The sequence below is a fragment of the Podarcis gaigeae genome, assembly GCF_964106915.1.
Source record: "Podarcis gaigeae genome assembly, chromosome: 3".
In the NCBI taxonomy this organism is placed as follows: Eukaryota; Metazoa; Chordata; class Lepidosauria; order Squamata; family Lacertidae; genus Podarcis; species Podarcis gaigeae.
This window is the reverse complement of record NC_139680.1, coordinates 11,393,740-11,465,646: the sequence shown is the minus strand read 5'-3', so window position 1 is coordinate 11,465,646 and position 71,907 is coordinate 11,393,740. Positions and strand designations below refer to the sequence as shown.

Below are 71,907 nucleotides of genomic sequence, written 5' to 3'. Positions count from 1 at the left end.
TAAAAACAGGACCCTCACCAAAATGCTGGAGAGATTGCACCTCTACAGGCACATACCTCCACATGTGGTGGGATTGCCCCCAAATTCAACCCTTTTAGACATCAGTCCTACACTGGGGGGACCTATCAGGAGTGAAAGCCACTTCCGACATAAGGAGGAGGTGGTGTTGCGGGCTTCACGCCCCCAACACATGTGCGGGGGCTGGCTCTCAGCCCCGCGTGATTAAGGGAATCCTTGGGCCGTGTCATCCCCATAGCCAGCCAATTGGCTGGCTCGGGTGTGTGGCTTGCCTCATCTAAGGCAAGTGCGGCCCCAGGATCTCCTTCTTTGGTTCGTGCAGCTGATGTGGATTCCCACCCACCCTCTAAGGTTCCCCTTCTGACCTTGCTATGGACTTTGGTTGGTCGCCGTTAAGGGGCCTGGTAGGAATTTTTTCCACTTGGCAAATTGGCGCTGGCCATTTGGTTTTTCACCTACCTTGTAGCAAATCGTCACAACTCTTTTGGTTTTGGCGGTTAGGCATTGGTCGGGGTATTGTTATGTAGATGTGTTGGGGGGGAGGAGCACCATCACCTCCCCCAAATTTTGAAGGGTAGTCCGGCAAAGGATTCCGGGGGGGCGTTGCCTCGTCCGAAGCCTATGGAGGCCAGGGCCTAAAGCGCCCCCCCGAGTGGTGACCCCGGGGGAGTCCCTAGTTGATGCGCATCAGCAGGGCTCCCCCTGCTTGTGTTAACCCTTTCCGGTTTTCAAGCAAACAGGCTGAAGCCGGATAGTTTGATAGGACCAATGCCTAAGCCTCTTAAAAAAGGTAAAGGTACCCCTGCCCGTACGGGCCAGTCTTGCCAGACTCTGGGGTTGTGCGCCCATCTCACTTAAGAGGCCAGGGGCCAGCGCTGTCCGGAGACACTTCCGGGTCACGTGGCCAGTGTGACAAAGCTGCATCTGGCGAGCCAGAGCCGCACACGGAAACGCTGTTTACCTTCCCGCTGGTAAGCGGTCCCTATTTATCTACTTGCACCTGGAGGTGCTTTCGAACTGCTAGGTTGGCAGGCGCTGGGACCGAGCAACGGGAGCGCACCCCGCCGCAGGGATTCGAACCGCCGACCTTTCGATCGGCAAGTCCTAGGTGCTGAGGCTTTAACCCACAGCGCCACCACAGCGCCACCTGCGTCCTCTTACCTGTAACCAATAAAGTTGTGGCCAATTTTAGCCCATTAACCTAAAATATGGTGTCCTGTGTCTTTATTCCTACTGGGGGGGGAGGGAACTCGCCACGCAACATAGACCACTGGTACGAAACTGTATGGGAAATAGCCCTACTAGAAAAAGCAAACCAACAAACTGAACACAGAGACAAACAAAAGAGAATGTCTTCACTCCAGTGTGGCTCCTACAAAGCCCAACAAGGCAACAACAAAGACCCAAAGACAGCATACAAATTGATATGGCTAACTTGACCCAACAACGTCTCTTCCACACACACGCAAACAAAACTCACGGCAGTCAACTGAAGGCAACCAACCACGCCCTGCCCCATGTCTCTTACCACCAATGAAAACTAATAAATGAATAGAAAAAGAAAAATACAAAAAGGCCTACCCACTAGTTGCTGGCACAAAGACCTTGCACACACACTATGTAAAAGAATGAAAGTTTACTAATCTCCTCCTCTGCTCTCTCTTCTCCCCCATTATGCTGTCTATAACATTAGTGTCTCACGTCAAATATAACTGATCTGTAGAAAGAACTCCATGAACCGAAAGCAGAGAGGCTGTGTGTACTTTTTTAACTCAAGAAAATCTTTAATAAATAAAACAACCACAAAAGAAGGTAAAAACTGGCAGTCCCTTGTGAGCCATCTGTACCAATTGGCTGAGATGCTGTGATGTAATGCAATTCCGATGAATATTCATATGTACGCCCCACCATCACTTCCCTAACCTCCAGGAGCATCACTGATCATAACCTAAAAGCTATTCTCCCTTTCTTTCCACCACTCAATCAAGCGTTCTCTGCTGACATGTATTCTCAATTGTAACAATGGAAAGCAGAAGAAGTTTATCTACTTACGATTTTTCATATGCTGCCTTTCAGTCATGTTCTCCCCAGGGCAGTTTACAACAAAGAACAAAACGATGTAACGTGTAGATATAAAAGAATAAAACTAAGCTAAAAGCAACAACAACCAAAAAAAAAAAGCTGCATTAAACAGTTCAGGAAGAATAAAATTGCATCTAAAAATCTTAGGAAAATATAAAAGGCATTTGCCTGGTGCTGAAAGAAGAATAAGGAGGCCGTTGTCAGCTCTCTGACGCAGCTGGGGTGCCACCACAGAGAAGTCTCTCTCTGCCACTCCACACCTCTCATCAACAACATGAAAGTTAATTTAGCGAAGGATTAAAGGTAAAGGGACCCCTGACCATTAGGTCCAGTCATGACCGACTCTGGGATTGCGGCGCTCATCTCGCTTTAATGGTCGAGGGAGCTGGCATACAGCTTCTGGGTCATGTGGCCAGCATGACTAAGCCGCTTCTGGTGAACCAGAGCAGCGCACGGAAACGCCGTTTACCTTCCCGCCACAGCAGTACCTATTTATCTACTTGCACTTTGACGTGCTTTTGAACTGCTAGGTTGGCAGGACCAGGGACTGAGCAATGGGAGCTCACCCCATCGCGGGGATTTGAACCGCTGACCTTCTGATCGGCAAGTCCTAGGCTCTGTGGTTTAACCCAGAGCACCACAATGCCATAATTGACCATTATGAGGAAAGATCAGCTGCCAGAAAAACCCAGGTTGAAAAGGCAGGCAAGGCTCTTTCGAAAGCAGTTGCCAAAGCTCATTTTTGACAGGGTGTTTCATCTCATTGCTCAATGTTTTCTCTTCTTCGGTATGGTGTTTATTGTGGTCAGTGGACCAGAAATAAGCCATGCAGTATTCCACCACCTTATACACAAGGACAAATACAAAAGAGTTTGCATAGGTGCACCAGCTCAGTCATATAAAAAAAAAAGAACAATTTAGGTCACCTTACAACTTCAGGAGGTTCATTGCCTTCCCATCCTCACTGCCACCAACAGAAATTTGGCCGCTATCAATGACACCCGCTGACATTGATCTCTCAGCATAAGATTGACATAGAATTTCCTTCCGTAGCATTCATTGTTAAGGTGAGATTGCATTGTGCATCCCTGGGTACAGCAGATGTTTCTTTGGCTGCAGACGTGTTTCTAGTAACATGATCATGCCATGACATGCTTAAGGGCCAGTGTAGTGTAGTGGTTCAGAGCGATGGACTCGTAATCTGGTGAACTGGGTTCGATTCCCTGCTCCTCCACATGCAGCTGCTGGGTGACCTCGGGCTAGTCACACTTCTCTGAAGTCTCTCAGCCCCACTCACCTCACAGAGTGTTTGTTGTGGGGGAGGAAGGGAAAGGAGAATGTTAGCCGCTTTGAGACTCCTTCGGGTAGTGATAAAGCGAGATATCAAATCCAAAAAAAAGGGTAAACTGTTTGTGAAGCAAAATAAGAGAAGATATACTCACATTTTTAAAAGGAGAATGCAGAAGGAGATGTGAGATGGCTCCTTAGTTTGGTAGACTCTAGATTGCTACTGCATTCCAGCCTTTTTGAAAGGCCTGGAGGACCAAATATTGTCAAGCTGCTTATATACACAAGGAATGTTTTTCTTGGCTTTATGGAAATAATGTGTTATATTTGTCGGACTTGCGTTCAACCAAGCTACTCCTCCAGTCAAGTCCTCCGACAGTGATTAACGACCTGAGCCTTTGATGAGGCTCCAGGTACGTTGCTCATTACGCAGAGTATCCAAGCAGCAGCGAAGGACGAGAAATATGAGCTACATTGCTAAGAGTTTTATTTCTAACTACGCAGACAGAAAAGAAATATACATCCTCTCTCTGTGAAAGCAGAGAGGCAACTGGAACAAAGGAACAGGAAACCAGTAATATCAACATCCGTCTCCCATGAGACTTCCAACAGTCTGGAATCTCTGCAATGTAAACAGAGTCTTGTGACTCCAAGCACTGCACAGTGGCAAAAACAGAAACCTAACAATATTATGTAGCTGGCATATTACTCCTGGATTAGCTTGCAGAAGTTATATGGTGTTTTATGTTTCATACTGGTGATGTTGCTGCTCTGGTATCGATGCTACCCTGTGACGGGGCCTTTTCGGCGGTGGCTTCCTGTTTGTGGATTGCTTTCTAGGAGAAGTGCATCCATCTCTCTCATTATTAACATTCAGAAGGAATTACAGTGGTACCTCGGGTTAAGTACTTAATTCGTTCTGGAGGTCTGTTCTTAACCTAAAACTGTTCTTAACCTGAAGCACCACTTTAGCTAATGGGGCCTCCTGCTGCTGCCGCACCACCAGAGCACGATTTCTGTTCTTATCCTGAAGCAAAGTTCTTAAACTGAAGCACTATTTCTGGGTTAGCGGAGTCTGTAACCTGAAGCGTATGTAACCTGAAACATATGTAAACCGAGGTACCACTGTATTAAGTATTCCTGACATTTGATGGCTCCTGAAATTACTAGCTGGGAGGATATGTGACTGTCTTTCAATGTTTTCTGGTGTTCTTAATGTTTTTAAATGTTGCATTCATTTTTTAAAAAATTTCAAATCGTATCGTTTTGCTGCTTTGTTCTTCGTCACCTTGGGCTCCTTTAAGGAGGAAGGGCAGGAAATGGGATAGATAAATAAATAAATAAGGTTGTGTTTTGAATTCCTGTTATGTAAGCGGCCTTTAAAGGGTTGTACTCAGAGAAGCATCCTATCAATATTAATAGACTAACAAACAAACACAGGGATTATACGGGAGGCCTTATACGGTTTGTCTGCTTTTCAATTGAAGTTTGAAGAAAAGGGGCAAACAAGGATGAGAGAGGTCACGTGTCCATCGCAAAAAGGAAAAAAGCAGATTTAAAAGGCAAACTCATGCAATCATTCATAAATAAATAAATTGCTGGAAATTAACAAGATTCAAACATGCTGCTCTGTGTTAGGCAAAATTGTGAGTTTGGGAACAGGAAGAACCACATGTCAGCAAGAAGACTGAACTTTTGGCAGCTGGAGCAAAATTTTCTACATCTATGAGTAAGTTATGGTCTGTTCTTATGGATAAACCCCTATGGCAGCAGCGTTAACCCCAGCCTTATCCAGCCCTCAAAGAAAATGTTTCTGGCCTTCCACACTAATTTTGTCAGCAGTCACAAAAAAGAATTAAAGCAAGACTTACAGCAGAAAAGAATGAGTTTTGATCTGGGGCTATCCTGGCTCAGCCAGCACTCAGCTGGTTCCATGCTGTAGCAAGTGCCTATGCCAGCACAGCCAGGAGAACTTAAATTGGCATGATTTATACAGAGCCTAGGACTTGCTGATCAGAAGGTCGGCAGTTTGAATCCCTGCAACAGGGTGAGCTCCCGTTGCTCGGTCCTTGCTCCTGCCAACCTAGCAGTTCGAAAGCATGTCAACGTGCAAGTAGATAAATAGGTACCACTCCAGCGGGAAGGTAAACGGTGTTTCCGTGCGCTGCTCTGGTTCGCCAGAAGCGGCTTAGTCATGCTGGCCACATGACCTGTTAGGTCATGACTGGACCTAATGGTCAGGGGTCCCTTTACCCTTAAGTCCTCCAAAAGGGACTATTGTAATTCGCTCTACACGGGGCTGCCCTTGAAGCTGTCCCAGAAACTCCAGCGGGGTCCCTGCCATGGGAGCATATTCACCCAGTGCTTTTCCAGTTGCACTGGCTCCTGGTGGAGTATCAGGTCAGGTTTAAGGTGCTGGTTTTGACCTTTAAAGCTCTTTGTGGCTTAGGGCCCTCGTACTTACAGGACCGCCTCTCCTGGTTTGCTTCACAGAGGACCTTAAGGTCCATGAATAATCATAGTTTAGAGGTCCCGGGCCCTAAGGAAGTTAGAGTTGCCTCAACCAGAGACAGGGCCTTTTCAACACTGGCTCCAGCCTGGTGGAATGCTCTGTCTCATGAGACCAGGGCCCTGCAGGATCTGATTTCTTTCCGCAGGGCCTGTAAGACAGAGTTGTTCCGCCTAGCCTTTGGCTTGGGGTCAATTTGATTCCCTCCCCCTCTTTCTTTTCTTCTTTCTCCTCCTGTGATGAGGCTGCATTTTAATGTTTTAATGTTGTATTTAACATTGTTTTTAAGTTGTATTTCAATCAACTTGTTTTTATTATTGGTTGTTAGCTGCCCTGAGCCTGGCCTTGGCTGGGGAGGGTGGGGTATAAATAAAATTTATTATTATTATTATTATTATTATTATTAATCCAGCTTGAGGCCCTGATGGGGATGCAAATCACGCCTTTCTTCCAGGCATCAGATGTGTCATTGGTTGGGTATGGAGGGGTGGGTTGTTGTAAGGGGGTGGGAGTCTGGCTACACCCCACACTGCCAATTCAGGCCAGAAAAGGTTAAAGAAAGGTAAAGGTACCCCTGCCCATACAGGCCAGTCTTGCCAGACTCTAGGGTTGTGCGCTCATCTCACTCTATAGGCCGGGAGCCAGCGCTGTCCGCAGACACTTCCGGGTCACATGGCCAGCGTGACAAGCTGCATCTGGCAAGCCAGCGCAGCACACAGAACGCTGTTTACCTTCCTGCTGGAGTGGTACCTATTTATCTACTTGCACCCGGAGGTGCTTTCAAACTGCTAGGTTGGCAGGCGCTGGGACCAAACGACGGGAGCGCACCCCGCCGCGGGGATTCGAACCGCCGACCATGCGATCGGCAAGTCCTAGGCGCTGAGGTTTTATCCACAGCGCCACCCGCGTCCCAGCAGAAAAGGTTAGCCACCGCCAACTTAACTGAATTCATCACGTTTTTATGCTGGAAAGTATTTGGGCAAGAGCATAATTAAGGCTTATTTGGACTCGATTAACTTTCCTGAACTGTCCAGAGAAGACATAGCAAGGATTAATGCTCCAACCCCAGATATAAGAAGTTAGGTGATGTTATTATTAAACAGCTTAAAAATGGCAAATCTCCCAGAGCTGATGGCATGCTGGCTGTATTTTTATAAATCTTTTAGAGAGCAATTAACTCCTTGGCTGGTTATCTTGTTTAATGGAGAAGACAAATTCCACCATCCTGGGAAGAAACATCTGTTTTATAAAATAAAAAATTGAGGGGGCCAAAAGAGTAAGGAAATTCCTCTTGCATCTCTCTTGAAGGAAGCAAGTTATCATAAGTACCCGCCTAGAAAATCTTCTGCAGTCCATCACAGCAGGAGTTTTGGAAAGTGGCGCCATTATTAATGCTTTCCTCTTTTATCTCACACCTGTAACTGACTCCTGGAAAAGACGAGAAAGTGTTTCATTTGGGGGTTTAAAACACAAAATTGGTAAGTTTAAGAATGCTATTTAACAACTATGAAAAGTTGCTACCTAAAATCAAGATGGAGAAATACCCTCCTTCTATTTCCTCATAATTGTGGCTTATTTTTGGGGGGGGGGGCCTTTCTACAGAGATCAGAGACACCCTACAGAATTAAATATCCAGCTGAGACCTGATGGAATTGGCTGGAATGACTGAACATCTGAAAATGTACAAATGTCTCTTGCTGAGATCATCAAGGCAGTGGACAAGTCATTGGGGAAAGATGTAGGTAAGAGCATTAGAAAGGTTCGGTTGGATCAGGTCAAAGGCCCAGCTAATTCAGCAAGATATAAGAGGATGTAGAACAGGGTAGAAGTTTGCCAAAAGATTGTTTATTACTCTGTACCTTGTTCAAAGAAGATGCCTACAGAATTGCAAGTGGCTGGACTGGCATCTTCATACAATGAGAGGATACGTGGAGCCAGACCCTCCAATTGTCCCTATTTCCCAGGGACAGAAGCTCTCCTGGTTTCTCATTTGATCCTGGAATGCCCCACTTTCCCTTAAGATGTCTCTATTTTCATCGGAGAAATGTTGGCGGGTATGGAGTTATGCCTGTTGTTTTTGTCCATGGAGTTTTCTTGGCAGGGATACTGGAGTGGCTTGCCGGTTCCTGCTCCAGGTGGATCATGTTTAGTCAAAACTCTCCCCTATGATCTGTCCATCTTGGGTGGCCCTGCATGGCATAGCTCATAGCTTCTCTGAGTTATTCAAGCCCCTTGTGATCCGAAGAATTGATGCTTTTGAATTATGGTGCTGGAGGAGACTCTTGAGAGTCCCATGGACTGCAAGAAGATCAAACCTATCCATTCTGAAGGAAATCAGCCCTGAGTGCTCACTGGAAGGACAGATCCTTCCAGATCCTGAAGCTGAGGCTCCAATACTTTGGCCACCTCATGAGAAGACTCCCTGGAAAAGACCCTGATGTTGGGAAAGATGAAGGGCACAAGGAGAAGGGGACAACAGAAGACGAGATAGTTGAACAGTGTTCTCGAAGCTACCAGCATGAGTTTGACCAAACTGCAGGAGGCAGTGGAAGACAGGAGTGCCTGGCGTGCTCTGGTCCATGGGGTCATGAAGAGTCAGACATGACTAAATGACCAAACAACAACAACATGGAGTTATGCATACCCCCAAACTAAGGAGACAAGTAACTACAAAACCTTTAGAAGACATCTGAAGACAGCCCTTTATAGGGAAGGTTTTTTCATTTAAAAATATTTAATGTTTTATTATATTTTTATATATGTTGGATGCCACCCAGGGTGGAGCTACACCCAAGGGGGGGGGGGACACTATAAATAAGTCAGAAATTAATTCATTACAACAACAACAACTATGGGAAATTGCATAGATTTTATTTTATTTCTTTACTCTCCAGCACCATCTGATGTTGCATGTTTATAACACACAGTAGTACGGAATAGGGTGTCCCTATTTCCATCGGAGAAATGTTGGAAGGTATGTGGAGGTGAGATGGGATGTGTTGGTGAAAGGGGAACACTGGAGCATGTTTGGTGCTCCTGTCCTTTAGAGTTTGGAGAACCAATAAGAATCAGTAAATATCAGATGAGCTTTTCATCAGCCCTGGCTAATAGGTAAAGGTAAAGGGATCCCTGGGCAGTTAAGTCCAGTCAAAGGCAACTATGGGGTTGCGGCGCTCATCTCGCTTTCAGGCCGAGGGAGCCAGTGTTTGTCCACAGACAGCTTTCCGGGTCATGTGGTATACCATGAGTATACCACTTCAGGTGCAACGGGACACCGTGACGGAAACCAGAGTGCCCAGAAACACGGTTTACCTTCCGGCCATAGAGGTACCTATTTATCTACTTGCACTTTGACGTGCTTTCGAACTGCTAGGTTGGCAGGAGCAGGGACCGAGCAACAGGAGCTCACCCTGTTGTGGGGATTCGAACCGCCGACCTTCTGATCAGCAAGCCCAAGAGGCTCAGTGGTATAGATTACAGCGCCACCTGAGTCCTGGCTAATACTTCAATCTGGGCCCAATTGCTACATGAGCTGGAGGCTGCCATAGGCATCCATCTCCCTCCCCTCCGTCATAATGCACCAAATTGCTAAGATGGGGAACATTCAGACCTGCCACCCTCCCACTGCAGAACAGTGCTGTGCAAGAAAAGCTTCACCACTTGATTCTGCAAAAAGTAGAGCCTGGTCTTCAGTGTTCTCCACACAGAGCTCTGAAGCATGCTGAGAAAGGGGCCGAAGTAAATTATTTCTTTCAAAAGATAGCGCCATCATTCATTTCTCAGACGCAGGGATTATTTTACAGTAAGAATCGGGCCAATTGAGTCGATTGGCCAAAAGCTGCAAGAACACAAATAGTAGGACCACTGACCAGGCAATCTCTACAATTCTATGATTCTTTGGGAAACCTAGTGAGCGTTTTTTGTCTTTCTTACATGAGTCGGAAAAACCAAAGTCTGTGAAAGATCCTCCATGTTGACACTGCTCCCTCTGCTGGGCTGTTTCTAAAGGTTAGGTTCTGCAGATGTCTCACGTGTATACTCAGGCTTGCCAAAATTTATACCAGAGGAAAGCAACCTAAGACAAGGGGGGAAAGAGGAGAATTTATTTACATCATAAAACAGTGACATGGCCAATGCGTGAGAGTTTATTGATCTTGCTTGCGTTATCCAGAGCCCGGACCATAAAGTAAAACTGGGGAATAAAGCAACTTGGTTGGTTGTATACATTGTGAGAAATGTTGGTCTTTTACGACCTACACTAGGCGCAATCCATTTGATGCTGCTGGAATTATGCCTCGGCAGACAAGGTTATTCTGGGAGAGCAGGCAGGTGCTGGTCAATCAAGGGGAAACCAAATTTTCTTTTCATTTTATTTATCTTTAATTAACAATATGATAGACCTGGAGGTGAAAATTGCATTTGTTTTACTAGGAAAGGCCATTAAATGTTCCTCTTGTTTCGATTGTTAAGCACAGCATTGCCAGAGCTCATAAACAGTTGAACTTCAGCGGAAGCGCAAAGTAAATCCCTTCCCATTCACCCCATCAGGCAGAAAGTAAATTGGGATCAACTGGGAAATCGCAGGGTAGTTTGCAGTAGATTGGCGAAGTTCTCTGGTTCCTAACTGTTTAACAACAGCAGAGTCAAAATAACTTTGGTTTTCTCTTTGGTTGGTCTGCTGAAATGAAGGAAACTAACTTGGAGTGGGCTTTCGTGTGAAAGGACTGTGAGCTCAGTTCACTTCTAGTGAGGCAAGGGAGAAGGGCTACCCCTATGCTATCCACATAATCAGTTATCAGAAACCAATATATTCAATATATATCCAAATATTCTTACACATAATCAAGGATTACAGTACTTTATAATCCATTTTGAATCAAAAGGGAAGCTGTGCTTTAGCAAACTGCTTGAAACAGCAAAGAGCCGACCTTTCCCCTAAACATCTGTGCACCCCGGACAAGGGGGAAAGACATGAATCAGAGATTCTGGTACAAAATCCCCTCAGATACAGGCTAAATTAATCCACAGAACAGGAAGAGCAAAACCGCAAAATCTCCAAACTCCCTGTCCTGTCATAATTGGGGGAAAGGTTAGACAGAGCGTCACTGTGAGCATCGGAAAGCAGAACTAAGAATCCGGTGCTGACCAAGGTTTGACCGGGGGTCAAGTAGCGTGACAACCGCTTGCTGATTGGCTGATTCTCGCTGACAATATTGTGAATCTTTCATGATTGTCTCATGATCAATGATTTGCTGTGATCTGCTCAGGTATAAAGACCTCTGGATTTCTGTCAATCGGGGTCCCAGTTCTTTGGAAAATATTCCAACTGGGTCCTTATTGCCTGGCAATAAACCTCACCTTCTTATTCTCCAAACGCTGTCTGGCTGATCCTTATTTTAAACACTTCGCAAGTACTCACTTGCTTCACTAGTACTGAAAACAAATCCCTAGGCTCAATCTTTAATTCTAACTGTATGTAAGTATCCCTGGGATAGCTCCTCAGTGTCCTACCACCAAGATCCAGGGTTTAAGTTGTTCTCTTCTGTGTCCTACCTGGGGGGCTCTTGGACTTGCGACTCCCACAACTTTTCAACAAGTTTGGGTGACACCCCCATGGTGTTGAAAGAAATTGTTGCTGTTGTTTAGTCGTTTAGTCATGTCCGACTCTTCTTGACCCCATGGACCAGAGCACACCAGGCACTCCTGTCTTCCACTGCCTCCCGCAGTTTGGTCAGACTCATGTTTGTAGCTTCGAGAACACTGTCCAACCATCTCGTCCTCTGTCGTCCCCTTCTCCTTGTGCCCTCCATCTTTCCCAACATCAGGGTCTTTTCCAGGGAGTCTTCTCTTCTCATGAGGTGGCCCAAGTATTGGAGCCTCAGCTTCAGGATCTGTCCTTCCAGTGAACACTCAGGACTGGTTTCCTTCAGAATGGATAGGTTTGATCTTCTTGCAGTCCATGGGACTCTCAAGAGTCTCCTCCAGCACCATAATTCAAAAGCATCAATTCTTCAGCAATCAGCCTTCTTTATGGTCCAGCTCTCACTTCCGTACATCACTACTGGGAAAACCATAGCTTTAACTATAAGGACCTTTGTCGGCAAGGTGATGGCTCTGCTTTTTTGAAAGAATTAGGATTAAGCATATTTCACCAGTTTTTCTATCTATTTAACCTTTGGGTTTATTGTCTTGTGTACCCTGCTTTGAGAAGATTCTTCTTCTTGCTCTAGTGGTATAGAAATGTATGTATAAATAAATAATCTGTGTTTGGTTTCCAGGTGCCAGTTTAAAAAGTTTCTGTGTACACAAGTTTCCCCTGCCACGTGACCCAGTTTTATGTTCTCTGCATCTTTGCCTTTTTATGTGCTTATCTTTTATTTTATGTTGATTTTATGTGTACTGCTTTGAGAATATATATATTTTTAGACCCCGATTAAACAGCAGAGAAACATCTGTATCAATAAAGAAATAAATACCGCTTTAAAACATTATAATGGGATACTGTAATGTGTGTTGTATCCATTTTCCATATAATTTAAAACTATAATTGCGTATAATCTTTTATATGTAGAAATTAATAAAACATAGTTATCGCGGTCTTCATAATTTCCAAAGAAATGATTCGGTTTCCCTGCCCTTTCAGCTGCCTCGGTGGTGGAAACTGCTTGCTCCGCAAAACCACTGAGGTCCTCCAGATACGTTTCAATTAATTCATTTGCCATTTTTGTCAAATCATGTGTTGGAAACAGATGGGGTTGCCGTCTCTTATGCGACCAGCTCCAGCTGTTTAACTCTGTCTTCAAGGGCAGCTAATTTATCCTTGAAGGCTTTCCTCTGACTTGTAAAGCTGCTATAGTTCTGCCAGACTGGAGATCCCCTTTACACACTGATCACCAAGGCACTCTTTGTTAAATACCAGGCAATTAGCACAAAATGAACCATACCCAACTGCTGTCATGGACTGTTTGGGAGCAGAGGAGTGGTGAGAGGAACCACCTGGGGAACCAAAAAGGGAAGAAGGCTCAGAGCCTGGGGAATGGTGGTGGGACGACGATGAGTGGTCAGAAGGAGAAGATGGAGAAGGCTGGGAAAAGGAAGTGTCAGAAGCTGAAAGGGTAACAGGGCTTAGTGAGCAGGGAGAGTCTGTGACAGACAGCAGTCCAGAATCAGAGGCAGAAGCTGAAGCAGGAGAATGGGAGGAGGGAAGGCAGCCAAGAGACGGAGATGTTCCAAGCAAGCTGGTGAAAAGTCACAGGTGTCTCCTCCTTCTGCTGAGATAGGTTCTCCTCCCCGCTTTGTCTCCCGGAACCAGAAGAGGGATGAAAAGGGTGGAGGAGAGGTTGGATGCAGGCAGGCTCAGTCTCTGATTTCTTGGGGAAAGCCCTGAAGAAGAGGGGACTTAGACAGCTATGAGGCAACTGATTCATGGGGCAAGACCTACTGCAGATGAGCGTCTGTGTCAGGGACTGGGCAGAGGAGGAATGGTGGAGACCGCTTCCCCATCCTGACCCTTCCAGGGGGGAGGAAGAGGAAGACAGTAGAGATTTGTACAACAGGGGTTTGAGGGAGGTAGGAGCTCAGAGGCAGATGAGGGGGAAAGCTGGGAACTCACGGGAGGGCCAGGACAACACCCAGCTGACACTTTGTCATTAGAAAGCATTCCTGGCCCTGCATCTTCAATAATAATAATAATAATAATAATAATATTTTATTTGTACCTCACCCTCCCCAACTGAAAGCAGGCTCAGAGCAGCTAACATCATACAAATAACACAGTATACATAAAAACAGGCATCAATTAATTAAAATACATCTTAAAATTAATTCAGACAAATTAAAATCTGGACAAATGGCAGTTATTGGTTGAGACTGAGAGCGGTTAATACTTGCCAGGACCAACTGTTTTCACTGATCATATAAGGACCTGTGAACAGGCTGGGAGGCCTCCTTCACGCTTGTTCTTATACAAAGGAAAATAGGTCAGACTGCCCCCTGACCAAAGGCCTGGTGGAACAGCTCCGTCTTGCAGGCCCTGTAGAAAGATGTCAAATCCCGTAGGGCCCTAGTCTCTTGTGGCAGAGCGTTCCACCAGGCTGGGGCCACGGCCGAAAAGGCCCTGGCTCTGGTCGAAGCCAGTCTAATTTCCCTGGGGCCCAGGGTCTTCAGAGTATTGTTGTTTGCTGTTATGTACTGAGTTGAATAGGATCCAAAATGCAGCAGTCCAATTGGTCCTAAAACAATAGGATTCAGAATGCAGCAGTCTGATTGGTCCTAAAACAATGCAGCAGTATGATTGGTCTGCAGGAGCCACCCAATCCGGCTCCAGATGGAAGTGAATCCACAACCTGATTGGCCTACAGGAGAATTCCGGAATTAGCCAATCACAAGCAGCCCATTGTGTAAATAATGTATATAAAGCAGATATTTTGAGGGGACTTTCATTCCTCCTCACCACTATGAGCTGAATAAAGAGCATGAAATCCACTCTCGACTCTGAGTATATTTCATTTGCAGACCCTGACAAGCCTTAAAAGTAGGAGAGCAAAGAGCTTGAAGACAGAGGGCACGTAGCAGCACCTGTAGAGGAGACGATGAGAATGACAAATGAGGGGAGTGATGAAGGGTGGAGATTCACTTGGGACAATGCCATTATCTAAGAGGCTGGGTTCTATAGCCTCTCTGTGTGAAGATGGAAATAAAAAAGGATGGTAAGAAACTTTCCCTTGTCTTTATACTTTCCTGGGCAACCAGCTGGGAGCCACTGACAGCATCCTGACGGTCTGTGCTCATTAGTCCGGACACTCAGCCAAGTCTGTGGAGAGCGTGTTTTTGCTAATAAAGAGTTAACTCCAACTCGGAAAGGTGTGATTTACTGCCGGCTCACTCTTTGACAACTGCCAACTATCCTTCAAAGCCCCTCCTACTTGTTCTCCACTTCCTGTAGGAAATAGAAGCCCCTTCCTGTATTTCACCATGGGATTATTCAGAGTCACTTTTCCCACAGATGTGTGGCAAAGGTAGAGGGAACCTTGTTCAGCCAGTGGGACACATTACTTGCAGGCAACATAAAGGTAAAGGTAAAGGGACCCCTGATTGTTAGGATGACTCTGGGGTTGCGGCACTCATCTCCCTTTACTGGCTGAGGGAGCCGCTTCCGGGTCATGTGGCCAGCATGACTAAGCCGCTTCTGGCGAACCAGAGCATCGCACAGAAACGCCGTTTACCTTCCTGCCAGAGCAGTACCTATTTATCTACTTGCACTTTGACATGCTTTCGAACTGCTAGGTGGGCAGGAACAGGGACCGAGCAACGGGAGCTCACCCTGTTGCAGGGATTTGAACCGCCGACCTTCTGATTGGCAAGTCCTAGGCTCTGTGGTTTAACCCACAGCACCAACATACTGGGGGCCAAATGGCAGTGATGGGTAGTACCAGGGGCAATGGTAATTGATTTGTCTTGCTGCCTTCATTTGGTAGGTTATGTGCAAAAGTTCAAGGTTGCTGCACCCACCCACACACCATTTATCGCCAACCAGGCAAGAAAGAGGCATTGTTAGAAATTCAAAGACTCTTTCTGTTGCTAGGGAGACTGTGTGCAATAGTCCAGGATGGGCAGGATAAAATTTCCTCAACAGGAGCTGATGGCTGAAGATATAGAGAGGCAACTGGGACCTCCAGCAAAACTTTGCATTGTAGAGTGCTCCTCTGCAGTCATCCTTGCCCTTTCGCAGGATACTCCATTTCATTCACCTCCCACCACAAGTTTTCCATTTCCTCCTTAAGTCATTCTGCACCCACTGTGCATGCTCAATCTTCTTTAGGTTGTTGAGGGCTGGGGCTCTTCCCCACCACTGTAAAGTATTTTTGTGTTTCCACAAATCTTGAGGGTCTCTGGACCTGATACCTCCATCCCCTCTTATGTGTGGGTGGTGCTGTTTTGGCTATGTAAGCATCCATACCTGCAGGATGTGTTTGCTATTAAGTCTACAGGATTGGATTTATTGCTCTAGGAAGGGGAATGTGTCCTTAATCCGAACTCCGAGTTGGGAGATAGACAGGGGTTATCTCTGGAATTACCGAAATGTGAAATACGTTATTTTTGAGGTGACCTACACACATTCAAAGGGACGCGGGTGGCGCTGTGGGTTAAACCACAGAGCCTAGGACTTGCAGACCAGAAGGTCAGCGGTTCGAATCCCCGCGACAGGGTGAGCTCCCGTTCCTCGGTCCCTGCTCCTGCCAACCTAGCAATTCAAAAGCACACCAAAGTGCAAGTAGATAAATAGGTACCGCTCTGACGGGAAGGTAAATGGTTTTCCATGCGCTGCTCTGGTTCGCCAGAAGCAGCTTAGTCCTGCTGGCCACATGACTTGGAAGCTGTACGCTGGTTCCCTCGGCCAATAAAGCGAGATGAGCGCCGCAACCCCAGAGTCGGCCATGACTGGACTTAATGGTCAGGGGTCCCTTTACCTTTACTTTACACACATTCAAACACTACTGGGGTGGGGTGGGGGTGTCAACAAACTCAAAAGTAAAGTAACTGCATCCTAGAGACTTTTTGTTGGAGAGACCCATGCTCCCACCAAAACAATGTGCTCGGAATTAAGTAGCTGAGTTGAGCAAAGTTCACGGAACTATTTTGTTCCTAGAATTGTCAGGTGGACTAAAGGTAAATGAAGTTCATTTTGGGGTAGAACTTTGAATGAATTAATCTTCACCTTCATTTCCTCCTCTACCCCTACAGGAGGCCTAGATGCCTTGCACTCGTTTTTTTCTATATTAAAAAAAATCCATCAGATATCTGTGAAGAAAGTTAGAAAACAAAGTGTGGCAGCAACATTCTAAGGCTTATGACACAGAAAAAGGGGTGCTGCTTTTGATAAATACACTTAGTCACTGTTCCTTCAGAAAGAAGGAAAGTGAGGCAATTCCTGTCTCTTCCCTGCTGATGAAATTCACTCTCTTCCAACAGGAGCAGCTTGCAATGAGAAGTAATGGAGCAGAAACAAAGCAAATTATTCATCGTGTCTTTAGCAGCTGTGTGATTGGCACAAATTAAACAAGGTAAGCATTTTCTAGAATGGAAATACAATTATGGGGGAAACTTCACCTGTTGACATTCTGTCTGTTATTGCATGTATGTGGCCCCTGATATACTTTTGAACTCTATACAGCAGCTTGGAACTTTCTGCATGCTGGGGGAGCAGAATGCCGAGGATGAACTTTTTGTGAACTAAACAGTTCAATTGGATGAACTTGGACAGCACATGTTTTATAAAACAATGAACTTGATCTAGTTCCATTTTTGTTTTTTTTGTGGTTTTTTTTACATCCAGTTTATTTATAAAAAGGTTTGTACAATTAAATTATATATATATATTTAAAATTTTACACCCTCCTTCCTTCATTTGATTTCTAAGGAAATTGGTCCCTGTGGTTTCACACTGCTGTCTCTTTTGACTCGGGCAACTGCGGAGGCTTAAAGTTTGTCACTTCTTTGAATGTGATGCATTTCCACTCATCCAGCGGCAGATCCATGTTGTCAAAAGTGTCGTCGTATGGATGTGAGGGCAATCTGGCTGCGACATCTGTCACCCCATTGATCGCCAGGGTTGATTCGGCTGATCTGGCTGGCTAGGCGGGTGTCCCCTTCCTCCCTCACCGCTCCATGTGCGTCCCTCCCGAAGCTGCGCGCTCGGTGGAAGAGGACGACCATCCCAGATAGAAGGAGTGTACCGTTCTTCGGTCAAGGGTATACGATAGCTGCGCTCCCCTGCTAGAACCTCCAAACAAGCTCAAGAGGGATTGCTGCTTTCACTGCGCAGCGATCCCTCTTGCTGTTCTGGCTTCTGAGATTCAGAATATTTTTTTTTATTGTTTTCCTCCTCCAAAAACTAGGTGCGTCTTGTGGTCTGGTGCGTCTTATAGAGCGAAAAATGCTGTAGTTCCTTTCATAAATTAACTTTCCAAGCATTGGTATAATGTTCTGCTCTGTGGTCAAGGCTCTACTGTGGCGTATGAAAAAAATGCACAAAGAAGTTATTACTTTCCGCACTAGATGTGTTTGTGTGTGTAGGAAGGATGCCAAAAATTCTTTTTTGTCTCCTATCATTGCCATCCCAGGGTTCCAGATTTGCTTGCATGGAGGTTCTATGCTTTGTCTTCCTGTCAATCAACCGTTTCTCCCCACACTTTTTAGTGTGCCTCCCCCACACTTCCCAGCCACAAAAAGGCTGTTGTTCTTGTTGCTTTAAGTGGGTTTGTTGCACCAGAACACTTCAATCCACTTCAACTAAGCAAACTTAAATTCCCAGCAGGTGACTGCGTCCCTCCTTGTAAACAGTCTGGTGGCAACCCCTCTCCGTTCTCCTTGAGAAAGACCATCTGGTATTTTTCCATCGCTAGTCAACATCTTTCCAAATTCTGTTGTCTCCCTGGAGGGAACATGGATAATTGTGCTGATATTGCACTACAATGCTCCTAAGGCCTTCTGTACCATTTGTCCCTTGCTGCTACGAAAACCTGAACAATAAAGTGTTCGTTGCAATAAAGGAGATGATGTCAGGCCACTGGGTTTGGACTAGAGATGGAAGTAGGGGAAATTAATCGCTGGCATGCATAAATTTCCCTCTGCAGCCTTGTGCAAGGCAGGCACTTTTAAAGCAGCCCCAGGGAATATGTTGACTTTCAGTGGAAGATAAAGTCCATAAGCTGTCAGTCCCTTTTAAAGTTAAACTCCTTCTGCTTCCTTCATTTCTTAGGGCCTTCCTGAACCGTCCCTGAAAAGTGTGCCATGATATCATTTGAGTCATTGTGCAATATCCTTGCTGGTGGCTTGTTAGTGACAACGTCCCTTCTGCACATAGCAGATGGGGAACAGACTGTCTCTTCTGGGCAGTGAAGATGCTCTTTTCTTTATGAAGAAGAGGGGAGAGGGATGTGTGTGGCCCCAGGCATCCCTGCACAGCAACTGTCAGCCTACACTTGAGTAGGACCCTGGCAGAGACACATGCCCGACTGGCATGTTCCCTCCCTCCTGGTCGATCGTTTGGGAGCTTCAAAAGCTTTCTTCTTTGAATAAACGTTCACAAACTTTTTATTGATAATAATCAGCTAAATAGTTTGAGGGTCTATACAACTTTGTAACATGCAGAAAACAGCATTCTTAGAGAAACCAAAAACTGGAACTGAGGGAAGTCGGGGGGGGGGGGGTTGTGTGGGAGGAGGGAGGAAGGAAAAATGGGGAGGGGACAAGGATGATATGTTTTTGGATAATATGTCTTGTTATAATTTTGAATAATTTTTTTTTTAAAAAAAAAGCTTTCTTCAGCCCAAACATGAGTTTGCACACCTCATGCGTGACAGACCTCAGCAACTCAGCATTTTGGCTAATCTACTTTATTTACATATAAACACACACGGAGCACTGCAACATGGCTCCCTCTCTCTCTCTAGCATCAGACAGCAAAGAGGAAAAGAACAAAGGACAATAATCCCACTTCATGGAACACAGGAACACAAACATCCTGTTTCCGTCACTTCCCACTCTGTGGAGTTAAAACATACACCGTCATGTGATAGACAAAAATCCCATGACTGCAATCATGGAGCAGGAATTCTAACAGCAACCATGCAGCTGGGGGAGGAAACAGCCGACAAATAAACCCAAACCTTGTTGTTGTTGTTGTTGGCAACAGTATAGCTGACACAGGTCTCTGGCTCCATGCAGCCATAGTAGAGGGGAGCTTGGTCTTTATCAGTATTTCCAAGATTTCTTTAAAATGTATATACTTTTTCTTTCAAGGCAAATAGCACCGTCAACAAAAGCCAACACAGATGCCTGAGGCATTCTCCCAAGCCTATTCTGTACGACAGCTCAAAGGCAATGAACGGGCCAGAGAGGACTCATAGAATTGTGGAGTTGGAAGGGACCAGAAGGAAAGGTTTACCAGACTTTTTTTTTAAATGAGTCCAGGGACACCTTTCAATTTCTGTTAAATACAGTCATACCTTAAGTTGAATGAGCTTCAGGTTGAGCGCTTTCGAGTTGCGCTTCACAGCAACCCGGAAGTAACAGGGCACATTACTTCTGGGTTTCACCACTCGCGCATGCGTAGACACTCAAAATGACATCACGTGCATGCGCGGTAGTGGCAAAATGCGACCCGTGCATGCGCAGATGCGCCGTCACATCTTACGTTCCATTCAGGATGCGAACAGGGCTCCGGAATGGATCCCATTCGCATCCCGAGGTACCACTGTAGATGGATTTTGTCAGGGGACTGATGTGTCAATCTGGGCTGTCCCCGGGAAACGGGGACATGTGGTAACCTTACACAAGGACCATCCAGTCTCAACCCCCTGCAATGCAGGAATCCTTTGCACAAGGTGGGTTTCAAACCCATGAACCTGAGATTAATAACCTCATGCTCTACCAACCAAGCTCTCCTACATCGCTCGTTTCTTTCTACATGTAAACCATTGTGTTTTGTGGGCTGAAGAAACCATGGTATCTTCACAACTGGCAGAGCAATCCTAACCTTGTTTGGGCGGCAGCAGGGCATAATGCCACATGCGCAGCCCCATTGCTCGTGCTGGGGCAGAAGACAGGGCAGGCAAAACCGCATCTGAAGCTGTGCCAGCCTGGAGTTAGCATAGTGATCGGTCCTGCATCGGGCTCATTTTGTCAATGGAGGGAAACAGGCTGGCTCAGCTCCTCTCCACTCACAGAGCAGCCCCTTTGGTGGCATTCTGTGGGCTACAGCCACAGCACTTCCACCTGCTCACACTTCTGGCAGGTGAGACAGGGAACTCCACACAGGAAAAGAGAGGCACACCAGCAGAGACCAGCACAGATGTTTTGGGCTGCGTGGAGGGAGACTTCTGCCCTATCCATACACACACACACACACACACACAGCATCATGGTTTGCAACAGTGGCATGCAGACAGTGGACTAGAAAAGGTAAATGACCCCATGATGGTTAGATCCAGTCAAAGGTGACTACGGAGTTGCGGCACTCATCTGGCTTCAGGCTGAGGGAGCCGGCGTTGTCCACAGACAGCTTTCCGGATCCTGTGCCAGCATGACTAAACCGCTTCTGGCATAATAGAACACTGTGACGGAAACCAGAGTGCATGGAAACGCCATTTACCTTCCCGCCACAGTGGTACATACTTATCTACTTGCACTGGTGTGCTTTTGAACTGCTAGGTTGGCAGGAGCTGGGACAGAGCAACGGAGCTCACCTCGTTGGGCAGATTTGAACTGCCGACCTTCCAATCAGCAAGCTCAAGAGGCTCAGTGGTTTAGACCACAGCACCACCCATGTCCCTAGTGAATTAGCAGGACAAGGCGAGTCCCCTAAATGTTCAGGGTAGAATAAAGTATTAGAGCCTGGCGCCTCCTTCCCAAAGCCCAGGAAGCTTCTGCACAGCTTAGGGAGGGACGCATGATGCTCACGTGTGTGACATCAGGACATTGCTGCCCCCATCTCCCTTGCAAGCTGGCGCCTCTGGCCCTAACTGTTCCCCTTTGAAAAATTCCACTGCACACCACTAGATTATCAGTTTTGATTGCAGCCAATACACTACTACGTGAAACACATGCAGTAGGTGAAAAATAGAGGACAATTCTTTTTCACACAGAGACAAAATATTGTGGGGAAACTCTTTGCATTGTATTGTATTGTATTGTATTGCCTTGTATTGTGGGAGGCTAACATTTCCAAGCAGTGAGAAATGTTGTAAACAAAATGTCTGAGAATATAAAAGAAGCAACTCAGGAAGTAATATGGGATGTGGAGTCCCTACACATTCAGATGCCTTATCTGTGATATTGACAGCCATAGTCATAATCTTGTTTTGGGTTTGTATTAGGCAAGGATCCCCTCAAATTCCTGGGTGCCAGGTGTTCCCTATGATTTCTGAAAATAGTAAATGTGGGTTTGAAGTCAAGCCAGCTTCCTCTGGAGCTGGGCATAGAGAGTTGCCATCCGAGAATAAAGACAAGTGATTTGTTGTTGTTGTTCTTCAGTCGTTTAGTCGTGTCCGACTCTTCGTGACCTCATGGACCAGAGCACGCCAGGGACTCCTGTCTTCCACTGCCTCCTGCAGTTTGGTCAAACTCATGTTTGTAGCTTCGAGAACACTGTCCAACCATCTCGTCCTCTGTCGTCCCCTTCTCCTTGTGCCTTCAATCTTTCCCAACATCAGGGTCTTTTCCAGGCAGTCTTCTCTTCTCAAAGTCTTGGAGCCTCAACTTCAGGATCTGTCCTTCCAGTGAGCACTCAGGGCTGATTTCCTTCAGAATGGATAGGTTTGATCTTCTTGCAGTCCATGGGACTCTCTAGAGTCTCCTCCAGCACCATAATTCAAAAGCACCAATTCTTCGGCGATCAGCCTTCTCTTGGAGCAGGAACCGGCAAGCCACTCCAGTATCCCTGGCAAGAAAACTCCATGGACAACTCAGGTGTAAATACGTGTAATTAAATCATATTTCCTAAACACACTACAGCCTCTGATGCCTCTTGATTTTCAATGGGAACACAACCCTGGGTGAGTGCCTGGAACCCCCTGGAATCTTGTATACCACTCGGCCGAGATCAGGGTGGTGTGCAACCTTTGTAACAATATATTTCTGTGAGTTCTTTGGGTATGCTGCATCAATGCATCCCATTTTTGTCTTCCTTAACTATTAAAAGGGTCTGTAAGAGAGGGACGCGGGTGACGCTGTGGGTTAAACCACAGAGCCTAGAACTTGCCGATCAGATGGTCGACGGTTCGAATCCCCGCGACGGGATGAGATCCCATTGCTCGGTCCCTGCTCCTGCCAACCTAGCAGTTTGAAAGCACGTCAAAGTGCAAGTAGATAAATAGGTACCACTCTGGTGGGAAGGTGAACGGCATTTCCGTGCGCTGCTCTGGTTAGCCAGAAGCGGCATAGTCATGCTGGCCACATTGAGGAGATTTCACCCCTGCCATTCCAAGAATCTGCAGATGTTCTCTGCTGATTCTCCAGAGAGGAGGGGGGCAGTTTCTGCTCACTACTCATTCTGCTCCAGCCTCACATCAAAGAGAGAGACTGAGCGTTAGAGAGAGAGTGTGTTATCTCTGTATAGATAAGGTTGCTGCTAAGAGCAGCTGCAGACACTCAGTGCAATTCAGCTTCTCCATTTAGCTCTGTATATAGTTTGTATGATAATTGTAGATAGAATAAAAGTATTTATTCTACAGAGCTGTTCTCCAAGTGGTTTATGCTCTGCTATACTCTGCTGTGCAACGACTGTCTTCGGGAGTGAATCTGGTGCTCACAACTCTGAGTTGTGAGTCCACAGCACTTTGACCTGTTCCTGTGCAGAAGGTCGTCTCTACCCACCTTCTGTGCAGAAGGTAGTGCTATCCCAGCTCACCTGGCCCAGTCAGGCTGAAGTGGATGAGTCCAGTCAGTGGCACTGGCTCAAGGGTGATGTGACACAGATGACCCGAAAGCTGTACACCGGCTCCCTCGGCCAGTAAAGCAAGATGAGCGCTGCAACCCCAGAGTCGGCCACGACTGGACCTAATGGTCAGGGGTCCCTTTACCTTTACCTTTAAGATAGAGCACAGAGAACTGGTATCCTAATAGCTGCTAGAATGATATATGCAAAATATGGGAGGCAGGTGGGCATCCCTAATATCAAGGAATGGTATGAGAAGGTTTGGGAATTTACTATAATGGCAAAAAAAACCCTCAGAAACAATAATCAATAAAACAACTTTGGTACGAAATGGATAAACTTTGTTCAACGTAAGAGAGAGAGAGAAAGAGAGAGTATCTCAAACACAAGTTATGAATTTGTGGTTATTATAGTTGCTACTATTAATGAGAGTGCCCTGGCAGATTATAGATAATGAAATAATGATAGTTGGCTGGTCTGCTCCTGTTATATATTCATGTCAATTTCTTGTAGATATTAATAAAAGAAGTTTCCATTAAAGAAACATATCTTTTACCATCTTATTTTATTTATATACATAGTTTATCTCCCACACACCTTCTTTTTATTATTTGTCATAAATATATGTACACGCTAACATATTACCATGTCAAAAATAACAGAATCATACTCAGGGCATATTCAATAGAGAAAATAAATTGTAGAGATGCAGTTACATATAGCAAAGGATTTGAGATGAGTCTGCATAACACACCCACACACCCATTGTTCAGTGTATAAGCTGGCCTATAACAATAGTTGCCTAGACAGCACACAAGGGAAAACCTTGACATGGTAAAATAATAGTAATAATAATCACAATAATCACAACTGCAAGTCCAATAAGCAGCAAAAACCGTAACATCAAGACAAATCAGAGCAAGAGGATAAAACACTGCAGCGCCAAATAATTAAAAGATTGAGCAAAGAAATAAAACACAAAAGATGGTAATGCAGGAATTTGAACTAAAGCATCCATGACAGATGGTCATCTAACCTCTGCTTAAACACTTCCAATGAAGGAAGCCTGCTCCACTATTGAACAGCATGTATGTCAGAAAGTGAGGGTCTAAACCACTGAGCCTAGGGCTTGCCAATCGGAAGGTCAGCAGTTCGAATCCCCGCAACAGGGTGTTATCCCATTGCTCAGTCCCAGCTCCTGCCAACCTAGCAGTTCGAAAGCATGTCAAAGTGCAAGTAGATAAATAAGTACCGCTCCAGTGGGAAGGTAAACGGCGTTTCCATGCGCTGCTCTGGTTCACCAGAAGTGGCTTAGTCATGCTGGCCACATGACCCGGAAGCTGCACGCCAGCACCCTCGGCCAATAAAGCGAGATGAGCGCCGCAACCCCAGAGTCGGCCACAACTGGACCTAACGGTCAGGGGTCCCTTTACCTTTTTTATGTCAGAAGGTACTTCCTAATGTTTGGTCAGAATTTCCTTTCTTGTAACTTGAAGCCATTGGTTCAGATCCTACCCTCCAGAGCAGGAGAAAACAAGCTTCTTCCCTCTTCCATGTGACACCCTTGAGATATCTGAAGATAACTATCATATCTCCTTTCGGTTTTCTCTTCTCCAAGCTAAACATACCCAGTTCCCTTAACCATTCCTCATTAGGATTCGTTTCCAGACTCTTCATCATCTTGGCCACCCTCTTCTGCACACGTTCCAGCTTGTCAATATCCTTAAATTATGGCGCCCAGAACTGGACACAGTACACCAGGTCTGACTCACACAGAATACAGTGGTACCCCGGGTTACATACACTTCAGGTTACAGACTCCGCTAACCCAGAAATAGTGCTTCAGGTTAAGAACTTTGCTTCAGGATGAGAACAGAAATTCAAGAAGGACACTGAGAAACTGTGTCAGTGAAAGCTCATACCAAGAACTGACTTAGTTGGTCTTTAAGGTGCTACTGGAAGGAATTTTTTTTGTACTGACAAACTGGAACGTGTCCAGAGGAGGGCAACCAAAATGGTCAAAGGCCTGGAAACAATGCCTTATGAGGAACGGCTAAGGGAGCTGGGCATGTTTAGCCTGGAGAAGAGGAGGTTAAGGGGTGATATGATAGCCATGTTCAAATATATAAAAGGATGTCACATAGAGGAGGGAGAAAGGTTGTTTTCTGCTGCTCCAGAGAAGCGGACACGGAGCAATGGATCCAAACTACAAGAAAGAAAATTCCACCTAAACATTCGGAAGAACTTCCTGACAGTAAGAGCTGTTCGACAGTGGAATTTGCTGCCAAGGAGTGTGGTGGAGTCTCCTTCTTTGGAGGTCTTGAAGCAGAGGCTTGTCAAGCATATGTCAGGAGTGCTCTGATGGTGTTTCCTGCTTGGCAGGGGGTTGGCCCCATTAGCTAAAGTGGTGTTTCAGGTTAAGAACAGTTTCAGGTTAAGTACGGACCTCCGGAACAAATTAAGTACTTAACCCAAGGTACCACTGTAGTGATACTATTATTTCCTTTGCCTGGACAGTAGACCTCTGTTGATGCAGCCTAGAATAGCACTGGCCTTTTTTGCTGTTGCATCACACTGTTGACTCATTTTAAGCTTGTGGTCCACTAAGACCCCTAGATCCTTTTCTCTGGCAACCCAAGTTTCTCCCATCTCATATGTGTGCAGCTGTCTATTGCTGCCATGATGAAGGGGCCTTGAAGATGTCTATCAATAGTTGGACCTTGGCAGCAGACTGAGAAGTCACCTGGTTGTAGTCTTCTTAACCAGGGCAAGATGTCTTGTGTTTCAAATTACACCAGACTCATTCTTTCTCCATTTGCCTCCATGCACATGAATCAGCACATGCAACTCATTTCTGATGATACGTAAAGCTGCCACCCTATGGGAACTGAGCAACCTCCCTGATAGGCAGCCAAAGTTAGCTAGTCACTTTCTGGGACGACAAATAGGCGTAGGAAATGAGAGAGAAGAAGGGAGCAGAGGAGAAAGTCGGGTGTGATTTATTCTCTGTTCAACCATGACTAGTGGCTGTCACTTGGCATAACTCAAAAAAAGAAAAAAAGAAAGAATAGACACACATTTGCATAAAAGTACAATAAAAGCATCGCATTTGATTTGGAGAAAAATGAAATAAATTCTCCGCTGAAGCTCTCAGTGGCCCAAGATGAATAGATAATGATTAAAGAGCAAACAAGGGACGCGGGTGGTGCTGTGGGTTAAACCACAGAGCCTAGGACTTGCTGATCAGAAGGTCAGCGGTTCGAATCCCCGCGACGGGGTGAGCTCCCGTTGCTCGGTCCCTGCTCCTGCCAACCTAGCAGTTCAAAAGCACGTCAAAGTGCAAGTAGATAAATAGGTACCGCTCCGGCAGGAAGGTAAACGGCGTTTCCGTGCGCTGCTCTGGTTCGCCAGAAGCGGCTTAGTCACGCTGACCACATGACGTGGAAGCTGTATACTGGCTCCCTCGGCCAATAAAGCGAGATGAGCGCCGCAACCCCAGAGTCGGTCACGACTGGACCTAATGGTCAGGGGTCCCTTTACCTTAAAGAGCAAACAAGGAACCCCACAACCCAATCCACTATTTGGAAGTCAGGTTTTCGAACCCAGCAATATCTCAGGTACGGCATTCCTATTTTGAAGTCACCGCATCAGAACCTTTAAATGATCTGTAAAGGGTAAGTTGTAAACCTCATTTGTCAGTGTCTTCTGTAGCAACATTAAAGGCTGGTCCTATGACATCTCGGTGTGGGGAGTTGGAGGTGGTGGTGGAGAACTAAAAATGCTGGCTATTCCTCACAGCTCATTTCCATAATGATTCTAAAGAAGCCATGCAAATGAGCACCGGTTGTTTATTCCTGTCAGGGATGGCTCAGCTGATTACTCCCATCCAGCTCTCTGGCTCCCCTTCCCCTTTTATAGGTTTGTCAAAGTTACAGTTTACCCTATAAATCTGTAATCTGTTCCCATGCTTTCACAGCAACCTCCAAGCTTGCTCAGCAAAGTACCGTATTTTTCGCTCGGTAAGACGCACCAGACCACAAGACGCACCTAGTTTTTGGAGGAGGAAAACAAGGGGAAAAACCTGAATCTCAGAAGCCAGAACAGCAAGAGGGATTGCTACGCAGTGAAAGCAGCAATCCCGCTTGCTGTTCTGGCTTCTGGGATAGCTGCACAGCCTGCATTCGCTCCATAAGATGCACACACATTTCCCCTTACTTTTTAGGAGGGGGAAAGTGAGTCTTATAGAGCAAAAAATACGGTACATAGCACAAGCGTTTAGGTTGTGGAGCTTCCCCTGGGGATTCGGCCCCCACCCTGCAGGGTTCCCAAGGTGATCTTGAGAACGTTTCACTTCATCTGACTTTCGGTCTTTATAACTCAGGTGCAGAATGCCCCTGAAAGCCAGTTGCTGGTCTTAGCTTTGCCTCAGAGCTAGCCTAAGACAAGGGTCGCCAACCACATACCTGTGGGCACCAGTCCATTGCTGAGGCAAGACGGTCATACGTTCTATGGTGCTCATGAAATGTCTCAGTAAATTGACCGTCAGACCCTCCAAGCTTCCCTGTATTTTACAGGGACAGTCCCGGATTTAAGGAAGCCATCCTAGTGGACTATATGGAATTGGCAGAAATGACTGGCAGAATCCGAGACCTGGGAGAAGAGCTGGTGGAAGAAGATTGGAAGAAATTTAAAGACTATTTGCAGAAATATTGTAAAATTAATGAATGTTAAAATGATGTTGGATTGAAAATAAGTGGCACTAGCAACAAAGTTAACAAGAATATGCAAAAATGGATTGATAATACACGAAAATATATAGTTATAATATGTTAAGATTTAGAGTTAAGATAAATGAAAGAGGGTAAGGATTTGCTGATTTGATTATGTAAATGGGAATACAAAAAGGGGAGGTGTGAGGAGGTCAATGAAACAAGCAAATGAGTTTAAAGATACTAAAAACAGATTTGTTTTTAATTTTTCTCCTTATCTTGTAATCTTTGTTTTTTTTGGTTTTTTATGTATTTTTGTAATTTTTGTATTTTTTCTTATTCTTTCGTTTTTACATGCTTTCTTTTCATTCTGTAAACTTTTGTTTTTTTGTGTGAAATCTCAATAAATATTTTATAAAAAAAAAAAATACAGAAGCCATCCTAGTTTCTGATTCAACCCTGGAAACTTCCTTAGGGACGTCCTATTTTGATCAGAGACATATTGGAGGGGATGGTAGGATGTCCCTGTTTTCACTGGACAAATGTTGGTGGGTATGGAGTTATGCGGCCTCTGGAGGCGACCCTGTATAGGGTAGGGTTTTTTGATGTTTAATGTTTGATGTTTTAATGGCTCCTGCCAACATAGCAGTTCGAAAGCACACCAGTGCAAGTAGATAAATAGATATCTTTTACAATGCATTTAACTGAAACACTTCTTTGATGTGTTTAGATCCAGCCTTGGTATCTTTTTTTATATATATATTTATTAAAGTTTCAAAGAAGTTACAAAAAATACAAAAAAATAAAAACAATTAAAAACAAATCAGTCTTTCCATGTCTTGTCTTTCATTTACTTGTTTCCCTGACCTCCTCACACCTCCCTTTTTTGTATTCTAGTTCAATAGTTGTTTCAGCAAGTCCTTTGCTTTTATCTTAATATTTTATCTTAATATATTGTAACTTTACATTTTCACCTGTTAACAGTCCATTTTTACATACCCCTTTGTAACATTATTGCTAAAACCACATAACTTCATTCCAGCATCCTTCTAACATTCCTTAATTTTACAGTGTTTCTGTAGATAGTCTTTAAATTTCTTCCAATCTTCTTCTACCAACTCTTCTCCCTGGTCTCGGATTCTGCCAGTCATTTCCGCCAGTTCCATGTAGTCCATCAACTTCATCTACCATTCTTTCCAGGTGGGTAAATCTTGTGTCTTCCAATACTTTGCGATGAGTATTCTTGCTGCTGTTGTTGCATACATAAAGAAAGTTCTATCCTTCTTTGGCACCAATTGGCCGACCATGCCCAGGAGAAAGGCCTCTGGTTTCTTCAGGAAGGTATATTTAAATACCTTTTTCATTTCATTATAGATCATCTCCCAGAAAGCCTTAATCCTTGGGCACGTCCACCGAAGGTGAAAGAATGTACCTTCATTTTCTTTACATTTCCAGCACTTATTATCGGGCAAATGATATATTTTTGCAAGCTTGACTGGTGTCATGTACCACCTGTATATCATTTTCATAATATTCTCTCTTACGGCATTACATGCCGTAAATTTCATACCTGTGGTCCATAACTGTTCCCAGTCAGCCAACATATTGTTATGTCCGACATCTTGCGCCCATGTTATCATAGCAGATTTCACCATTTCATCCTGAGTATTCCATTTCAACAGCAAGTTATACATTCTTGATAATATCTTAGTTTTGGGTAGATCCAGCCTTGGTATCTAGAATGTCCAGGTAGATTTCTTTGGTGGGTGTGTGGGTGTGTGGGTGTGTACAACCTTGAAGTTCTTCCAAAAGGACAGGTAGCAACCTTTCCCTAAATTATAAATTCATCTGCAGCTTTCCAGAATGGTTTATTTCAGTTTCTCAAAACCCAGTGAGCCTCTTAACTTCCAACTGCTTAAGCATTCCTCACTGCCCCTGAAACACCAGCTTTCTACCCTAAATGCCACATTAAAATTACTTCTGTGACTTCAGATGTCTATTTTATTTCCCAGCTTAGAGTAGTCTGAAAGTTTCGGATGTTACCAACTCAGATGTCTTTAAAAATTGTTCATTTGTGGAAACCAATCTTCTTATAAAAGTAATAAATGGGGAGCTTCAGTGGGAGAGGGGAGAAAGGAACCAGAACAGAAGGATTGTTTAAAGCCTTATCAAAGTGTTACAGATGGGCAAATATAAGCTCAGACAAAAGGAAGAACAAAATGAATTCTTGGTGATATGAAATTAAAGTAAGAAGGAAGAGAAGGCTTCTGCTTTTTAAAAAATAAAAGTTTTGAGACAGTTGAAGGTTGGGAGAGATACATTTCCTATGCCTTCATATATTATACCACCTAAATAGTTAATTTTACAGCTCATTTCTATGAGTGCAGATTGTAAGTCCCACTGAGCTGAGTGGAACTTGCACCTAAGTAAACATGCGTAGGCTGGTGCTGTCAGTTCCCATGTGCCTGCTTGAGAAGACTGTTACGATTGCTCCAAAATCACATGAACCAGATGAGATTATCCTTCTCAAATTATCATTTTCCATAAAAGCTGGATCCCTGCAATTTAAGAATAGCATGCTGCATATCTGAGCCAGCGGCTGTCTTGCTTTGTTCCTACAAAACTCAGCATTGTTGGAGAATAAATGTAATGCACAGCATCTACAATAACCAAGTATTGTAAGCCCTGGTTTTCAGGCTGCCTAGATCAGGTCAGTGCTGAGCAAGAATATACCGTACAATATATGCTCCATCTTTGTTTTGATCCAGCACCCTCACAAATTCTTCCTGGGTCATTCTGGCTGCAATTTTGCTGCTTATTCCTAAAGCTGTACAGTGGTACCTTGGTTTGCATACATCTTGGTTTGCATACATTTTGGATTACAAACACGTCAAACCCGGAAGTGCAACCTTTGCAACCTTTTTTTGGATTACAACCCTTTTTTTTGGGGGGGGGATTACGAACAAAAAAAATTTGGAGGCCCCCATTGGTGAAAGCGCACCTTGGGTTACAACCTGTTTTGGTTTACAAACAGATCTCTGGATTATGGTTGTAAACCAAGGTACTACTGTATTGTTTGATTTGGCATAAGCTAGATATGTTATGCTCAAGGCTCCACTCAGCAGAATGAAGAGGGGCCCGAAACCTAACAGAACTGGTTTATTTTAAAATAAGAGCTCCTCCAGATGACCCAGTTATTCAGCAGTTGTCCTGATTTGCTTACACAAAACTTACACAGGAGTTAGACTGGACCTGGGGTTTTTTTTATGAAGCATTCATTCTGGTTTGTTTACAAGCTGGTTATAAACCAGTGAGCATAGATCCTATCGGTTTGCAGGATATTTACCACATTCTCACCCCACACATTTTGATACATTTCCCTGTTACTTTCCAAACTCCAAAAGAACCAATTAAAATGTGGTTTTGTTATGCTAGAGCTCTTTAAATGCACAAACCTGAAGTTCCAGTAAGCATTTGAGTCAGGGGTCAGCTAACTTTTTCAGCAGGGGGCCGGTCTACTGTCCCTCAGACCCTGTGGGGGGCCGGACTATATTTTGGAAAAAAAATATGAACAAATTCCTATGCCCCACAAATAACCCAGAGATGCATTTGAAATAAAAGGACACATTCTACTCATGTAACGCGCTGATTCCCGGACTGTCCGCAGGCCGGATTTAGAAGGCGATTGGGCCGGATCTGCCCCCCAGGCCTTAGTTTGCCTACCCATGGTCTATGTGATGTAACACATTATTTTCTTAAGGGATGTGTGTGGCCCATAAGGCAATTTTGTCCAAGATCAAAAATGACTGATCAACTACTCGTAGTCTTGGTTTCTTTTCTTCTTCTAAACCACAGTGTTTCCTCCCCTTCATGCAAAAATAAATGTGTTTTCTGGGAAACCATTTTTATTTCAGCTGAGTGAAACACTGAAATGTGAACAATGATTTATTTATTCCTTTTATCACTGCTTACCTTTGAACTGACGCCATTCCTTCTGAACTGAAACATGAGTTCATGTCTATTATGTAGCTTAAAAGAAGTGCAGTGAAAGCTTTGTATTCCATCCCAAAGGGTCAACAACTTTAAACCTATTTTTCTGAAATGCCTGAATTTTTTTCCCTCGTGGCGCTGCTTTAGAGTTTATCAGCTGGAAGAGCAAATCTTCCCCCATGTTTAGGACAAGAAACGCTATGAATTTGTTAAATATGATCCAGGCATTTTCAGCTTTGGGCAGAATAATTTGTTCAATTACTTTCATATTTTCCATTTACAATGTGTGATTTCCTTGTATTTGCCCATTCAAAAATATCATGAGTCAGAATCATTTTCTAGCAGCTTCTTGCAAGTGTTTTCTATTCAATATTGGACATTCCCAGCTGTTTTGATTGCTATTTCTGTTTTCTGAATGACGCTACTGGCACTAATATACTCAGCTATGCATTCAGAGGCCATTGCCTGTACATATTTTCGCAATTTGCTCTTGGAACTGATTCCTTGGCGGTTCAATTCCTCCCCCCTTCCCCAATTAAAATAATAGTAATAACACTAAACACAGCTTCCTCGTCATCAGTGCTGCCGGACACCCTAAACATGCTTTTTAAAGGTATTTATGCATGACTAATTGTTTGCACCAGAAGGTAGATAGAGATGCACAGAAATTTAGGAAGCTTACATTATGCTGAGTGAGACCAACAGGAGAATTCAGTACATGATTAAAAGTGTTTAACTTTCATCAGAGTGTGCGTCTCATTCGTTTTCATTATTCCTGTGGGGTGTTTTCATTGCCCTGCCGCTGCAGAGGCAAAGGCACTGGGAGGAGGAATATGTTTTCTGCCCATTTTTTTAAAAATAATATTTATTCAAAGTTTCACCATTACAAAATAAGAAAAAACAAGATAAAAAAGAAAAAAGAAAAAAATACAAATCTCAAATTACATCTTTTCATTTACTTATTTCTTGGACCTCCTCACACCTCCCTTTTTGTCTTCGAAGTTAATTCGTTATTCCAGCAAATTCTTCCCATATTTCTCAATTTTAATTTAAATGATTTGTCTTAACGAAGATCTAACAATCTTATTAATTAAATCCATATATCCTTTCCATCTTTTACTATATTCTGTTATTCAATTTACCTTAATTTCTTTAATCTTATCTTACCCAAAATGCCTTAAAATTTCAAAATTTAAAGTATGTTTGTACATAACTCCTTAACTCCTTTCTACTAAAGCCAATTTGTTCCTTTCCAACATGTTACCTAATATTCCATTAGTGTTACAATAATTCCAAAAGTAAAAAGTATTTTTTCTTATTATAAACTTTTCCTCTAATTTTAATCCAACATCCCTTCTACCTGGTCACGGGTTATGTCAGTCCCTTCTATCCATTACATCCAGGCCAACCCATTTTAACAAAAGGTCAGGAGAATGGCAACACAAGAATGGCCTTTTCTGCAGTGGCTCCCCGTTTGTGGAGCCTGGCGCCTTCATTATACAGTGGTACCTCAGGTTAAGTACTTAATTCGTTCCGGAGGTCTGTACTTAACCTGAAGCACCACTTTAGCTAATGGGGCCTCCTGCTGCTGCCGCGCCGCCGGAGCACAATTTCTGTTCTCATCCTGAAGCAAAGTGCTTAACCTGAAGCACTATTTCTGGGTTAGCGGAGTCTGTAACCTGAAGCGTATGTAACCGGAAGCGTATGTAACCCGAGGTACCACTGTACATCTTTAGGCTCCAGGCAAAAATGTTCCTCTTTAGCAAGGGCTTTAGTTGATTTGATTGACATCCTATGCCCTTATAAAATGTGGGTGGGATATTGGGTTGTTGTTTTTATTTTGCAGTTTTATTTTCAGACATTATCCAGTGAACCACCCTGAGAACTGCAGGGATAGGGTGGTATATAAACTCAATAAATAACAGAATCATCATCATCATCATCCCAATGGCTCCAACCTTACAGATTAAGGTAAAGGTAAAAGTGCTGTGGGTTAAACCACAGAGCCTAGGGCTTGCCGATCAGAAGGTCGGCGGTTCGAATCCCTGCAACAGTCCCTGCTCCTGCCATCCTAGCAGTTCGAAAGCACGTCAAAGTGCAAGTAGATAAATAGGTACTGCTCCGGCGGGAAGGTAAACGGCGTTTCCGTGCGCTGCTCTGGTTCGCCAGAAGTGGCTTAGTCATGCTGGCCACATGACCTGGAAGCTGTACGCCGGCTCCCTCAGCCAATAAAGCGAGATGAGTGCCGCAACCCAAGTCGTCCGCGACTGGACCTAATGGTCAGGGGTCCCTTTACCTTTACCTATAAAGGCCCCTGTATGGTTAAGTCCAGTCAAAGGCAACTATGGGGTTCCGGTACTCATCTCATTTTCAGTCCAAGGGAGCCGGCGATTGTCCACAGACAGCTTTCCAGGTCATGTGGCCAGCAGGGCTAAACCGCTTCTGATGCAGCGGAACACCGTGACGGAAACCGAAGCCCACGGAAACACCATTTACCTTCCATTTATCTACTTGCACTGCCATGCAACTAGGGACACTGGAGGTGCTGTGGTCTAAGCCACTGAGCCTCTTGGGCTTGCCAATCAGAAGGTCGGTGGTTTGGATCCCCATGATGTGGTGAGCTCCTGTTGCTCTGTCCCAGCTCCTGCCAACCTAGCAGTTCGAAAGCACACCAGTACAAGTAGATAAATTTGTACTGCTGTGGTGGGAAGGTAAACGGCATTTCTGTGTCATCAGGTTTCCATCACAGTGTTCTGTGCACTCTGGTTTCCATTGCGGTGTGCTGTTGTGCCAGGAGCAAAGGGTATACCAGCTCCAAGACCTTATGATAAGCTCAAAACGGAGCATCCCACATTCCTATAGCAGCTTTGAAGCTCCAGGGAAGAATTTACAAATGTGGGGTCCTAGGAAGGGTTTCTTCAAAGAAGAGAAAGGGCAGTGTTGGTGCTGACCTTTAAAGCCCTAAATGGCCTCAACCTAGTACAGTCGTATCTTGGAAGTCAAATGGAATCGGTTCCAGAAATCTGTTCGATTGGCTTTGTTCCGATTGGCTTTGCAAAGTAGAACACTCACTTCCGGGTTTGTGACGTTCGGGAGCCAAAACGTTCAACATGCAAGGTATACGGGATCTAAGGTACCACTGTAGACCTAAAGGAGCATCTCCACCTCCATCGTTCAGCCGGACACTGAGGTCCAGCACTGAGGGCCTTCTGACGGTTCCCTCATTGTGAGAAGTGAGGTTACAGGAAACCAGGCAGAGGGCCTTCTCGGTAGTGGCACCCGCCCTGTAGAACGCCCTCCCATCAGATGTCAAGGAAATGAACAGCTACCTGACTTTTAGAAGACATCTGAAGACAACCCTGTTTACGAAAGTTTTTAATGTTTGATGTTTTATTGTGTTTTTAATATTCTGTTAGGGACCTGGGTGGCGCTGTGGGTTAAACCACAGAGCCTAGGGCTTGCTGATCAGAAGGTTGGCGGTTCGAATCCCTGCAACGGGGTGAGCTCCCGTTGCTCGGTCCCTGCTCCTGCCAACCTAGCAGTTTGAAAGCACGTCAAAGTGCAAGTAGATAAATAGGTACCGCTCTGGCGGGAAGGTAAATGGCGTTTCCATACGCTGCTCTGGTTCACCAGAAGAGGCTTAGTCATGCTGGCCACATGATCCGGAAGCTGTACGCTGGCTCCCTCGGCCAATAAAGCGAGATGAGTGCCACAACCCCAGAGTCGGCCACAACTGAACCTAATGGTCAGGGGTCCCTTTACCTTTAATATTCTGTTGGGAGCTGCCCAGAGTGTGCGGGGTATAAATAAATTATTATTATTATTATTATTATTATTATTATTATTATTATTATTGAGTGAACAACAGCAAAGTCTTCTGCTGTTATCAGCTATGGTCCATGGCCATACATTGCTGTAGAGCAGACCCTAGAGGCACAAAGGGGGTGTGGATTTCCTGCACCACCCAGCCAACTAACTTCAGAGACCTCCGACTGAATCCACATTTGTTACACCCTCCACACATAGTGCACGGTTCAACCTACCAGGGTTCTGTCAGGACCAACAGGGTAGACAACATGGTACCCTCCTGATAATGTTGGACTACAGCTCCCATCATCCTTCATTACTGACCACCCTGGCTGGTGCAGATGGGAGCTGAAGTCCAAACACATCTGAAGGGCAGCAGATTGCCTTAGAACAATGACCGTTCAAGGAGGTAGCAAAATCCTCTTGGAGCCATGAAACCTTTAATTAATGTCAGTGATATATAAAGTATGTAAAAAAAAAAAGTCCTTCACATCACCTGCCTCAAGATTTATTGAGGTACCCAAATCATATTAGCAGAGAATTACAAGGTTCGTTTTATCTCAAATTTACAGACTTTATATGTGTTTGGTAATGTATTTTTCCAATGGAGCCTAGAAATTGGGGAGCAGTGAATTCATTAGTTACAGATGCTTCTCCGGGTCAGAGGACTTGCTCAAGAGAGGAGAGAGAGATGTGGGAACTCTTAATGAAAATGCATATTTGTATAAGCAATCATCAAGGATCATGTTTGCGTGTTAAGGAAGCACCTTGAAATTGATCTGCCTTAGAGATCCAAGCGCTTGTAGTCTACTTTAGCATGAATGATTTATGGCGCTCATGAAACTGGCAACTACATCAGGTTTTCTCTCCAGAAGTTAGCATTCAACACTACCTGCATATTAAGTGGAGATTTATGGGGTGGGTGTGTAGACACACACACACACACACACACATATATATATATATATATACACATATACACACACACACACACACACCCCGCATCGTTGATGGGAGTTGTGGTCTAAACAGTTTTTCCCAAACTTGGATCTCTAGTTGTTTTTGGACTACAACTCCTATCATTCCTAGCTAGAAAGACCAGTAAAAGGTAAAGGTAAAGGGACCCCTGACCATTAAGTCCCGTCGTGGCCGACTCTGGGGTTGTGATGCTCATCTCGCTTTATTGGCCGAGGGAACCAGCGTACAGCTTCCAGGTCATGTGGCCAGCAGGACTAAGCCGCTTCTGGCGAACCAGAGCGGTGCACAGAAACGCCGTTTACCTTCCCGACGGAGCGGTACCTATTTATCTACTTGCACTTTGACGTGTTTTCGAACTGCTAGGTTGGCAGGAGCAGGGACCGAGCAATGGGAGCTCACCCCGTTGCGGGGATTCGAGCCGCCGACCTTCTGATCGGCAAGCCCTAGGCTCTGTGGTTTAACCTACAGGGCCACCCGCGTCCCTTCAAGAAAGACCAGTAGTCAGGTGAAATATACTCGGAGTCAAGTGTGGATTTCATGCTCCTTATTCAGCTCATAGTAGTGAGGAATGAAAGTTCCCCCAAAATATCTGCCTTATATACATTATTTACACAATGGGTCGCACGTGATTGGCTAATTCTGGGATTCTCCTGTAGCCCAATCAGGTTGCGGATTCACTTCCACCTGGAGCTGGATTGGGTGGCTCCTGCGGACCAATCATACTGCTGCATTGTTCTAGGACCAATCAGACTGCTGCATTCTGGACCCTATTGTTCTAGGACCAGTCAGACTGCTGCTTTTTGAATCCTATTCAACTCAGTACATAACATCAGGGATGGTGGGAATTGCAGTCCAAAAACAGATTTGGGAAACAGTGTTCTAATAGAATCTAGGGGTCACTGTGTTGGCTATCCCTGATAACTACAACTAACGTTTTGTGATAAATGACCTATTTCTTCCACTCCAGATATGGAAGAAAGTGTGGTGTACAGTGTTACCTCGGGTTAAGTACTTAATTCATTCCGGAGGTCCGTTCTTAACCTGAAACTGTTCTTAACCTGAAGAACCACTTTAGCTAATGGGGCCTCCTGCTGCTGCCGTGCCACTGGAGCACGATTTCTGTCTCGCATCCTGAAGCAAAGTTCTTAACCTCAAGCACTATTTCTGGGTTAGCGGAGTCTGTAACCTGAAGCGTATGTAACCTGAAGCATATGTAACCTGAAGCATATGTAACCTGAGGTACCACTGTAGTTGTTAGAGTGTTGGACCTAGGAGAACCAGGGTTCAAATTCCCACTCAGCAATGAAGCTCACTGGGTTACCTTGGGCCAGTCACAGTCTCTCAGCCTACCTCAAAGGGATGTTGTGAGAATAAGAGGGGGGGGGACTACACATGCTGCCTTGGGATCCTTGGACGAAAGGTGGGAAACAACAACAACAACAACAACAACAACAATAATAATTTGTTGTTGTTTAGTCGTTTAGTCGTGACCGACTCTTCGTGACCCCATGGACCAGAGCACGCCAGGCATTCCTGTCTTCCACTGCCTCCCACAGTTTAGTCAAACTCATGCTGGTAGCTTCGAGAACACTGTCCAACCATCTCGTAGTAGCATGTTGGACGCCTTCCGACCTGAGGGGCTCATCTTCCAGCGTCATAACTTTTATATGCCTGTTGTATTTGTCCATGGAGCAGGGATACTGGAGTGGCTTGCCGGTTCCTCGTCCAGGTGGATCACGTTTGGTCAAATCTCTCCACTATGACCTGTTCATCTTGGGTGCCCTGCTCGGCATAGTTCAAAGCTTCTGTGAGTTATTCAAGCCCCTTCGCCACGGCAAGGCAGTGATCCCTGAAGGGGAATAATAATAATGGATTTCCTTAATTCTGATTTCTTAATTCAAGCAACAAACCTCCTGGATCTCTGGCCACCTGTAAGCTCTGCCTTCTGCCAGGCAAGATGAAACACCGGAAAATCTAAAAGAACAGAACAGGCAAATGGGAAAAGACTGCCAAGGTTAACACAGTAAATGAACCTGCCAAGGTTAACACAACAAACAGAAAGACGCTAGAATCAGTCCCTGTTTGCAAGCTCTCTTAACTGACAGCATTCTAAGTGACCTCTGAAAAACAATAAGAACCGTGTCAGTCTAAATTTCTCATTACCCACTTAGGTTTGGTTCCCCTCTATTGGTATCAGAGGTCATAGAACATGTGGCTGGGCTACAGAGGACGTTTATACAACCTCCTCAACGAAGTGCTGAAGTTTAGAGTGTGAATAACTTCCCGGTCAAGGCCAGCCCCACCATTAGGCAGAATGAGGTAACTGCCTCAGGTGGCAGATGATGGAGGGAAGCAGCAACAGTGCCCCAGCTGTCTCAGCTGAGCCCCCTGGGCATTCTCCTCTGTTAGAAACCAGAGTTGTGTGCACCACAGACCTGTCATGTACCCTCTACTGGAGGATACTATCCCATGCTCATTCAACAGCCAGTTCATTGCATCTGCACATTGAATGGGGAGCGCCATTTTGTCCTGAGCCTCTGGCTAGGGCAAGCCCTGCTTTTGATGTTCCCAAACCAAAATATGGAACCACTATATTGTCCTGACCTAGATGAGTCACAGGGGAACTGTTATGTACTGAGGTTCTCACCCTGGGCCAGCAGGGGGATACTGTAGATAGTTTTCACTCGGGTCCACATATGCAAATAAGGAATTGAAAGAGACATTCGGTGATTGGATAGTTACAGAAAGTTGTTACTGTTGCTTTGTAGTTGAGCTCTATATAAGCAGGTTGGCTGAACCCTTCAGTTCAGTTCTGTTCTGGCCTGTGAATATACAAGAGCTGTCTGAAGAATCGCTGTGTCATCTGATATGTTCACCCACAACTTAACAGGAACTTCCATCGAAGGCCTGATTCTATGTAGGAAAGACGGCTCAGATACAATACTGGTAGAAAAACATAATCCCAGCATCTGCTCTTTTCTCTTACTGAGGCTTTTGAGCTGGAGTTGCAGGAACCACATTTGGGCTCTGCTGAATCCCACCAGCTGTTGTCAAAAAGTGGTTTCCTCACAAGGAAGGCCTTACTCACAAGGAGACTTTGACTCCCAATGAGCCTTTTCCCCTGGAGTCTTCCATTTCTCCTTATGGGGCAGGTGTTCCACCTGCCATTCACGTTGCCGTTCCTCACCTCTTGTTTAGATCATAGGAATGCCCATGTGATGGTTTGACCCCTGAGAGCCAGTGTGGTGTAGTGGTTAAGAGCGGTAGTCTCGTAATCTGGGGAACCGGGTTCGCGTCTCCGCTCCTCCACATGCAGCCGCTGGGTGACCTTGGGCTAGTCACACTTCTCTGAAGTCTCTCAGCCCCACTCACCTCACAGAGTGTTGTTGTGGGGGAGGAAGGGAAAGGAGAATGTTAGCCACTTTGAGACTCCTTCGGGTAGTGATAAAGCGGGATATCAAATCCAAACTCTTCTTCTTGCTCTAGACTGGGCTGTACTTTGGGGCCAGTGCTCAGTTAATTCACTCATGCCCTCCGATGAAAACTTGGACCTCCACCCATACTCTCTAACATTTCGCCAATAAAAATAGCGACATCTTAAGGAAAAGTGGGGCATTCCAGGATCATATCAGAAACCAGGGTGGCTTCTGTAACTCTGGGATTGTCCCTGAAAAATAGGGACATTGGAGGGTCTGTTCACTGCGCCCCAAAAAGACAACCTGTCTCCCAGCAACCTGTTTATAGAGCATTCATCCTGATTTGCCTGCGCAAAGTTCACACAGAGGTCAGATTACATCCAGTCTTTATTGAACGTTTATCCTGATTTGGTTGCTGGAAGGTGAACATTTATCCTGCATCCGCCCTCATTTGTTTGCAATGTGTTCATACGGCTTTGTGAGAAACATGCATTCATCCTACCTTTTCAGTTGTTGTAAATAAAATATGCCCTTTTCTCTTAGGGGGTATCCAAGAGCCCATATAGCGTCCTTACATAGGTTCCCTATTGGTAGGAGAGAATAACAGAGGCCAACCAGAGAATATTGAGAAGCAAAGCAGCTAGTAAGCTTGATCTTTTTTGAACTTTATTGCAACAGGGTGCTCCCCTCACCCGCAGGAGAGAAGGAGGGACCTAGAAAAATGGCGTGCAAGGCCTTATAAAGACTTTTGAAATTGCCACCCTGTAGATCAAGACCACCCCCAGAAACATCATACACACATCACAGAAGGGGTGTAACCTAAGACCACCCCTCAGATGCATCACACCTACATCACAGAAAAGGCGGTCTAAAACAGAAATTTGAATATTGTTTTTCTCCTGTTGTTTATCTCTTGTCTGGCAGGTTACCTGATTGGATTGCCTGGGGAGCCCGACCATTCTTTTGTAGTGATAAATACTTAGTTCCTGGGCCAGGTCACAGGCTCACACCCTATTCATATCTTAAATGTGTCCTTAAGACAGGATTTGTGAGGAAAGAGACAATGGGGAGTTTTCCCACTTTGACCTTGCAGAGAAAACATTTGGTCAGTTTAGGAATCAAAATGGTTCCAGGTTGGCCTTCCTGTGCTGATCTATGTACGTGCTTGTTTGCAGTGGCGTAGCGTGGGGGGTGCAGGGGGGCCCGGCCGCACTGGGCGCAACATCTGGGGGTTAGGGTTAGGGGGCGCAAATTACTTGCCTTGACAACCCACGCTACGCCACTGCTTGTTTGGTACATTTATGAACATTACCATATATCTAAGACCATAAAATTCCTATCACACAGTGCATTTCAGCACTGCTTCCTAACTGTAGAAGTCTGCTTCTAGTTTAAAAGTGGATTTGTTGCGTTAGGCTGGCAGAGGGCTTTAATCCATATTAAATGCACAAACCTAAATTTCCCGGTGTGCTCTTGAATCTGTCCCCCAAAATGGTCTGGAGGCACCCAGAGTGTTTGCAGCAAAGGTTATCATGGCTGCTCTTCGAGATTGTATTCTAGGATGATCAGAAGGACAGCTTGGTATTTGGAACTCAGCCTTGGCTGAGTCCAGCTATTTGCAGAAGGGGAGGATAAACCATATCTCCTTCTTCTCCTTCTTTTGTCTTAACAGCCCCTCTTAGGAGCATAGAAATGGATTTCCCCCAGCTGCTCTGTTGATAGCAATCTTTGCTGTTAGTGTGACTGAGCCAAGAATTAAAGCCTCGTTTTCTGAAAGATTTGACATCCATTCTTTTCTAGCCCTGACTCCGTAAGTGGAGTGACAACAAAGGGGAGTTGTTATAAACAAAGCTTTGGGATCGCTTCCCCCTTGAGCATGCTTTTGCTTTAATTACAGTCTGCCAAATATATGCATGCCATTTGTCAACGATTTGAATTGAGCTGTCTTTCTTGCCCTGCTCATTATTCACAAGAGCAGTCTGAAGGAAAGAAAGGGAATAAAAATGGGACAGGTGATTGCTGCCCTCCTCTGGTGCAAGAGCATTTTGGTTTTCATGTGTGAGCAGCATCCATCTCAGGAGGACAGAATCCTGCACCACAAATTGCTTTTGAGGGGTTGGGGGTTTTTTGGGGGAGAGGGGTATCCCTGTGGTCATCCAGGTGTTTTTGGGACTCAAATCCCCATCATCCCTGGTTCCCCGTCCTTAAATTAATTGTATTTATGCAAGTAATGGCTCATGAAAGGGCCTCTTCTTCTGAGAGACTTAACAGACGAGGAGGAAACTGAAGTAAGCAACGCCCCATGAATAAGGAAACCTGCTCACAAACACAGTTCTTGAGCGTGTGTGGAGGTCTGCAAAGCAGAGTAACTGCCGCCATCTTTAAAAGGGGTGCAAGCCAGCGCTGTTGCAAGCCAGTCAGGGCAGCCAAGAGGAGGTCAAGGACGGGGCAGCTGCTACCACCAGGTCATAATGAAGGAGTCTTGGGATTCATAAGCTTAAATAGTCCTTACTGGAGGAAGAAAGTGGAGAACAGAGGCTAGAAGAAGTGTGGGGAACAGACCAATATGTTTGGCACCAACTCGGCTTCAGGAGTTGCCAGAAGGATGAGTACAAGGTGCCATCCAACCACCTTAGCGACTCCATTCTGGATTTGTGTTGGATTTACCCCTTAGCCTTTTAAGGACCAGTTTTCCTTCTCCTGGACGGGCTACCTTGCCAGGTTGACAAGCCCCACCTGCCCCTCACATCCCTCTCCGGCACATGCAGAAACCACTTTCTTGACTGTTGAACCCACTATTGGTCTCCTCAGCTCAAACTGCCGGCACCTGTCTTCATATGCAAGGGAAGTCCCTAACTCACCAAGGGTTTGGGACTCATCAGTGACCCTCACCTGGTTTAGTAGAATCTGTTTCTGGGGTGTGGCTGCTGCCGCATGCTGACAGCTTCCAGGTGAGAGCTGAGTACAGGATGGGGAACCAAACTGCCCCAGAAGGAGCACAACCTGTCACCCACCAGATGTACTGCCCCTTCCCTAACACTCAACACATCCCTATAAGAAGCAAAACTAACACAATAAGCCCCACGTGTGGATGCAGCCCTCCTGTGTAAGTAGCCGGAAGGGCTAACTAGAGACTTCCAAGACACTAGTCACAATTCAAAGTGTTGGTGCTGACCTTTAAAGCCCCAAACAGCCTTGACCCTGTATACCTGAAGGAGCATCTCCACCCCCATCGTTCAGACTAGACACTGAGGTCCAGCTTCGAGGGCCTTCTGGTGATTCCCTCACTGCGAGAAGTGAGGTTACAGGGAACCAGGCAGAGGGCCTTCTCGGTAGTGGCGCCCGCCCTGTGGAACGCCCTCCCAGCAGATGTCAAGGAAATAAACAACTATCTGACTTTTAGAAAACATCTGAAGGCAGCCCTGTTCAGGGAAGCTTTTAATGTTTGATGTATTACAGTATTTTAATATTTTGTTGAAGCTGCCCAGAGTGGCTGGGGAAGCCCAGCCAGATGGGCGGGGTATAAATAATAAATTATTATTATTATCTGTAAAGAGGCTATTGTGGTGCCATGGGCTCCACAAGCTGGCCAGGCTTAGTGGTGCTGAACTGAAGTTCTGGTGTCTACGGCAGATGCTCTTGGAGAGGACCTGGGCACTGAGAGAGACAAGCCAGAACATGCTGAGGAGTTGCTATTGCTCTAACAGCTTTGAGGGGAAGGAATGTGCAATTGGAGACCTGGGCCTGGACCAAGGGCCAAAGCTTCAATGAATTTGGATTTGCTGCACATTACCTGTCTGGGCCTCAGTTGGTTTCATGTCTGAGTGTACCCCACCCCAGAACTCATGGAATACAGGGCATTTGGGGGGGGGGGAGTACCACTCCCCCAGGACAGCCATACAAAGTGTATATGAATTCCTACTTGCACAGTTCACTTCAATTGAGCGGATGTGTGACGTGACAACTCAGCCAATTTATTTGTTTTGCTCATTGGCAGAGAATATGCTTTGTGAAGGTCACAAGTTTAGTCCTTGGGTTTCTAGTTAAAACAGGCTAGGAAGGTCCTTCTACTTAAGGTCTTGGAGAGCAGTAGATCACTGATGCAATATAGGGAAGCAACATCTGTCTACCATAGGCTCATTATTCACCAAGCATGGGGGCGGGGCATGAGATAACTTGATTAAAAGATATGTATGCATTATTTATACTGTACACTGATTTGTCATCTAAAAATTAATGCCACTTACAAGATACTAAAGAGAAAAACCCCCTGCAATAAAAACCGGTAAACTAAAAGACAGGATTACTGTAGTTAAAACAAACATAAATTAATTCCTCAAGGAAATAATAATAATAATAATAATAATAATAATAATAATAATAATAATAATGTCAGCTAGTATAATATGTGGCTGCACAGGTGATGGTACAACTGTGGCCCATGCATATGAAAAACCAGCCTTAAAGCTTCTGCAGCAGGGTCTGAATTAAGGTGTTAGCATGGTAGAAGGAAAAGAGGACCTTTTTCTGCCTCCCCACTTCCAGCTACTCTCTGAAGACTGGAGAAGAGACCCTTTTAAGAATATTTGGGAGGTGGGCAAGGGAAGGACTAGACCATGTGAAAAATGAACATAATATTTTAACTGCAGTTCATTCATTTTCAGCTTTGTATTTTTGTTATATATAAAAAGTGCGCCTGCACATTCCATTGTTGCACCCATAACCTAGGTTTGTGGTGCCATTCAGCTCTTAGCTTTTTCATATCTCAGGTTCTAACACTGGTTGTAACATTTTTTGCCATTTCGGGTTTTGCCAGCTGTTGTAAACAAAATCTGCCCTTATTCCCTTATGGGGTACACAAGAGACCTTATAGAGTCCTTTGTAGGTTCTCCATCGGTAGGAGAAAATGACAGAGACCAACCAGAGAATATTGAGAAGCAAAGCAGCTAGTAAGCCTGATCTTTATTAAAGCTGTTGCAACAGGATGCTCCCCCCACAGGCAGGAGAAGGACCCAGAACAAAGGTGTGCCCACCGTTATATAGACATTTTGAAATTCCCTGCCCTGGAGCTCAAGACCACTCCTCCATACATCATACATACATCACAGAAAAGGCAGTCTACAACAGAGATTTGAATGTTGTTGTTTTTCCTGTCTGCCAGGTTATATGCTTTATCTGATTGCCTTTTCTGGTAGTCTGGCCATTCCTTTGAGATGGTAATTCCTACGACAATTCCTCCTTGCAGAGAAACACTTGGTCAGTTTGGGAGTCAAAATGGTTTCAAGACTGTCTTCCTGTGCTGCTTCAGACATATGGTTTATTTATTTATGTACGTGTTTGCTTGGTACAGTTATGAACATTTAATATATATAAGACCTTAAAATTTTTAATATACAGCTATCCTGCATTGATCATACAATTGGGTTTGGTCTAGGGCTGGATTTAGGTTTGATGAGGCCCTAAGCTATTGAAGGTAATGCAGCCCTTTATATGTCCAGCTGTCCTTTGTCAACAACGAATTGTCAATGTTTATTTGTTGTTGTTGAATATATGCTATATGATAATTTATGGACCTAATAGGTATCTGTAGACAGGAGTGCCTGGCATACTCAGGTCCATGTGCTCACGAAGAGTCAGACACGACTAAACAATAGGTATCTAAAGCCATTTGCACATAACAAAATATGTATTTTATCAAGGTAATTGTTGAACTGAAATAAAATTACGAAGAAGTATATTAATAGTGAAATACAATTAAGAAGGCAGGAACCTTTCTACATATGTGGTGGGAGTGCAAAGAGATAGAGGGATTCTGGGAAAGTAGCTACAAAGAACTGAAAAAGATGTTTAGATTTTAATTTGGGGGGAAAACAGAATCCTTTCTCCTAGGTATCATGTCAGAGGAAATAAAAAGAACGGTCAGACCAATATTTATGTATGCAACTACGGCGGCAAGGTTATTGATTGCCAAAAATTGGAAAAGCAGCAGCGTCCCAACTAAAACAGACTGGTTATCTAAAATGATGGAATACTTTCATATTGCTGAACTAACAGGGAGGATAAGAGGAGATATGGTACAAAAAGTGAATAAGGAGTGCGCAATCTTTAAGGAACACATCAAAATTTATGTGGAAAAAGTAGAATTTCTGACAGATATTGAGTGAATACAGAAAATGATTAGAGTGAAAGGAGAGTAAAGTCAAGATGGAAGAAGAGATTAAAGAAATAATGAAATGCATTTAAGCTAGTTGGAAAAATAAAGTAGCGTAATAAGAACGGCTGGAGGTCAAGTCACTTGGCGGGTGTCCGTGTGGGGTAGGTATGTAGGTATGCTGATATGTACAGTATAGGTAGGTATTATATAGAGTAATGCAGTGTTGTAAACAAAAATTGCCCTTTTCCCTTATGGGGTATCCAAGAGCCCATATAGAGTCCTTACGTTAGGTTCCCTATTGGTAGGAGAAAATAACAGAGGCCAACCAGAGTATATTGAGAAGCAAAGCAGCTAGTAAGCTTGATCTTTATTGATCTGTTGCCACAGGGTGCTCCTCTGACCTACAGGAAAGGAGGAGGAACCCAGAACAATGGCGCACATGACCACACCCCAGATACATCATACCTACATCACAGAAAAGGCGGTCTAAAACAGAAATTTGAATGTCGTTTTTCTCCTGTCTGGCAGGTTACTTGATTGGATTGCCTGGGTAGCCCGGCCAGTCTTCTGTAATGATAAATACTTAGTTCCTGGACCAGGTCACAGGCTCACACCCTATTCAAACACAGACATACCCTTAAGACAGGATTTGTGAAGGAAAAGACAATGGGGAGGCGTTTCCATTTTCCTTGACCTTGCAGAGAAAACATTTGGTCAGTTTGGGACAATTTGGGAATCAAAATGGTTTCAGGTCGGTCTTCCTGTGCTGATCTATGTACGTGCTTGGTTGGCACACTTATGAACATTTAACATATATGTAAGACCTCAAAGCATAGGCGCCGACTCCATGGGGCCTGAGGGGGCCCGAGCCCCCTCAAAAATTCGTTTGGGGGGGCTCTGCCCCCCCAATAATTTAAGAAAATTATTATCGTAAAATAAGATTGGGCGGGCGGGCGGAGGGAAGGCAGAAACTGCTGCTTTCCTGCATTCTGCCTCAGGGTCTTACTGCCCACCCGCTTCTGTTGCTGCGTTTGCTCAAACTCAACAAAGAGCAGGGAATCCCCTGCCCTCCTGGCAAGCAGAGGGTTAAGGAAAGGATCGAGTCCTTCCTTCTAATTCTTTCCTAGTCACACTGCTTGCAGGCTCCAGCCCACCACCTCCTGCAGGCTCCAGCCCAGCACCTCCTCCTCTCCGTGCTCTAGGGACTCGCAGGTGGGGGAGAGAGAGAGAGGGCTGGCTTGGGGGGGGGACTTTTGCCTTCCTTTCCTCCCCCACCCCGTTAAACTCCTCCCCTGCATTCTTAGCCAGCTGCTTCTCCGCACACCCCTCTTGTGCTTCTTGTCCCTTCTGTGTTTTTCCTTCCCTCCCCATTTAAAACGTGGTGACAAAGCATGGATCCACATGGATCCTCAGGATTTTTGCATTGGGTCACCCCAAATTCACCATCAGATCACATAGCATGTCCATGGCTACATCTGGCACCAAAAAAATCACGCACCCACTGTTGCCTAGGGTCACAGTGGTGCAAAAACGTGGTTACAAAGCACGGATCCACATGGATCCTCAGGATTTTTGCATTGGGTCACCCCAAATTCACCATCAGATCACATAGCATGTCCATGGCTACATCTGGCACCAAAAAAATCACGCACCCACTGTTGCCTAGGGTCACAGTGGTGCAAAAACGTGGTTACAAAGCACGGATCCACATGGATCCTCAGGATTTTTGCATTGGGTCACCCCAAATTCACCATCAGATCACATAGCATGTCCATGGCTACATCTTGCACCAAAAAAATCACGCACCCACTGTTGCCTAGGGTCACAGTGGTGCAAAAACGTGGTTACAAAGCACGGATCCACATGGATCCTCAGGATTTTTGCATTGGGCTACTCCAAACTCACTGTCAGATATTAAAAATCTTTATAAAATAGAGAATGAAATACATACAGAATGTTAAATTTTCAGTTTTGAAATATTAGTACTAGTTTAGTACTGTATTTCTATATTACTATAGTACTGTATTAGTTATTTTCAAATACTTAAATATTTTTAGGGTGTAAGACCCAATTAAAGCCCGTTATTTACATACAGTATTACAGTATTTACATACAGTATTAGGCATACTGTATTAACTTTATTAACTGTATTAAAGCATTAACTTTAAGATATTATATTTATTTAATGAACCCTCAGCCTTATTCAAAGTAAGCTTAAATTAGCTATTTCACTTATTAATCAAAGTGCTGTTACTGTGCGTCAGCAATATTTTGTTTTATTCTTTTAATGATAGTTTAGGATTTATTTAAATATCATTTCAGTCTTTTCAGAGCTATATATTCACTGCTCTGTAATAGTCTATAAGCATAATTGTTACTGTAAATTAAATTAGCTTTTTACAAAAATACCGTGCGTGTTTTTGTTTTGTTTCTTTTTTCAAAGCCAAAAAGTGTTTCAGGCTTGTCGAGTTTCCCGGAGTGTGGAGTTATAGAGAGTCGAGTTTTCGGGGTTCTAATGTTGATCATATGACTCTAAAATACTTTTTAAAAACTTTAAAACTCACTAATTTTCATCTAAAATTTAGAAAACTTCCCGGGGCAGGACCCCGGTATGGGCCCCCCCAATATTTTTTATAAGTCGGCGCCCCTGCCTCAAAGGGATGCGGGTGGCGCTGTGGGTTAAACCACAGAGCCTAGGACTTGCTGATCAGAAGGTCGGCGGTTTGAATCCCCGCAATGGGGTGAGGTCCCGTTGCTCGGTCCCTGCACTTGCCAACCTAGCAGTTCAAAAGGACGTCAAAGTGCAAGTAGATAAATAGGTACCACTCCAGCGGGAAGGTAAACAGCATTTCCGTGTGCTGCTCTGGTTCACCATAAGCGGCTTAGTCATGCTGGCCACATGACCCGGAAGCTGTACGCCGGCTCCCTCGACCAGTAAAGCGAGATGAGTGCCGCAACCCCAGAGTCAGCCACGACTGGACCTAATGGTCAGGGGTCCTTTTACCTTTACAAGACCTCAAAATTCCTATCACAGTATGTTTTATGTTATGAAAATAAGGTAGTGCGTTGTGTATGTGTATTTTGCAAATGTATATGTTTTATATGTTAATAAAATTTTAATAATATAAAAAATAAAAAATAAGTATTTGGGGGGGCGAGAGAGTGGGGTCCTAAGCTATCGCTTGTTTAGCTTATACGTAAAACCGCCACTGGGTCGTCAAATTACGTTTAAAAGGGACTTTTGGGGGGTGCAAATTTTAATAAGCCATGGCCACCCTGAGGAGAATTTCATCACTTCCTCTGCTCTCGACCTCGCAGAGGCGAACCCTAGCAAACCAGTCCTAACTCTGCACGTTTAGTACATCCCATTGCGTCCAGCCGCGCACGCAGCATTGCAGCCCGTTTCGTCAGGCGCTTGCGAACTGCGCACGCGCGCCTAGAAATCCCCGAACAAACTCCCCCCCGCCCTGTTTCCCCTGCGCCTTCGAAAAAGCCGGCTTCCGGTCCCGCCTTCCCTCCCGTAGTGCGTCAATCAAGCAATCTTTGACCTTGAGGCGTTGCGCGGCGGCTGCCGCTCCGCAAGGGCCCATTCACAGAGCTGTCCTAGGAAAATGCCTGATGCGGCACTTTTTCTCGATGCGTTCCTTGAGGGATAATTAAAAACAAAAAACAAAAAAAACCTCTTACAAAAAGAAACTGGTGCCTTTCAAAGCGGTACCGGGGTATGTGTGTGTGCATGTTTTCCTGACACGGGGCGTTTCTCCCCCGGCGCTTTGCTAAGACGTCCGCGAGAAGGCGGAGGACCCCCTCCCTCGTACGACGCGTGCGCGCGAGCGTAGGCTTGGACCACGCCCCCTCGCCTCACTCACGTGGGCCAGAGGCTTCGAGAAAGCACCCGCAGCGGCCGCGCGCAGCTCTCTCCGCTTCTCCTCAGGCCTCCGACGCCGCCACCATGTTGACTGCCGCCCGCTTGCTGGTTCTGCGCCGCGGAGGGGCCGCCGCAGGGCCTGCTCAGGTGAGGCGCCTTGGGCGGAGAAGGAGAAGGCGCGACGGACGGACGAGCGAAGAGGGGAGGGCAAGGGCGTTGAGAGCCCCCTCAGAAAAGAAGGGCCCCCTTCCGTGCCCTTCAGGCGGGGTGGGGGTTGGAGCTCGGAAGCGCGCTGCCTCAAAACCGGCTAGTTCCCACGACCTTTCCGCGGCTCACGTGTGTCGCGCAGGACACGTGTGTCAAGGCAGACACGTGCTTCGTGAAATCTGACCGGCTTTTTAAAATTATTTATTTTGCTCGTGTGAGGGGAGGGCCGGGGGGGTGTAAAGAAAATGAGTTTTCTTTTGCCGCTGGGTGTCAGATCCTTGCCTGGCTCGAGGGCCTGAGGGGTTTAGGCATCCAGTGAGGAGAGCACGTGTGTTAAAGCGGGTGGGGTGGGGGCGGGGAGAATCTCCATTAAATCATTTATGTAACGCGCCGAATAATGTATGTAACGGTTATGCACTGTTTCTTGATTATTTTGGTTGGCCTAATAAAAAGTATTGCTGCAAGGCTGGATTTTGGAACTTTTTTTATTTTAAAGGGAGTAGCACAGCTGCCCCCTTTCTTTCTGAGCTTTCTGCCCTTTAGCTCAGGGGTCAGCAAACTTGTTTTTCAGCAGGGGGCTGGTCCACTGTCCCTCAGACCTTGTCGGAGGCTCAACTATATATTTTGGGGGGGGGGGGGGAAATATGAACCAATTCCTATGCCCCACAAATCACCCAGAGATGCATTTGAAATAAAAGCACACATTCTACTCATGTAAAAACACCAGGCAGGCCTCACAAATAACACAGAGATGCATTTTAAATAAAAGGACATGTTCTACTCATGTAAAAACACACTGATTCACAGGCCGGATTTAGAAGGCAATTGGGCCAGATCCGGCCCCCAGGCCTTAGTTTGCCTACCCATGCTTTAGTTAGTAGGTACAGCGATTATTTGCACAGTAGATAAGAATCTTAAAAGGCTATGTTAAAAATCAAGTTTTTTCAGAACATGGGGAGCAGCAAAATTCGCCTTGGTGGATTAGAATGATTGGGACCTGCATATATCATGACCAAACTGGCTTCTGTTGAAGTAGTAATTGGTAAGGTGAGAGAAATGCTTGGAAACTGAAAAGCAGTATGCTTGAGATTATATATTAGTAAGGAATTGCCCTGGAAAGAAACTTGCTTTGATATAGCTCATGAGGCTGTATTTCTGTGTGGGATTACTTAGGAGTAAGTTCCATCTAGCTCAGTGGGACTTCTTAGTTAACATGCATAGGATCAGAATGTAAACTGGATGTAGCAGGTAGGGCAATAAAAACTACAGAAGTCAGGATGTTTGCCAAGCTGAAGCCATCATCAAGCTTTTAACTGGTGCAGTCGTCTCATAGGAAGACATGTTTTTGAGTTTTAAAAGCACTAAGTGGTGGCGGAAGGTGGTTCATTTCATTGACATATAGTAGCTGTTTATGAATGCATCTCATTAGCGTCATTTCTTTTATAGGTTTTCTGGAATGGCTTAAGTCAAGATATCCTCAGATCTGTAACAAGCAGGCAATATGCGTAAGTAACATAGCTGAACAAGCTAGCATTATTCGTCTTAATGAAATGGCAATGTGAACTGAAAGTGCAAAAGCAAATTTTTACTTCACTCTTAAAAGGAGCATCACAAAGAAGGCAATTGTTCCTCAGATTGTAGGCATTCAGAGCTTTTGCTTTTGGAAAAGCTATAGTCCTATCAAGAACCCATGGGTGGTGTGAAGACCAAACATTTCTTAAGAGCTCTTTCTCCAAAAGTAGAGAGAAGAAAGACAATAACTAAATAGAAATGGCAGGTGACAGAACTGGAAATTTCTGGTGAGACTGGCTCATATGTTGGGGGCATGTATGCCAAACAAGTGTTAACCTTCGTACTGTTTTGTTTTTGGTAAAAAAAAGTAATTGTTGGGGAATTCAGTCTCGCTCTCAAGAAAAAATAAAAATCTGAGAATTTCAATTTGTGTAAATCATCTGTTTTCTGAAATCTGATAATACTGACATGAAAAATTAGCAGTTTGCTTGGGCATGGATTCTGGTTGGAGAAAAAACTTAAATCCTTGTGTCTTCCATAATTAAAAATATCACCATCTACAAAATGCAGGAGGATGGATCCCAGTGCCAAGGGATTTCAAGGGTGAAATGAACAAGAAACTAATAGTGTAATTATTCCAGGGCACGGAAAGTAGGAGATTATGCCAAAAGCTTTAGTGCAAAGGTTGACTTTAAGAAGGGATTTATAAAAAGAAAGAAAGGTGTCATCATGCAGCATTTTAACATTGAGGCTCCATTTAGCTGTCAGGTTAATGGCAATTGATAGACCCAACCTCTATGGTTCATCTACCTTGGTTCTAAAAGCTCTTCAGGCAGTATTGTCCCAGAGAGGTTTAAAGTCAGAATTTCTATGTACATCTTTGAAGAGTGTATCTTCCCTCTATAATTCACAGTAGGTGCTAGCCTTGTGCTGTTACGGTGCAGAGCACTGCTGTAAGCAACCTGGGTCAATCCTGAATTTTCTCTGGCTAGTGATGAGGGAGGACAATTGCCTTACCAGTTGTCTCCGAGCATACTGCTATGTGAAACAGCAGTAGTTGAAAGGGTCATAGGATCTAGTGTGAAGCCCCCATTGTAAAGCTCTTCTGTAGTGATGGCCAAAACCATAACTTTGCCTTTGAAAAGCTGGAATCAGTTAAAATGTAGTTAAATATGTGAGTTTGTTAAATATGCTGAAGTGTGTGCTTGGCATAGATTAGGGACAAGATAAAGTATGGCCTTGATCTTTTTGTTGTACTGCTTATAATGCAGTCACTATTCTAACTATGACACAGCTGGAAGAACAGTAGTAGGCTTGCTGCTTTTGTGGTGCGATGGAAGGTAGACATTTTCTTGCTTAAAATACATTTAAATTTATCTTTTCAGATCAGAAGCAATCAAAGGTGCTGTCATTGGCATTGATCTCGGCACGACCAACTCTTGTGTGGCAGTCATGGAAGGGAAGCAAGCGAAAGTGAGTTAGAAAGAATTGTTTATCCACTTCATTGTTTATCTCAAAATGTACACCCCATTTTATGAGGAACCTCCTCCACAAAGGAGCTTATAGTCTTAAATAGAAACCAACCCTTCCTGACGATAAAATAGAAAAACCCAGTTTCTGCTGCTTCAACTACGGTCACTGTTGCATATTCTTTTATCTTGCATAGGTGCTGGAAAACGCTGAAGGTGCCAGGACGACCCCTTCTGTTGTAGCCTTTACAAGCGATGGTGAGAGGTTGGTTGGCATGCCAGCTAAAAGACAGGCCGTCACGAATCCCCCCAATACATTCTATGCAACAAAACGACTAATTGGGCGGCGATATGATGATTCGGAAGTGCAGAAGGATATGTAAGGAAGTTATCTTTTCTATTAATGCAAACCGTGCTGCAAACCTAAACATATTTGAACTTGTGGAGCGTTGTAAGCTCCAAATGTAGTTGTGGATGATCGGAATAAAACAATTGAAATAAAGTGGCCTTCACTGGCCAGTTTTCCTGACCAAGATTGGACTTTGGACTAGAGGGTCTCTTTTGTATAATAGTCTAGAGATGGTTTTATAGAAATGCAACATTTGTTCTTTTAAAGTTGTCCTTTTGCCTGCTTTGTTGCTTCATTAAAGAACAATGCCGGTGGAGTGATGGTGATGATGCATGATTGATTTGTTGACGCAGGCTCTGTAACCTTTTAAAAATATTTGTACTTCCAGCAAAAACGTTCCTTTTAAAATTGTCCGTGCTTCTAATGGAGATGCCTGGGTAGAAGCTCATGGAAAGCTGTATTCCCCCAGCCAGATTGGTGCCTTCATATTGATGAAGATGAAGGAGACAGCAGGTTTGTAATGTAAAGCACCTGAGCTGGGAGTGTGGGAAGTAGAGGGGCTCAGCATCCCCACACCAATGAGCTGCCCATGACCCATGGATTATTTACCAGATTGTAGTGGGTTTCCCAGCTAAATTTCCACAGTGTACACTGGTCCAGTACTAGCTCATCTTGCCCTCTTACTTTCTGTTAATTTGAATCATTTTGCTTGACTTAAGAACTGTGGGCAGCATGGAAGGAGCTCTCTCCCTTTGGTGGTAGAGAATCCAGTCAAGACCTGGGTTCAAATGAAATAAGTTTATTAAGGATTATAATAGAAATAGGAGAAAGGCAATGAGTATGCACAAGGGGGGGGGGGGAAATAGTATGCATTTCATAAACCTGTACTTGGCAGTCATGCATAGTCTTCCCCAGCCACTTTGGGTGGCTTACAGCATACAGTGGTACCTCGGTTTACAGATGCTTCAGGTTACAGACTGTTAACCCAGAAATAGTACCTCGGGTTAAGAACTTTGCTTCAGGGTGAGAATAGAAATCGCGCAGCAGCGGCAGGAGGCCCCATTAGCTAAAGTGGTACCTCAGGTTAAGAACAGACCTGAAGAACAAATTAAGTTCTTAACCCAAGGTACCACTGTATATAAAACATAGTAAAACATTAAGCATCAACAACATCCTGATGAGGAAAGGGGTAACACACAGGAAAATATTCCATGTTTTATCTCAACAGAGCTACTGTAGGTGATTTGCTAGTGTGTCAGATTGTAACCAAAGGGACTCGGATTCAAATTTAATCCAGATATTAGGAGCGCGGTCAGAAACTCTGTGTAACCTACCCTGAGGGTGGTTGTGAGGAGGAAATGGGACTGTTTCTTGTATGTCACCCTGAACTCATTGGAGGAATGTCAAAATACAAATATTTTAATAAGCAAACCTACTCCCAATCTTTCATAGAGTCTTAAGTAATCATTTCACTAGCTGGAAGCCATCCAGATTGGAATATCTGCTTTGACATGTCTATATATGAACCTATTTTAAATGATGCTTTTTACTTAATAGAAAATTATCTGGGGCATCCGGCAAAAAATGCTGTCATCACAGTCCCTGCGTATTTCAATGATTCTCAGAGGCAGGTAAGGTTGCTGAAATCTGAATTTGATTCATCTGTGTGGGCTGTTTCCAATATCTTGTATTCTGCTGCAGTAGTATACATGAATACTTTTCCATATATATTTCTCCATGGATGTGTTAATGCCTGAAGTCCAAAATGCATGTGACTCCATTAAGAACCTAGGAAGCTGCTTTATACTGAATCAGACCATTGGGCCATCTAGCTAAGTATTGTCTACACTGACTGGCAGCAGCCTCTAGGATTTCAGAAAAGGGGCAATCTTAGTCTCAGTCCTACTAAGTGAAGCTTGGGGCTGGATATGGAACCTGCATGCAAAGGAGATGCTGTAGCCACTGAGTTATAGCACTTCCCCATTATAGTTGCTTTACAAGAATTCTCTCAAAAGCTTTTTTTGCAGAGGAAACACTGACCTTTTTTGTAATCAAGCAATGTTTTAACACGCCATTATTTTCTTCCAAGGCTACTAAAGATGCCGGGCAGATTGCGGGATTGAATGTTTTGAGGGTGATAAATGAGCCAACAGCTGCAGCACTAGCTTATGGCTTGGATAAGTCTGAAGACAAAGTGTAAGTATATAAAACTCTGCTTCCTCTCTTCTGAGAACTTGAGCTCCATTGCTTTCATGTTTCTTAGGTCAGATAAATGAATTGCCAGCTTCCGGGCAGCTTCCTCCAGTTTTTAGGCAAACAATGGAACTAACTTTCGAGCATACTTTCATATGTAGTCCTCTGTGCTCAGTATAGCAAAGTATTATATTCCTGTAAGCAGAGATGCAGGGCAACCTCTGAAATTGATGGCATTCTCTCTTCCATGCAACTGCGCAGAGTACGGTGACTTTCATGCCAAGAAGGAGATAAACCCATTAATTCCTGATACCTGGGTTCATAAGCAGCTGCTTCTGTTTCAACAAGTTGCTTGTCGGATTAAAATTAAATAGACAGTGCTGCAAAAATTGGACAGCCTCTGAAATCTTAAGATTCCAAGTAATGAAATAAAGCAACTTGCAACAGCCTCACGCCTTTAACATGTTAGCTGTTGATTAAAAAGAGGAAACTGATGGTCCCCCAGGACTGAAGGTGATAATGCATTTGTCTCTCCCGCCCCCTTTAGTATTGCAGTCTATGACTTGGGTGGTGGCACATTCGATATTTCTGTCTTGGAAATTCAGAAGGGAGTCTTTGAAGTCAAATCCACCAATGGTGACACTTTCTTGGGCGGTGAAGATTTTGACCAGGCCTTGTTGCAGCATATTGTGAAAGACTTCAAAAGAGAGGTAAGTCGCTTGTATTTCATGGTCTGGAGATAAAGGAACCACCAGAGAGCTCTTTCAAGTGTTCATTTAACCTTAAATAAGGGAGACCTGCATGGATCTGACTAACTTTATTAGAAGAGCCACACTGGTTTCCAAGACAATAAAACTATGCACTCTTTTCCTTTGCCACTGGCCTTACTGAAATCTTGTAGTTCGTTTTTAAACATGTTTTCACCTCTTGAACATAAGCAGGGGGGAGGCATGTGATGTGGTGTGTGTTCAGTACATTTTAACTCGGTGGCGCTGTGGAGGGACGCTGGTGGCGCTGTGGTTTAGGGCTTGCCAATCAGAAGGTTGGCGGTTCGAATTCCTGAGACAGGGTGAGCTCCCGTTGCTCAGTCCCTGCTCCTGCCAACCTAGCATTTCGAAAGCATGTCAAAGTGCAAGTAGATAAAGAGGTACCGTTCCAGCAGGAAGGTAAACAGCGTTTCCGTGCACTGCTCTGGTTCGCCAGAAGCGGCTTAGTCATGCTGGCCACATGACCCAGAAACTGTACCCTGGCTCCCTCGACCAGTAAAGTGAGATGAGAGCCTCAACCCCAGTCGTACCTTTACCTAACACTCCGAAGGCCAGCACACATTTTACATGTTGCCTGCATGGTCATGAGCCATGGATCTCCATGCCATATAATGGCAGCTATACTTTCCATCCTTGCGCGGCTGTTTGAGGCTGGAGTGGATGTAGAAGAAAAAGCCTCTCCCAGAGCACACAGTTTCAGTGCAGTGCCTTTCTTTACGGACGCAACTAAAATTTGGTTAACTGTCAGTCTCGTTTTGTTAGTCGTGTCAGATAAAGTTTAGTGAACAGCCAATCCAAATTCATTGAAGTAAATTGATGGTGCTATGTAGAAAAGGCTTGGGTGCTCGCTGGATGTTTTAATGAGTGGATTATATAATGTTGACATTAATAGGCAATTCAGCACTGCCAGATTTTGTTAGCATCCAGTACCGTTTAGCATTCATTTTGTGGCAGTGGAAGGTTTACCTTTTCCCCTTAAACGTAGCTTGGGCAGGAATGATGCGTACTTGAGAAGCAGAACATAACTGGGACTGGAAATGATCGCTTGGCAACAGAAGGCACTTGTGTACCAAGATGTAGCTAGTCTAGTATTAGTAGCTGGAGTGAAGAACAGACACATTAGTTCTAATGTTAATTAAAAAGAATGAAGGAAAGAGAATTCCCAGCCTCGCTGTTTAAAGATCCGTTAACACAATGAAAATTAGTAAATTGGCTCAAGTCAGGTAAATCTGTGGTGTGTTACATAGTTGTTGGTAGTACAGTCGTACCTTTTGGCTCCTGAATGCCGCAAACCCGGAAGTGAGTTTTCTGGTTTGCGAATGCTCTTAGGAACCCAAACATCCGACGGGACTTCCGATTGACTGCAGGACCATCCTCCAGCCAATCAGAAGCTGCGCTTTGGTTTCCGGACTTTTTGAAGTCGAATGAGCTTCTGGAACGTATTGGTTCGACACCCAAGGTACAACTGTACTGTGCTGTTTATGTGGTAACATGTGCAATTAGTACTGTCAGTGCTATAAAGCACGTAATTTTGAAGAGCCACTTAAAATACTGAACATGTAAGAGAATGTGGGTTTTGTAATGCTGTGCTATGTCACAATAAAATACTATGAGCATGTTGTTTGTCCTTTTCCAGACAGGTGTTGATCTAACTAAAGATAACATGGCTCTACAGAGGGTGAGGGAAGCTGCAGAAAAAGCAAAGTGTGAACTCTCTTCTTCAGTCCAGGTGAATAAATGAATTATTTCACTCCAAGCGAAAGCACTAGCAAGGGGTGGGGCATATTCCCCAGTAGTGGAAGTACTGCAGTCCACTATGTGATAATACTCTAGTGATAATACTAGTGATAATACAATGTGATAATACTCTAGTGTTGCTTTGGGGGGAATTCCTAGAGCCTAGCCAGATGTGTAAACTACTAATGGTGTACAATACAATGACTGGAGAAGCCCCAAATGTTGGTGACTGGTGGGTTTGCCTTTTTCAGCGCTCTGAGGGAATTAGTTATTACTGAGAGAAAAAATAAATAGCTTTTCTTTCTGGCCAGAGTAATAGATAAGTGCCATAGCCTATAGCTGTAGCTTGTTCTAGTGATCTTAACTGTGTGACAAGTACATTTTTTATTTAAGCTTTGCAGTCAAGCATTGCTTTTAGGCCAGAGATCTTTTATAACAACAAAGGATTTGTTTTAACTAAACAATTACTGTACATTTTGAGTTGGTGTGTTAAAAATTTGTTTTGAAAGAAGTCCTTGATTTTTCGTCTGAACGGAATAAATACGAACAACAATTTGGTTACCTTTACAGACTTGAGGAAAGAGTCAGATCAGAAAGGGTGCTGTTTGTTTTTTTATTTATCTCTGATGGCTGATCATTTTTTGCATTGCAGACAGACATTAACTTGCCATATCTTACAATGGATGCTTCAGGACCAAAGCATTTGAATATGAAGCTGACTCGTTCTCAGTTTGAGGGGATTGTGGCCGATCTGATCAGAAGGACAATAGCACCTTGCCAGAAAGCCATGCAGGACGCTGAAGTCAGCAAGAGCGACATTGGTGAAGTTATATTAGTTGGTGGCATGACCAGGATGCCTAAGGTATAATAGATTTCCTGTGACTTAATATACTTGGACCCCCATATCATCAGTTGTGCCCTTTGGACCTTGCTTAACTCTTAAGACAGCAAAAGTGACTGGAGTGAGTAGCAACTCAGCAGATGGTGTTGGCATGAAATTAACATTACCTTTCTGTTGCCTGTGCCCCTCGTGACTTGGCCTGTTAAAGTTTAACTGTGGCTAAAACCTTGGTAGCTTGAATTTAAAGTCTGTTTTGCAGGGGGAGTTGCTTGTGTTTTTGTTTGTTGAGGTCTTTGCTTTGGGGCTTCCTTCCCAGCTCACCAGTGTATCTCTCTTAAGTTATAAATGAGGCAATATGTGCCCAGAGGCTTATGCATGATGGTTGAAGGCTCCGGAAAGCCCTCGCTGAGGCACTGAAGGGTCAGGAGAAGAACAGTGTCCTCTGTCTTTCAAGCCTCTGTTCTCCTGTTTTCAGATTCTGTTGGTTTGCTGCTGTGCCTTTTGTTTGTGGACAAAAGCCTGACTACTGTAATTTGCTCTATGTGGGGCTGCCCTTGAAGCTGTCCCAGAAACTCCAGCGGGTGCAGAATGCTGCAGCGAGGCTCCTCACGGGGTCTCTGCCATGGGAGCATATTCACCCAGTGCTTTTCCAGCTGCACTGGCTCCCGGTGGAGTACAGGGTCAGATTTAAGGTGCTGGTTTTGACCTTTAAAGCCCTTCATGGCCTATGACCCTTGTACCTACAGGACCGCCTCTCCCGGTATGCCCCACGGAGGACCTTAAGGTCCATAAATAGCAACACCCTAGTGGTCCCGGGCCCTAAGGAAGTTAGATTAGCTGCAACCAGAGCCAGGGCCTTTTCAACACTGGCTCCGGCCTGGTGGAACGCTCTGCCTCATGAGACCAGGGCCCTGCAGGATCTGATTTCTTTCCGCAGGGCCTGTAAGACAGAGTTGTTCCGCCTGGCCTTTGGCTTGGTTGCCAATTTGATTCCCTCCCCCTCTTTCTTTTTCCTTTCTCCTCCTGTGACGAGGCTGCATTTTAATGTTTCAATATTTTAATGTTGTATTTTAATCTTGTTTTTAAGCTGTATTCATTCAACTTGTTTTTATTATTGCTTGTGAACTGCCCTGAGCCTGGCCTTGGCTGGGGAGGGCAGGGTATAAATAAAATTTATTATTATTATATATCTCTCGTGTGAAGGCACAGCACTTGGCCCTATCCAAGTCTTGTGTTCTGTCACATAGAGTGTGAATAAACGCACTCAGCCTGCCTCTCCTATCTTATTCCCAGTTCATCCTTCACATGTTAGAGGGTGACTGTGTGCAGTGGGGAGCCTGCTCTGTTCTTGTAGGTTGCCTACTAGAGACGTTAGCCCTCCAACTTACGGAGGATGGCCGGGAGGCTGGGGCAAGTCCATCGTCGGGGGGGGGGGGAGAGAATAACTGAATAGGGCTGATCATTATATAAAAGAATGCTGTGGGTCCAGAAGGCAAGCGTTTTATAATTTTATTTCTCTTGGCATATGAGAAGGCTGTATTTGTCTCCTGTAAGTTAATGGTGGTGGTTTTCTGCAGATATGTGCAATGATGTACAGTGGTGCCTCGGGTTAAGTACTTAATTCGTTCCAGAGGTCCGAACTTAACTTGAATAAATCTCTATACTATTCTTTGTCAATAACCTCAAGAGAAGTTTTCATATATACAGTAGTACCTCGGGTTAAGTGCTTAATTCATTCCAGAGGTCCATTCTTAACCTGAAACTGTTCTTAACCTGAAGCACCACTTTAGCTAATGGGGCCTCCTGCTGCTGCTGCTGCTGCTGCTGCTGCTGCTGCTGCTGCTGCCGCACCACCGGAGCCCGATTTCTGTTCTCATCCTGAAGCAAAGTTCTTAACCTGATGAAGCACTATTTCTGGGTTAGCAGAGTCTGTAACCTGAAGCGTATGTAACCTGAAGCATATGTAACCCGAGGTACCACTGTATATAAATCTCAAAGCTTCTGTTTCTTATTCAGAGTGGGCTGCATGTTGTTCCTAGAATTAGAGGGAAACAGAGAATGTGTCTACTGTAGAGTAACCTGCAGATTCAGTGGGATTTTTTGCCATTTCTAAACCCCTGCCCTCCCCCCCCCCCAAAAAAAAACTTAACAGGCTTGCATGTCTTATGTCTCCATTCAGGTACAGCAGACTGTCCAGGACTTGTTTGGCCGGGCTCCTAGCAAAGCAGTTAATCCCGATGAAGCTGTTGCTATTGGTGCTGCCATCCAGGGAGGCGTGCTGGCTGGTGATGTCACTGATGTGCTGCTGCTGGATGTGACTCCTCTTTCCCTTGGTATTGAGACGCTAGGAGGAGTTTTCACTAAGCTCATCAACAGGAACACGACTATTCCAACCAAGAAGAGCCAGGTAGGAGAGTGTGCGTGTGTATGGGAGACAGTGTTCTGCGTATTGCTTTATGTGAAATGGTACTGTGTATTCTTTGTACCCTTCTATGGTTTATGCTATGTCCCTGCCCCTAAAGCATTCCTTCCTATCCCTCTTGGTCTTTTGGAGGTCATCATTCTCTTGCTGTTTGTGCTCAAAGGTTTAGACAGTATAGGAAAAAAATGAAGATTTCCGTAAGCTGTTCCTCCACTATGGCAATGGCTATGATTCTTAAGGGTGTAACTGTTGTATGCTGCCCAGTCATGTAAGAATCATAGAATTGTAGAGTTGGTAGGGACCATCTAGTCCACCTCCTTGAAATGCAGGAACCTTTTGCCCAGTGTGGGGCTCACAGCCACAACCCTGAGATTAATTGTCTCCGGCTCTACCAACTGAGCTATCCCAAAGAACCTAACAATAGGTTGGTGGGAAGGGTGGGGGAAGTAGGAGATCCATTGGGAGCACTGCTTTGTCTTACAACTCTAAGGCATGAAGTTCCCCCAGAACTTCAGTCATTTGCTAGTACATATTATACTTTCCAGTAGCTAAGAAGTTAGAGGCTGTGATAGTTGTAGTACTATCGGCCCAGTATACCTGAAGGAGCGTCTCCAACCCCATCATTCTGCCCGGGCGCTGAGGTCCAGTGCCGAGGGCCTTCTGGCGGTTCCCTCACTGCGAGAAGCAAAGCTACAGGGAACCAGGCAGAGGGCCTTCTCGGTAGTGGCGCCCGCCCTGTGGAACGCCCTTCCACCAGATGTCAAAGAGATAAACAATTACCTGACATTCAGAAGACATCTTAAGGCAGCCCTGTTCAGGGAAGTTTTTAATGTGTGACATTTTGATGTATTTTTACTGTTTTGTTGGAAGCCGCCCAGAGTGGCTGGGGAAACCCAGCCAGATGGGCGGGGTACAAATAATAAATTATTATTATTTTTTATTTATTTGGAAGAAATTACATTGTCTCTTATTGGTTTGGCTACCTTCTATTCTTCTTGCTTTCCCCTCAGCTGCTATTTTTAATTACACAACACTGCTGTGTAACCCTGCTGATACCAAATGTGTTTCATTTTGACAGGTGTTCTCTACAGCTGCTGATGGACAGACTCAGGTGGAGATCAAAGTGCATCAGGGTGAGAGAGAAATGGCTGGTGACAATAAGCTGCTTGGCCAATTTACTTTGGTAAGTTTGTTTTCATCTGCCGTGATGGTATGAAAATTATAGGAAATAGTTTCATTCTGCCCACTAGGGTTGAAAGACATTGCTGCACAGGAACAAACCTTTTCTGCAGCAAAAGAACAACAACCCCAGAACATGTTAGAAGAGTTCATTATTTTTTCAGCCTAGCTAAGTTATTAGCACCTCCTTTTAACAATACTTGGAAAAAATGAACTGTAGCGTTAATTTTGCCATTGTCATGTGCAGATTTTCTGTACAAGACTTGCTGTACTAAATCATAGCCAGGGTAGACCCATTGAAATAAGTGGGTCTACTTGGAGTTTGATTGACACTGGGTATTTCTCTATATTTCTATGAATGGGTATAAGTGTGTAGTCATAGCATAGAAAAGTAGCATAAGAACACAGGGAACTGTGTTTGTTCATCTAGCTAAGTACTGTTTACACTGGCTGCAACTCTCTTAGACGTCTTTCAACCCTGCGTAAAGATGCCAGAAATTGAACCTTGAACCTTTTGCATGCAAAGCATGTGCTCATTGAGTGAAAATCCTCCTTCAAATAAGCATTAACCTGCAAGTGGGTTTTAAGCAAAACCAGATGCCTTCATCTACCCCACCTGCAATAAAACATGTTTTTCCTTTATTAGTCCCTACAGCCACAGCAGGCGCTGTAACGCTCCAGCATTTTGACTTTACTACCAAAGGTGCACTCTTGCATTGTCTTCCAAGGCAGATGGATGCCAACTACAAGGAGTTGTGGAAATCATCATAATCTTGTTATTTATATGCCACCCTTCCAACTGGGTTGCCCCAGTCACTCTGGGCAACTCCCAACAAAATATTAAAAACACAATAAAACATTTAAAACTTCCCTGAACAGGGCTGCCTTCAGATGTCTTCTAAAAGTCAAATAGATGTTCATCTGTTTGACATCTGATCAGGGATCAATATTAGATTGTACAGTACTACTTCAGTGTTAGTTTGTTTCACTGAATAGCAAGTAGAAACAGCAATTGATTTCAAATACTTACTATTTATTGCATAATTAATAAGGAAGCGCAAATCTTATTAGTAATTGTACCCTCTTGGTTATCAACAATGCACCTTGTGATTTTAGGTTGGGATTCCGCCAGCTCCACGGGGAGTCCCCCAGATTGAGGTCACTTTTGACATTGATGCCAATGGAATTGTTCATGTTTCTGCAAAAGATAAAGGCACAGGACGGGAGCAACAGAGTGAGTGTGCTAGATAGTTGCTTCTTTGGAGGGGAGGGGAAATGTGAACAGATGGAATCGTTATGGCAGTCAGGCACAGTAAAGGACTATCATGAAAGCATGGGAAGGAAGGAAAAATAGAAGAAAGGAGGCACTAGTGTGCAACTTCTGTCAAGCTATAAAACGTGGCCATTGTTTAGTTTGCAGTTCCCACCTGAGCTTAATTTCTTTTCTAGAAGCTTTTGGTAAGATCTCTGAGCTTTGCTCATGGCCAGAACCAATCAAGTGTGTGCAGTGATGCTATTATCAACACATCATTCTGAAAACACGTGTGGAAGATTTCTAACTGAGCACAACACAACTGAGAAGCTTGTCTCTCCTGGCTTTGAGATCTGTTACATAAGCACTCTTGTTCTTAAAAATGACAGTACTACATCAGATAGTAGAAAATGTCAAATAATATAGGAGGCCTATAGCTCTTGAAAAAGCAAGAGAACAAACTAATTGAAGATACGGATTGCAGAAAGTCAGTTTTGGCAATTTTTATACAAATGTGAGGTGTAAATACCATTTCATTTTTCTGTAGTTGTGATCCAGTCTTCTGGTGGTCTTAGCAAAGACGATATTGAGAATATGGTGAAAAATGCAGAAAAATATGCAGAAGAAGATAGACGAAGAAAGGTAACTTTGCAGTGATGACTTTAGACTGAAATATTGATTCCCAATGCAGTTTTGTCTTTGGAGAACTTTTGAGCAGATGTCTAGGTCCTCAAACTAAAATAGATGCTACACTCGCTTTTCACAATCCTTAAATTGATAGAATTGGAGCAATTTTTGCTTACAGATCAATGAATGATTGAGCATCCGAAGAGATACAGTTGGGTGAAATATATTTAGATGCCTAATTCTGTGTCAGCTTCATGATCCTCATTGATATGGCAGTGTTAGGGGCACAAATGGGGTATTTCACCAAAGTTGTTGTTTTATACAGGAACGTGTTGAAGCTGTAAACATGGCAGAAGGAATAATCCATGATACAGAATCCAAAATGGAAGAGTTCAAAGATCAGCTACCTGCTGATGAGGTAGGTGTTCTGCCTTGCGCTAAACGAATTGTTTTCCTTTGTCTCAGTCTACAATTAATTGTGTATGGATTTGACACGCTGCCTGGGCATGTACTGAATTTGCTTCCTCTTTTTGTCAGAATGTGCAAAACTAATGCTCTCTAAATTGTATAATCCTTCATACAGCAATTTCCTGGCTGTGCTAATTTATCACCGGAGAAACTAAGCAGCCTATGATAATGAGAAAAGGCTTTTAAAACAATTCATGATCTTTAATTTTAATTCCAGAAAGCCTTCGGCAGAGATAATAAATGCAGACTTCTCCCAAGAAATTAAAAAGAGAAAATCTTGTAAGCTTTGTTATATTGGGGTAGTGTCCCCTGTGTGAGAAAGGTTGCTGGAAAAGCCATGAAGGGGCCAAGTCAACTTGGGGGAAGGGAACTACTCTGAGAATCAAGTGCTGTTCTGTTCTCTTAAAAACCAGTGATGATGCTAAATTCATGATCCATCCATTAGAGTAACAAAATTTGGTGATTTTGTGTGGTTGGTCTTGTGCAAAGCAAACATTACAGTCCCTGATTGCTTCTCCCACCTACTGATTTTTCTGCTGCTTTGCCAGTGAAGGTGAGGCAGCTATGCAGCGATGTTCATGGTTTACGCTGTAATCATGCATGACAACATTTCAGGCTGTCTGGAGCAAATTGGCAATAAATCACATGGTGTCCATGAACTTGACTCTATTCAGGGAAACTAGGTCGACTCAGGAGACTATAGTGAGCATAGCAACTTGTCGTAATAGATCTTGCCCCAATGAGGCAGTTGTGAGGACTTAAGGTTCCCCACCTTTCCCAAAGCTGCTATCTCTCCCAAGTCCTTCCCAAGCAATCTGAGACTATGCCAATGTGCCTGTCTCTGTTCCGCCCTCATCATTCTACTTCTGGTTCTAGGAGACCAGTGGGGAGGGAAGCATCTACACCAGGCTTCCTCAGCCTTTGCCCTCCAGATGTTTTGAGACTACAATTCCCATCATCCCTGACCACTGGTCTTACTAGCTAGGGATCATGGGAGCTGTAGGCCAAAAACATCTGGAGGGCCGAGGTTGAGGAAGCCTGATCGACACGTTTTCATTATTTTTGTGAATTTCAGTACATTTTACCTTTTCACTGTGCCCGCAAGCCATGAACTCGCTGGAATAAATAACTGATTTTTAAATATGATAGAGAGCTGACCTTGATGCTTATGGCAGTCTGTGCATGTCTGAGAGCTCGTGTAGTGGTTACAGTGTTGGGCTAGGACTGGGGAGACCACAGTTCAGATCCCCACTTGGCCATGAAGCTCACTGGGTGACCCTGGACCACCACTCAGTGTCTCTCAGCCTAACCTACCTCACAGGGTCGTTGTGAGGATCAGTGGGGGAGAGCCATGTATGTCACCTTGAGCTCCCTGGAGAAAAGGTAGGATAGAAATCGAATAAATAGACTTTAAACTTTAATCACCTGCGGCAAGACCTCGGAGAACAAAAACTTATTAGGCAAGTGATTTATTTTTATTTTTTAACTAACGGGGTAAGGGCAGGCAGATTGGTTTCCATGGCCTCCCCCTTGCTGAAGGTATCCTTCCACCCTGGCAGATGATGGCACCTTCTAATTACTGTAGACTGTGTGGCTTTATTGAGGTCAAGATCCGCTTTGATAAATGCCGAAAGGGTTATGGACACGTGTTTCTCTGCAATTGCTTTACAGTGCAACAAACTGAGAGAAGAAATTGCGAAAATGCGAGAACTGCTAGCTCGTAAAGATAGCGAAACCGGCGAGAACATCAGGCAGGCAGCATCTACCTTACAGCAAGCGTCCCTGAAACTCTTTGAAATGGCCTATAAAAAGGTAGGAGGGCTGTGTGCCGGAGTGTATTGGGGGGGGGGGGCTCAGTTAATTTCATTGTACACAAGTTGTACATTGACAATAAATTTATTATTATTATTATTATTATTATTATTATTATTATTATTATTTATTAGGGTGGGCAAGAGCAGCTGGTTTGGAATTTCCAGTTGTATGTATGCTCCTGGTCTTAGCAAGTGAAAGACCAGCTGGGTAAACGAAAAGTCAGCAAAACCACTTGGTCAAACCATGAGAGAGATTGCTAGACACTGCCAGTACTAGCTGATCGTAGCTGACCTTAGGAATGGGAGGTGATCGGAAGAAAAAAAAATGTAGCACAAGTTTTGAATGCTTGCATCTTGAGATCTGGTGATTAAGGGAGAAGATTGCAGGCTCCTCAGCTCAGCTGATTGGACTAGCAGATAAAGATGTCAAATTTCCATAATTTATTTGAACACTTGGCGAAAGTAAAGAATTATTTTTTTTGGTCCAGTCAGCACTCTTTCTTGTGGCTCAGCTTTCTAGCAAGAAATAAGTAAGAGGGAGCCCTGTTCTTACATCCTTCTGTTAGTCGGTGCCCTGTTGATCTAACACTGCTTTTCCCCCCTCTTCAGATGGCATCCGAGCGGGAGAGTTCTGAGAGTTCAGGAAGCTCTTCAAGCTCTGGGGATCAGAAAGAAGAAAAGCAATAATTCCTCTGTCTCGCATGGACTGGAGCAGGAAGAGGACAATGTTCCGAAGCTTGGGAGCCAATGGACCTTCCTGAGCAGCTGTGGGCAGATTTATGTCTTACTGTGTTTTTGCAGTATACTATACATAATTTCCTGAATGTATAAATTTAGTGATGGCGTCCTACTAGTGAAATTATCACCTGATCAAAAATTTATTTCGGAACAGCTCCTCGGGGGTCAGTGACATTTTCAAGTGCATCCTGGGGATTCATGGAGCTCTTATTGAATATGGGGGAGTAAGCACAGCAGTGATTTCTGAAGGTTTAGAAACCATGTCTCGCAGCTTGAGGGTGGCACGATGAGGCCCATGGCGTGCCTGAACTGTGTATATTCCACCCTTAATTATGGATCCTCCTTTTGGGAACAGATTTCTGCTTTAGTGTGAAGGGATTTCAATAGGGCCTGGGTTGGGCAGAGGCAGGGCTTGCCTGCTTTGGCAGAGAAACCACAGAACTGCACCTTAGCGTAGTATCCTTGTCTGAAAGGAAATGGGTTGTTTTTAATGTAGCTGTTACTATATAAATAAGGCTACTCTGAAGTTCCATGCACTGCTTGTCTAGGCTTTCTGCTCTGCCCAGTGTCTCTTCTTGCAGAAAAACAGCTTCCCTATTAATAAAAATGTTCTTATTTGATCAATCCTGTGTGTTTTTAAAAATCGCAGCTGTCTTCTGTTTCAAACACACACACCCCAGCCTGATATTTGCTACCTGCTACTACCGATATAAGATGTCAGATGTACTAGAGATTTTAAACAGGTGTTTTGAAACATCCTTTCACAGGAGTAAAGCTCACAAGTGTACCTTTTTTCTTCCCTCTTGAGTGCATCACTTAATACAGGTTTGCTCCTGAGGAATCCAGAATCCATTCTCCATTATTAGTGTCTACTGGCATTTCATAGAATTGAGTGTGCTGTGGGGCATCTGACCCCACATACAATTCCAAGTAACGTATTCAGTGAGCCAAATAAAACAATAATGATTCAAAGGTTGTTAAAGTATTGACCGTAAGAGAAGTTTCATTTCTGCCATGAAGGCCATCCATAGCTCACCTTCAGGTTTGAACCAACTTCCCACACTGCAAACCACAATTAAGCCGTCTCCAACTACTGTATTTTTCTGTGTATAAGACAATTTTTTTGCTTCATTTTTAGTTTGAAATTGGGGGTCATCTTATATTCAGTGCACGGATGTTAAAAAAAAAAAAGCAAATAATCTTCCCTTGGCTGCCGCGAAGAAGCTGCTGGAACTGCCCATCTCCCACAAAAAGCTTAGTAACTCTCGGTGATCTGATCTTCCCCCCGAAAAGCTCAATATACTTGGTGCTGAGGAGGTGGAGACCAAAGGGGTTGGTCTGTCACTCTCTTGCTTGGGGCTGTCAGGAAAGAGGAGCTGAGGCAAGTTCAGGGAGCCCATGGCCCGGAGATGTGGCGAGCGAGAAAGAGGCCCCCAACTCAGCAGTGGGGCAGCAGGAGGTAACACTATGACCAGGGGTCAGCGGAATTTTTCAGCAGAGAGCCGGTCCACTGTCCCTCAGACCTTGTGGGGGGCAGGACTATATTTTGGAAAGGAAAAATATGAACAAATTCCCACGCCCCACAAATCACCCAGAGATGCATTTTAAATAAAAGCACACATTCTCTTAATGTAAAAACACTAGGCAGGCCCCACAAAAAACTCAGAGATGCATTTTAAATAAAAGCACACATTCTACTCATGTAAAAACATGCTGATTCCCAGACCGTCCGCAGGCTGGATTTCTAAGGCGATTGGGCCAGATCCAGCCCCGGGCCTTAGTTTGCCTACTGATTCTGGTTTGTTTCCAAGACGAGGGAATCTGTCTCCCTTAACTTAATTAAAGAGTTTTCAAGCAATACAAAACTGGAAATCTTTTTGACTGAAAGATTGGTTGGTTTAATTTTTGGTTCAAAAAAATAGGGGTCATCTTATTCATGGATGTACATAGGTGCGGGCAACTGAAACTGAAACTTGTTTGATTAGCAGGCTTAGAGTTTTAATTCTGTGATACCCTAATATTCATCAAACACAGCACAAGCTTACAGCAAGAAACACAACCTGGTTCCTCTTGGTTAAACCATCTCCCATCTCTATTTTCCGTATTTTTAGTGAAGCTGAAATGGTGCTTTAAGCTTCTTGGAAGCAGTAGAGAAGTTGCCCACCACACTCCTAGTTTACACTACGGTATTTAGTGGAACCAGTGGCTACACAAAATACAGTGGTGCCCCACAAGACGAATGCCTCGCTAAACGAAAAACCCGCAAGACGAAAGGGTTTTCCGATTTTTTAGCGGCTTCGCAAGACGAATTTCCCTATGGGCTTGCTTCGCAAGACGAAAGCCCATAGGGAAATCTCCGGGGACAGTGGGGAAGCGCAGTGCGCCTTCTCCTCTGTTCCCGGACCTGTCCTAAGGCTTGCGGTGGGAGGTCCGGGAACAGAGGGGAAGGCGCGAAGGGCTTCTCCTCTGTTCCCGGGGCTTGCGGTGGGAGGAGGGTTTTTCCTCCCCACCGCCAACATTCAGAACAGCATTCTGAATGTTGGCGGTGGGGAGGAAAGCCCTCCTCCCACCGCAAGCCTTCAGGACAGGTCCAGGAACAGAGGGGAAGGTGCGCAGCACTTCTCTGTTCCCGGGGCTTGCGGTGGGAGGAGGGTTTTTCCTCCCCACCGCCAACATTCAGAACAGCATTCTGAATGTTGGCGGTGGGGAGGAAAACCCTCCTCCCACTGCAAGCCTTCAGGACAGGTCCGGGAACAGAGGGGAAGGCGCGAAGGGCTTCTCCTCTGTTCCCGGGGCTTGCGGTGGGAGGAGGGTTTTTCCTCCCCACCGCCAACATTCAGAACAGCATTCTGAATGTTGGCGGTGGGGAGGAAAGCCCTCCTCCCACCGCAAGCCTTCAGGACAGGTCCGGGAACAGAGGGGAAGGTGCGCAGCGCCCTTCTCTGTTCCCGGACCTGTCCTAAGGCTTGCAGTGGGAGGTCGGGGAACAGAGGACAAGGCGCGAAGGGCTTCTCCTCTGTTCCCGGGGCTTGCGGTGGGAGGAGGTTTTTCCTCCCCACCGCCAACATTCAGAAGGCTGTTCTGAAGGCTGGCGGTGGGAAGAAAAGCCCTTCTCCCCTGCCAGCCTTCAGAAGAGTTCCCGCCTAGGCTGCGGATAGCAGCCTGCTGCCCTGCGCGAGGGGCGCTCTTAAGCAGAGCGCCCCTCGCGCGGGGCAGACATTCACCGCTAGGGGAGCCCTCTGGACCTCTTCTGAAGGCGGGCGGGGGGCAAAAGTCTTTGTCCCCCCTGCCTGCCTTCCCGGGGGCTTTTAAATCGCCCTGGACAGCGATTCGCCCCGGACAGCCTTCGCTGCCGCCTGCCAGCATTTTAAGATCGCCCCGGGACAGCGGAGAAGTCTCCGCTGTCCCGGGAAGGCAGGCGGGGGGAAGCAAAGACTCCCCCCCCCCGCCGGCCTTCAGAAGAGGTCGGGGGACAGACTGTCCCCGGACCTGGTCTGAAGGCGGTTTCCATAGGAACGCATTGATTGATTTTCAATGCATTCCTATGGGAAACGGTGCTTCGCAAGACGAAAAACTCGCAAGACGAAAAGACTTGCGGAACGAATTAATTTCGTCTTGCGAGGCACCACTGTAGTAAGCGTAATTGTAAATACAGTGGTACCTTGGGTTACAGACGCTTCAAGTTATAGACTCCACTAACCCAGAAATAGTACCTCAGGTTAAGAACTTTGCTTCAGCATGAGAACAGAAATCGTGCTCTGGTGGCGCGGCGGCAGTGGGAGGCCCCATTAGCTAAAGTGGTGCTTCAGGTTAAGAACAGACCTCCAGAATGAATCAAGTACTTAACCTACCTTGGATTACAAACACATCAAACCCGGAAGCGCGTGTCCCAGTTTGCAAACTTTTTTTTGGATTACAACCTTCTTCTTTTTTTTTTTGGATTATGAACAAGTTTTTTGGGGAGGCCCCATTGACAAAAGCGAGCCTTGGGTTACAACCTGTTTTGGTTTACAAATGCACCTCCGGAACGGATTATGGTTGTAAGCCAAGGTACCACTGTAAGACAAAACTGTCTTA

The 71,907-nt window shown here is 44.7% G+C and overlaps 1 protein-coding gene across 1 annotated transcript; it reads left to right on the top strand.

Moving 5' to 3' along the window:
- The first annotated feature begins 49,857 nt into the window (after positions 1-49,857).
- Positions 49,858-68,454, top strand: HSPA9 (heat shock protein family A (Hsp70) member 9). Its single transcript, XM_083730319.1, has 17 exons — positions 49,858-50,402; positions 51,909-51,967; positions 53,360-53,447; positions 53,641-53,822; positions 54,181-54,305; positions 55,350-55,423; positions 55,882-55,988; positions 56,533-56,695; positions 58,389-58,481; positions 59,142-59,351; positions 61,510-61,737; positions 62,831-62,935; positions 64,048-64,165; positions 64,731-64,825; positions 65,136-65,228; positions 66,950-67,090; positions 67,702-68,454. Exons 1-17 carry the CDS (start codon positions 50,340-50,342, stop codon positions 67,777-67,779), a joined length of 2,022 nt encoding a protein of 673 aa, XP_083586445.1. The 5' UTR covers positions 49,858-50,339; the 3' UTR covers positions 67,780-68,454.
- Positions 68,455-71,907: the final 3,453 nt, after the last annotated feature.

What these genes read in the sequence shown, in the direction of transcription:
- HSPA9 (XM_083730319.1), top strand. Translation starts at nt 50,340, where the DNA reads ATGTTGACTGCCGCCCGCTTGCTGGTTCTGCGCCGCGGAGGGGCCGCC. An exon ending in TGGAAGGGAAGCAAGCGAAA is followed by an intron (nt 53,448 to 53,640) that starts GTGAGTTAGAAA and finishes TATCTTGCATAG; the next exon opens with GTGCTGGAAAACGCTGAAGG. An exon ending in CACAGGACGGGAGCAACAGA is followed by an intron (nt 64,166 to 64,730) that starts GTGAGTGTGCTA and finishes ATTTTTCTGTAG; the next exon opens with TTGTGATCCAGTCTTCTGGT.